This window comes from Saccopteryx bilineata, chromosome 3 (assembly GCF_036850765.1).
Source record: "Saccopteryx bilineata isolate mSacBil1 chromosome 3, mSacBil1_pri_phased_curated, whole genome shotgun sequence".
Classification (NCBI taxonomy): Eukaryota; Metazoa; Chordata; class Mammalia; order Chiroptera; family Emballonuridae; genus Saccopteryx; species Saccopteryx bilineata.
In genome coordinates this window covers 301,205,236-301,276,474 of record NC_089492.1, presented here as the reverse complement: position 1 = coordinate 301,276,474, position 71,239 = coordinate 301,205,236, and the positions used below count along the sequence as shown (strand labels likewise).

At 43.4% G+C, this 71,239-nt stretch overlaps 3 protein-coding genes and 1 pseudogene across 4 annotated transcripts; 2 read left to right on the top strand and 2 right to left on the bottom strand.

The window, feature by feature from the left end:
• Nucleotides 1–3,361: 3,361 nt before the first annotated feature.
• On the bottom strand, nucleotides 3,362–17,534 carry LOC136331932 (zinc finger protein 420-like). Its single transcript, XM_066271102.1, has 5 exons — nucleotides 17,399–17,534; nucleotides 14,346–14,564; nucleotides 11,280–11,448; nucleotides 6,714–6,787; nucleotides 3,362–5,644 (listed from the first exon to the last, which is right to left on the bottom strand). The coding sequence occupies exons 2-5, from the start codon at nucleotides 14,358–14,360 to the stop codon at nucleotides 4,271–4,273; spliced, it is 1,632 nt and encodes a 543-aa protein (XP_066127199.1). The 5' UTR covers nucleotides 14,361–14,564; nucleotides 17,399–17,534; the 3' UTR covers nucleotides 3,362–4,270.
• Nucleotides 17,535–28,352: 10,818 nt separating this feature from the next.
• Nucleotides 28,353–47,658, bottom strand: LOC136331926 (zinc finger protein 420-like). 2 transcript variants are annotated; one of them, XM_066271093.1, is made up of 5 exons: nucleotides 47,525–47,658; nucleotides 44,031–44,246; nucleotides 36,814–36,955; nucleotides 34,298–34,371; nucleotides 28,353–31,439 (listed from the first exon to the last, which is right to left on the bottom strand). In XM_066271093.1, exons 2-5 carry the CDS (start codon nucleotides 44,043–44,045, stop codon nucleotides 29,667–29,669), a joined length of 2,004 nt encoding a protein of 667 aa, XP_066127190.1. In that variant the 5' UTR covers nucleotides 44,046–44,246; nucleotides 47,525–47,658; the 3' UTR covers nucleotides 28,353–29,666. The 2 variants fall into 2 exon arrangements, 1 of the variants encoding a protein (XP_066127190.1); XR_010730561.1 differs by lacking the exons at nucleotides 28,353–31,439; nucleotides 34,298–34,371; nucleotides 36,814–36,955 and adding an exon at nucleotides 38,829–39,106.
• A 2,734-nt stretch (nucleotides 47,659–50,392) lies between these two features.
• Nucleotides 50,393–68,852, top strand: LOC136331927 (zinc finger protein 420-like). Its single transcript, XM_066271094.1, has 5 exons — nucleotides 50,393–50,560; nucleotides 53,847–54,062; nucleotides 57,577–57,703; nucleotides 62,737–62,810; nucleotides 64,933–68,852. The coding sequence occupies exons 2-5, from the start codon at nucleotides 54,048–54,050 to the stop codon at nucleotides 66,703–66,705; spliced, it is 1,989 nt and encodes a 662-aa protein (XP_066127191.1). The 5' UTR covers nucleotides 50,393–50,560; nucleotides 53,847–54,047; the 3' UTR covers nucleotides 66,706–68,852.
• LOC136331942 (LIM domain-binding protein 1 pseudogene) lies at nucleotides 54,917–56,763 on the top strand (annotated as a pseudogene).
• Nucleotides 68,853–71,239: the final 2,387 nt, after the last annotated feature.

The following is a 71,239-nucleotide window of genomic DNA, read 5'->3' as shown; positions in this document are numbered from 1 at the left end:
CGGGAGTCTGTCTGTCTCTCCCTGTTTCCAGCTTCAGAAAAATGAAAAAAAAAAAAATAATAATGAAAGTCACACTAAATTTTTCCAACTTTAATATACTCTTTAATTTGCCTATTAATGAAATAAATTTTTTATAAATATAGGAATGTTACTTAAAAATGCATTTACTAGGTTTTGTGAAAAATTAACATAAAAACAAATTTCTTACCATCTTTAAAATCAAGGTATTATAAAACATGCTAAAAAATGCTTACAGGCCCTGGCCGGTTGGCTCAGTGGTAGAATGTCGGCCTGGTGTGCAGAAGTCCTGGGTTCGATTCCCAGCCAGGGCACACAGGAGAAGCGCTCATCTGCTTCTCCACCCCTCCCCCTCTCCTTCCTCTCTGTCTCTCTCTTCCCCTCCCGCAGCCGAGGCTCCATTGGAGCAAAGATGGCCCGGGCGCTGGGGATGGCTCCTTGGCCTCTGCCCCAGGTGCTAGAGTGGCTCTGGTCGCAACAGAGCGATGCTCCGGAGGGGCAGAGCATCACCCCCTGGTGGGCAGAGCGTCGCCCCTGGTGGGCATGCCGGGTGGATCCCGGTCAGGCGCATGCAGGAGTCTGTCTGACTGTCTCTCCCCGTTTCCAGCTTCAGAAAAATACAAAAAAAAAAAAAAAAAAAGAAAAGAAAAAAAATGCTTACAAATTAATTATAAATAATATAAAAAGAGAGGGAACCATATCCTGGAACTCCTGCAAATCTTTATCATGCTTTTTACTTAAAAAAATTTCTTTTGAATGTTGATATACAGGGTTTTTCAGCAGCAGAGACACACTGGAATCCTACAGGAGATGCCAAACCTTTCTCTTGCAAACTTCTACCCTCTTTTATTTGACCCAGCTAATAACGCTGTTTTGTCTTTTTCCAAATAGCTCCAAATATACAAAAAAAATTTATATAGGCAAATGAGGACCCTCAAACCCCTCAACAAAATCTTCTGAGCATGGATCTTAAGGTCTATAATGACCAAGAGGAACAGAAAAGGCAGACAAAGCCCAAAAGAAATCAGGCAAAATACCAGCTCTTGGCATATGTCCTTAAAGGCTCCAACACCCCAAAAGGGCTTCATAGGACTCTATCAGGGCCCTGCTTCAAGACTGGAAAGGAAGGTCATTGAGCTAAAGCCTGCCAGGCTTCTTGGCCCCCACCAAGGATATGCCTTTGCTGTGGGAAAAAGGGACACTAGAAAGTAAGCTGTCCCCTCGCTCCCTCTAAGGGAGGGTTCAGTCTCTTCCAGCCCTTCTCCAGCCACCTGTGACCTTGCCCAGCCTGCTGGGATTTGCCACTGAAGGCTAAAGGTGCCCAGGGCCGTCAGCCCATCTGACGTCACTGTGGACAAGCCTAGGGTATATCTTCCAAGTAGCAGGTAAACTAATCTCATTTCTTATGGACACAAAGGCTACTTATTATGCCTTGCCTGAATATTTGAATTTTTATTTACCCCTTGAAAATCTCTATTGTGGGTGTTATGGACACAAAGGCTACTTATTATGCCTTGCCTGAATATTTGAATTTTTATTCACCCCTTGAAAATCTCTATTGTGGGTGTTAATAGTCTTATTTTCTGCTGCTTTAATATATATATATATATATATATATATATATATATATATATATATATATATATGGTGTCTCCTTTATTCTTCCTGCCTCAATGTCCCTTGCCTATTTTAGGCTGGGACCTGCTCCTAATTTAGACGAGTTTACCTCTCCCACCCAGCATAGTGTATCCCAAGGTTCTCTTCACGGCACCATGGTTGCAAAGCTCCATCTCCATACATGCTGCAACTGGCTTTTCCAATTTATCTAAATCATTGCCAGCTATTATAGAAGCAGTGGTCATTGGGACTTAGACTCTAGCTGAAAAGTGTGGAAATGTGACCACAACTCCAGTGCCTTATAGACTTTTCCTGAATGTGTGTGACTCCTGCTCCTTAGGACAGTTCTCAAACTGAAGTGGGGTTGCATTACATTTACAAATAATGTAAAGCAATAATGGTGTCAGCATGGACTTGGTGAAATTATATTAACATGTTAAGAATTTTAAGAATAGACTGTAAGAATTTTATTTTAGATCCTGTTGTATTAGTTAAGACTTTGCTTAACCTAACAGGCTTTAATCACTTCATTGTATTAGGACACTTGTTATAGTATCTGTTAGCATTGGCTATTTTAATTTTGTTGTTTATTTTTTATTTTTCCAGTCTGCCTCCAAATCAGAACATGGGAATTCAAATGAGTATGAATCACAGCACAAACTGAAGTTTTAAAAAATAAAAAGGGAGATCTGTTGGGGACCAAATAAACAAACAGAATATTTTTGTAATTTGGATATATCTGGGGGACAGAGGTGCTGGGTCCTACCCCCAACCTCACCTGCCTAAGTGAACAGAGCTATACCTAATTCTCACTTGTCCCATCCATGTTTTCCAAAAGAGACTGGAAGCTAGTTTCTTATTGGTGTAAAGTTAAATTTGAATGGTATGGTGGGGGTTGTCTTTAAGTTATCTTAGAAACAATTGAATTGCTAATGGACCATGTTTTTTCCCTAAGTAAAAACAAATACGCTTCTGGGAGCTGCCATTGCATTGGCTTAGGAGCAATAGAGACTATTCGCGATGCCGTCCTCCCAAACCCATCTCGATGTATATATCTTTAAGTCTTTAGCATTTATTTAATTCTATACCTTTTCCTATTCGAAGACCCCATAATAAACTTGTCATGGCTAGACCACAACATAACTGCATTGTGAGTTTCTCTAAAAAGGAGTAATGATGGGGTTTTTTTTGGGGGGGGGGGGGAATACACAGAAATGCAATGTACAAAAAATAATTTACATTATACCCGTGAGATGTCTACTTGACTCATCAGCTTTGTGAAAAATACCCATGTTGTTGCATTATTTTCCCTATCCTTCTGAAAATATGCACACACATTTATTTCTCAGTCACCTTACCCCTACATTTTATCTTCAGGTTAGTAATGTACAGATTGTATTTTTGTGTATCAAACCATGTAAACTTCTTTAAGTGAGCTCACTGAGGTAAACAATATGTGAAAAAATATATAAATAACCGCTGGAGATTTTAAAAAAAAAACCCTCCCTAATTATACTAGACTGGACTGTTTTCAATTACTAGAATTTGTGTAGCAGAGCATCTTCATATTGGAGGGTGAGCAGCAATTACACAGAGACCACAAGGGAGATGGAAACAGACACGCTTACAACTCACTAGCTCTGGAGGAAGTACACAGCATGCCTGTAGTCTGCTCATGGAGGCCACGGAGAATGCCCGCAGAGTTGCAGGACAGAAAACACAGGACACAGGGCACATACCTTTATTAGGGTTCATATACAGAGTCTTTGGGGTTCTTGACCTAAATTTAGTTTGTTGAAAATAAAACAAAAAGAGCAAGGTTTTGGCAAGTCACGCAGAGACGTTACCTAAGGGACATGCATGGTGAAAGCCCTGAGGTACGAGATGACTGTTGCTCACAGGGGTCTCAAGTAAGGTATGCAAACTGGTTTAAAGTTTTCCCATGTTCTTTACATGTTACTCTTTCATCTAGCATTCATTATCAGAAGTGGAGTAAGGTATGAATGAGGACAAAGACTTTGGAACAGGCGTCCCCAAACTACGGCCCGCAGGCCGCATGCAACCCCCTGAGGCTATTTATCCGGCCCCCCACCACACTTCCGGAAGGGCCACCTCTTTCATTGGTGGTCAGTGAGAGGAGCACTGTATGTGACGGCCCTCAAACGGTCTGAGGGACAGTGAACTGGCCCTCTGTGTAAAAAGTTTGGGGACCCCTGCTTTGGAACATGCATTACATTTCTAAGTCTTAATTCTTTGATGCTCACTGAGGTTAGAACAAAGGTTAAATGTTTTGCCAAAAATACTTACGTTTTTACTGTTTCTCTCCATCATGAATTCTGTAATGTTCAAGTTTTGAGGATAAGCAAAAGCATTTGCCACATACTTTACATTTGCAAGTTCCTCTCTGGTATGAATTCTCTCATGTTTAGGTAGATGAGAGCGGTCATTTAAGGTTTTGCCACAACTTCCACATTTGTAAGGCTCCTCTTGAGAATGAATTCTCTGATGTTTAGTAGGATTCCTCTGCTAAGCAAAACTTGACTACACTCCTTTCAATGTAAGGTTTCTGTATAGTATGAACTCTTTGATGTTGAGTAAGGCTTCAGAACTGGCCAAAGGCGTTGCCATATTCTCTTCATTTGTCAGGCTTCTGTGCAGTATGAATTTTTTGATGTCGAGTAAGTTTTGAGGAGCAAGTAAAGGCTGTGCCACATTCTCTACATTTGTATGGTTTCTCTCCCGAGTGAATTCTCTGATGTATAATGAGCTGTGAGTTCCACATAAAAATTTTCCCACACTCTAAACATTTATGAGACCTCTCTCCAGTATGAAATTTCTGGTGTTGAGTAAGGAATGACAGCCTACTAAAGGCTTTTTCACATTCTCCACATTTATAGGGTTTCTCACCAGTATGAACCATCTGATGTTGAGTAAGGTGTGAGGAATTTCTAAAGGCTCTGTCACATTGTCTACATTGATAGGGCTTTTCTCCAGTATGAAGTCTCATATGTTGAGTAAGGGCTGAGGAAAAGCTAAAGGCTTTCCCACAATCACTGCATTTATAGGGTTTCTCACCAGTATGAACTCTCTGATGCTGAGTAAGGTATGACGATCCTTCAAAGGCTTTGCCACATTCTCTACATTTGTATGGTTTCTCTCCCGAGTGAATCCTCTGATAAGTAGTAAGACATGAGTTCCACATAAAATTATTTTCAAATTCTAAACATTGATAAGACCGCTCTCCAGTATGAAATTTCTCGTGTTGAGTAAGGTGTGACAACCTACTAAAAGCTTTGCCACATTCTCCACATTTGTAGGGTTTCACACCAGTATGAACTATGTGATGATGTTCAGTAAGGTATGATAACCTTCTAAAGGCTTTGCCACATTCTCTACATTTGTATGTTTTTTCTCTCTTGTGAATTCTTTCATGTCTAGTAAGTTCTGACTTCCACTTAAAAGTTTTGCCACATTCTAAATACTTCTGAGACTTCTGTCTCATATGAAATCTCTGATGTTCAGTAAGGGTTGAGGAACGGATAAAGGCTTGGCCACATCCTCTGCATTCATAAGGTCTTGCTTCAATGTGAATATTTCTCTCATGTGAAGTAAGACATGAATTCCAATTAAATGTTTTACCACATTCTTTACATTTAGAAAGTTTTCCTCCAGTATGAACTTTCTTAAGTCTATTTACACTGAGTATTTCATTGAAAGCTCTGGTACATAAATTATAATTGTAAGCTTCCTCCTCAGTATAAATATTCTCATCTTCAGTATGATTTGAAGATTGTTTAAAAGATTCGACACATTGATTTTCTTCATTTGTCTTCTCCACACTATGAATAACCTTACGGATACTGGAATGTGACATTTGGTCGAACACTTTTCCATGTTTATAATGGTTCCCTGGAAACAGAATTTTCTCATTTTGATTAGGAATTGATTCCTGGTTAAAGTTTTTCCAATCTTCTTTGTATTGGTAGCTTCTGTCTCCTTTCTGTGTACTCTGGTAATCATTGAAGACAGAAAGGCCTTTAGTGAAAGCTCTAATTTCATTTAACATGAACACTTATTTCCAAATAACTATGCTATGATACCTATTAAATCATGATGGTTGTATAAAACATTCTGCCAAGTTTATAAAAATTATAGACATTGCGATAAAAAGGAATGTTATATCTTGGTGAAGGATTCTTTGATAAAGGCCTTGCCAAACTGATCACATCTGAATTTTAAATGTGCATTATAAATCACTAAATGTTAGAAAAACTGAAAGTTTAATCCCACCATACATTTTAAACAAAGCATATGATTATTTATATTAAAGGTTACATAAATTCCTAGGTTTTTCAGCTTTCCTTTCCATTAGTTAATAATAGTAAAAACTAGTTTTCAATCATCACCTTTAGAAACACATTGATAAGCTATTTTTAAACTTAAGAATTTTTTTTTGTGTGTCAAGAGACAGAGAGAGGAACAGAAAAAGGGAGAGATAGGAACAGACAGACAGGAAGGCAGAGAGATGAGAAACATCAATTCTTCGTTGCAGCACCTTAGCCCTTCATTGATTGCTTTTTCATATGTGCCTTGACTGGGGGAATACAGCAAAACGAGTGACCCTTTGCTAAAGCCAGCGACAATGGGTTCAAGTTGGTGAGCTGTGCTCAAAACAGATGAGCCCACAATCAACTTGGCGATCATGGGGGTTTCAAACCTAGGTCCTCCACGTCCAGTCTGACGCTCTATCCACTGTGCCACTGCCTAGTCAGGATAGGAAACAAGGATTTAATTAAAAATAACTGTCATACCCTAGCCAGATAAGTGAGTCAGTTAGTGTCATCCAGATATGCAAAGGTTTCAGGCTCAATCCCTGGTCAAGGCACATATAGAAAGAGATCAATGTTTCTGTCTGACCCTGTCTCTGAATCTCCTTCAACCATTTCCTCTCTAAAAACCACATTATCACCCTGAAGTAGTTTTTTCCATATTAACATCCTTTCTTCTCACCACTTTTGCTAAAATTCCAAGGCTTTCTTTAATTGTATATTATCAAAACCACACCTTCCACATCTTACCAGTGTTGTTTTAAAGAAGAAATCTTCTATTCCTGCTTTTTGTAACATGGTCTGGTAGTCTTCAGATGGCACAGCTAAAAGTGACAAAATAAATGTTCAGAGTTATCAAAGTGAAAGGATGTACCAGCAATTACTGAATAAATTACACTTGGAGTACTCCACAGACAAGTTAAGAGTCCAAAGCAAAACCAAGAAAGGTATCAATGAGGAAACGTCACATAAGAGAGGAATAAAAAGTTGCTTTCATTACTGACAATACCTGCTCAAATATCCTAGCACAGTGGTCCCCAACCTTCTTTGGGCCACAGACCGGTTTGATGTCAGAAAATATTTTCACGGACTGGCCTTTAGGATGGGACAGATAAATGTATCAAGTGATCGAGACAAGCTTCAAGAGTCTTAGACGAATGTAACAAGAGGGAATTTGGTCATTTTAAAAAAATAAAACATCATTCAGACTTAAATATAAATAAAATGGAAATAATGTTAAGTTATTTATTCTTTCTCTGCGGACCGGTACCAAATGGCCCACGGACCAGTGCCGGTCCACGGCCCAGGGGTTGGGGACCACTGCTCTAGCACACAATGGCAATATTTTACAAAATTTCCCTTCTCTGGAGAGACAGAGATGATGATACTCTGTGTTCAATACACTGACTGCTTTTCTGTTTCCTGAGAGACCTGTTTCTGATCTGCATGACACTGAGTGTTAAGAAAAGTACAGCCTGACTGGGCAGTGGTGCAGTGGATGGAGCATAAGACTGGGATGTGGAAGACCCAGGTTTGAGACCCTGAGGTCGCCAGTTTGAGCGCGGGCTCATCTGGTTTGAGCAAAGCTCACCAGCTTGCACCTAAGGTCGCTGGCTTAAGCAAGGGGTTACTAGGTCAGCTGTAGCCCCACGGTCAAGGCACATATGATAAAGCAATCAATGAACAACTAAGTGTTGCAACGAAAAACTAATAATTGATGCTTCTCATCTCTCTCTGTCCCTATCTATCCCTCTCTCTGACTCTGTCTCTGAAAAAAATAAAATAAAATAAATAAAAGGTTTATGAATGTAAAAAAAAAGAGAGAAGGGAAGTACATGTTCAATGCACTGTAGTATTAAAAATGTAATTGTTCAAACACACAGAGACTGCAATCCTGAAGACGTATCAAAAACAGAAAGAGCCTGACCAGTGGTGGTGCGGTAGATAGAGTGTCAGCCTGGGATGCTGGGGTCCCAGGTCTGAAACCCCGAGGTCTCTGGCCTGAGTGCCAGCTTTTCTAGCATGAGCTGTGACCCACCAACTTGAGCGGAAGGTCACCAACTTGAATGTGGAATCGTCGACATGATACCACGGTTGCTAATTTGAGCCCAAGGTCACTGGCTTGAAGCACAAGGTTGCTGGCTTGAGCAAAATGTCACTGGCTCAGCTGGAGCCCCCTGGTCAAGGCAAATATGATAAGTAATCAAAGAACAACTAAAAAGTGCCTCAAATAGCAGTTGATGATTCTCTCTCTCTCCCTTACTATCTCACTATAAAGAAAAATTAAAAGGAAAAAAAGGGATAATAAATGTGAATGATAAATGTGAAGAAATAAACAGATTAATAAAGAATGAAATCTTTCCGACCTGCAATGGGGCAGTGGATAAAACATTGACCTGGAAAACTGAGCTTGCGGTTTGAAACCCTGGGATTTCCTGGTCAAGGCACATATTGGAGTTGATGCTTCCTGTGCCTCCCCACTTCTATGTTTCTCTTTCTCTCTGTCCTCTTTCTAAAATGAATAAAAAATCATGAAAAAGAAAATCTTAGGATTTGCAGAAAGCAAGGTATTGTGCTAAGTGAAATAAGTCAGGCAGAGAAAGATATATACCATATTATGTCAATTATATACAGAATATAATGAACAATATAACCCTGGCCAGCTGGCTCAGTGGCGTTCAGCCGATCCGTGTTCGAACCTCAATCAGGACACACATGAGAAGTGACCATCTGCTTCTCTTCCCTCAAGTCTTCCTCTTCATTCTCTCTTCCCCTCCTGCAGCAAGGGGCCAGACTGGTTTGAGTGTCAACCCTGGGCGCTGATTATGGCTCAGTAGGTCGCAGTATCACCCTCAGGCACTGAGGTTAGCTTGGTTGATTTGAGCATCGGCCCCAGAGTAAGGTTGATGGGTCGATGCCTGTTGGGGCACATGCAGGAGTCTGTCACTCTATTTACCTTCATCTCACTTAAAAACAAATTAATTTGTAAAAATAAAGAATAAAGAAATAAAGAAAGAACCATATCCATTAATGAACAAACCACAAACAGACTCACAGGGACAAAGAACAGAGTGATGGCTGCCGGAGAGGAGGGGAGTTGGGAGACTGGGTCCAACAGATGAAGCAATTAAGAGGAGCACATTGGTAGTTACAAAATTGTCATGGGATGTAAAGTGCAGCACAGGAGATGTTGTAAATATATTGCAATAACTATGCTGGGTAGAGAAAATATCATGAGGAACACTTCCAGATTTTGTAAAGAATATGAAGGTCTAACCACTATGCTGTACAGCTTAAACTCATTAAAAATAATACTAGCCCTGGCCGGTTGGCTCAGTGGTAGAGTGGCGGCCTGGCGTGCAGAAGTCCTGGGTTCGATTCCCTGCCAGGGCACACAGGAGAGGCGTCCATCTGCTTCTCCACCCCTCCCCTCTCCTTCAACTCTGTCTCTCTCTTCCCCTCCCGCAGTGAGGATCCATTCGAGCAAAGGTGGCCCGGGTGCTGGGAATGGCTCCTTGGCCTTTGCCCCAGGTGCTGGAGTGGCTCTGGTCGCGACAGAGCGACGCCCCGGAGGGGCAGAGCGTCGCCCCCTGGTGGGCGTGCCAGATGGATCCCGGTCAGGCGCATGCGGGAGTCTGTCTGACTGTCTCTCCCCATTTCCAGCTTCAGAAAAATACAAAAAAAATAAATAATAATAATACTGAACTTAAAAAAAATGCAAAACGAGAATACAATATTTATCCCAAGAATTCTGAATACTATATAAATGTTCCACTTATAAAAAAAATCCTTCCATATAACTATACTTTATGACTGAGTGGACCCTGAAACAGCAAACATTTTGCATGGTGACATGTATTATATACAGCAGAAACATTTCGTAGACAATGCAAACAAATCATTCAAAAATAACATAAAGGATAATGGTAATAAAGTAACATTTAAATGACATGAGGAATTTTTTCAGGTTTAATATATTTTAACTAATCTTACACAAAACGGGTAGGCTGTAATGCACCTGATAAAAAAAAAAGTTCATTTGTAAATAAATCATTAGAAAGTTGAAAAACTAGTATGTAAATATTTGATATTACGTACACCGTGATAAAGGAACATACTAAGAAAGGAAATGAAAAACCTCATCATTGACCAGGCAGTGGCGCAGTGGATAGAGCGTCGGACTGGGCTGTGGAAGACACAGGTTCGAGACCCCGAGGTCTCCAGCTTGAGCAGAGGCTCATCTGGTTTGAGCAAAAAGCTCACCAGCTTGGACCCAGGTTGCTGGCTCGAGCAGGGGGTTACTCGTTCTGCTGGAAGCCCGCAGTCAGGGCACATATGAGAAAGCAATCAATGAACAACTAAGGTGTCACAATGAAAAACTTGATGATTGATGCTTCTCATCTCTCTCCGTTTCTGTCTGTCTGTCCCTGTCTATCCCTCTCTGACTCTCTGTGTCTCTGTAAAAAACACACAACAAATCTCATCATTGCTTCTGCCTGAAGTAAACTTGAATTAAGGAACAAAGACTCTTCCTAAATATTAAAAAAAGGCTCAATAATTCTGTATCCCACTTCTTGCCACAGGAGAACATTCCAGCATGTAGTATCAGCACTTGTAAATCCAATAGCACAAATATGACAAAGATCTCATCAGAAAGTAAAAACAGAGAGGACTCAGTCCCAGGCAGCTCTGGACTGAACAGGAGAGGATTACAGAATGATAGCGATGATGAAAGTAGGTAACAGTAGACACTTTCCTACCTGCTGGGCAATACTCCAAGGTTGCACATGGCAGTACCTTACTGAAGGACTCTATGAGGTACATAAATATGAAATTTATGTGGAGAATTAGGAAATATAGGATGTAGCCCCTGGTCAAGGCACCTATGAGAAAGCAATCAATGAACAACGAAGGAGCCGCAAGGAAGAATTGATGCTTCTCATCTCTCTCCCTTCCTGTCTGTCCCTGTCCCTCTCTCTGTCTCTGTCACAAAAACAAACAAACAAAAATAATGGGGAACACTAGTTTCCATAGAGAATACTCAATTTCCTATTCAGTTTATACCCAGGTTAGAAGACATGGTAGAATATTAAAATAGTACAGAAATTAATATTCCAAAATACTGTTTTCTGCTATACCTTAATTATTCTAGACAACAGAAAGGTTTTTAGACACTGACTTCTGATTAATGTACAGAATGAAGCCTTTCTTCCTATATCAACAAACCCCCATATTAGTTCACCGAGGGCAGCTCTAAAATCAGCCATACAAGGCAGAAGCTCAAAGGAGACGTTCTCCTAATGAAAGAAATAATACCCTGCAGATGGAAGATAAGCTCTGGAAGGAAGTCATCCTCACCCAGGGAGACCAGGTTCCTGTAGTTCTCCAACATCACATCCACGTACAGTTTCCGCTGAGCTGGCTCCAGGCATTCCCACTCCTCCTGAGAGAAATCCACAGCCACATCCCTGAAGGTCAAAGTGCCCTAAAAGAAAAAAAAAGTTTTTGTTGCCTCACTAGGCGGTGGTGCAGTGGATAGAACATCAGACTGGGATCGGGAGGACCCAGGTTTGAAACCACAAGGTTACCGGCTTGAGCACAGGGTAGCTGGCTTAAGCAAGGTGTCACTCTCTCTTCTGTAACCTCCCTAGTCAAGGCACATAGGAGAAGAAAATCAATGAACAACTAAAGAGCTGTAACAAAAGAGCCACAATGAAGATTTAGTGCTTCTCATCTCTCCCTTACTGTCTGTCTCTATCTGTCCCTCTCTCTCTGTCACCAATAAGTAATAAGTAAATAAATAAAAATAATTTGTTTTTGTTCTTTTACACACAGTAACATTATTTAACATATATCCTAACATGAGTACAGAGGATAACACCAGTCCACAAATGGACTGTACAGACTTTACTTTTCAGAAAAATAAATTTATTTATTTTTTTATTAAGTGAGAGGCAGAAAGGCAGAGAAACAGATTACTGCATGCACACTGACAGGAACCACCTGGCAAGTCCCCTACCAGGCAATGTTCTGCCCATCTGGGTCTGTTGCTTGGCAACCAAGCTATTTTAGCATCTAAAGTAAAGCCATGGAGCCATCATCAGCACCCATGGCCAACCTGCTCAAATGATGACTGCAGGAGCAGGTGGGGAAGAGAGGGAAAGGAAGAGAAAGAGAGAGATGGAGAGAGGGTAAGAGGAAGAGTGGGTGAGAAGAGAAAGAGAGAGGGGGGAGGGAGAGAGAGAGGGAGAGAGAGAGAAAGAGAGAGAGAGAGAGAGAGAGAGAGAGGAAGAGGGGAAAGGGGGGAGGGAGAGAGGAGGGAGTCAGAGGGATAAAGAAGCAGATCGTTGCTTCTCCTGTGTGCCCTGACCAGGAATTGAACCCAGGACTTCCACATCCTGAGCAGATGATCTACGGCTGAGCCAAGCAGCCAGGAAAATATATTTAAAAATTAAGACATCATCCTGTCCGGGTAGCTCAGTCAGTAAGATGTCCTAATATACCAGGTTGCAGACTCAATCCCCGGTCAGGGCACATAAAAGAATCAACCAATAAGCCTGACCAAGAGGTGGCACAGTAGATAGAGCATGGATTGGGATGCAGAGGATGCAGGTTCAAAACCCCAAGGTCGCTGGCTTGAGCACGGGCTCATTTGGCTTGAGCGCAAGCTCACCAGTTAGACAGTGCGATCATGGACATGACCCAATGGTAGCTAGTTTGAGCCAAAAGGCCGCTGGCTTGAGCAAGGGGTCACTCACTGTGATGTACCTCCCTGGTCAAGGCACATATGAAAAAGCAATCAATGAACAACTATATGCCATAACAAAGAACTGGTGCTTCTCAACGCTCTCCCTTCCTGTCTGTCCTTATCTGTTCCTCTCTCTGACTCTCTCCAAAAAAAGAAATAAAAAAGAATCAACCAATGAATGCATAAACAGCTGAAACAGCAAATTTGTTTTTCTCTCTCTCTAAACCAATCAATTAAATTAACATTATAAACAAAGGTGTGTGGATTTGTGTCATTCACAACCAGTGTATATTTCTCAGCCCGAAAAAGTCAAGGTGATTTGGAAGTGTAAGTAATTCTTCAATTCTGACGTGGACAACAATCAACTGCAGTTCTCTAAAAATGCTGATTCTCAATCAGTTCTGGATGGAGCCTGTGTTTCCACATGTTTAACAAGTTCCCTTTTTACCAATGACACCAATGTATCTGGTCTCCATGCCATACTTTTGAATAGCATTTAGAAAGAATACATAGAAAAAAATTCATACATGACTTTGAGTAAATGACTTTTATAAAATTTATTGTTCTTAAAAATAAGATGCATAGCAACCACAATTCTATGTGAAAATTTAGTATACATAATCTTAGAATAAAATAATTCTTCCTTTGTTATGAGACTACTTTGTGAAACATACAGTGAAGGGTAGACCTTGACTTTTTCTTTTTCTTGTATTTTTCTGAAGTGAGAAGTGGAAAGGCAGAGAGACAGACTCCTGCATGCTCCCGACTGGGATCCACCGGCATGCCCAATACAGGGTGATGCTCTGCCCATTTGGGCCTTTGCTCTGTTGCAACCAGACGCATTCTAGCACCTGAGGAAGAGGCCATGGAGCCATCCTCAGCGTCCAGGCCTACAATGCTCCAATGTAGCCCTGGCTGTAGGACTAGAAAAGAGAGATAGAGAGAAAGAAAAGAGGGAAGGGTGGAGAAGCAGATGAGCACTTCTGTGTGCCCTGGCCAGAATGGAACCTGGACTTCCACATACTGGGCTGACGCTCTACCGCTTAGACCTTGATTTTTACTTCAAATGTAATCTACGATTTTTGCAAATGTCCGTCCACATGTAACCCCCCACATTCTTTTCTTTAACACTCCCTTTAAATAGCAAGTCTTTCTAAGTGCTCTTCTCGGTCAGAAGAAGTTCCTCACCTATTCTGACCCATAGAAGGTACATTCCCTTAATACTGACTCACAGAGCTGACGCTGCAGCCACATGAACCTAAAGCCAATATTCTCTTCTTCACTGATGCCCGAGCCTCTGACCATCCCCACAGGGATGTTGGACACGGTGCCCTCCCAGGTTGATCTGTCACAAAGGGGATGTTTCCAGTAGTTGAAGGGCATTAATTCATGGTGGGAATTGTTCATGCCCTCACAGAGCCTGCATGGAGAGAAGGCACAGAAGGCTCAGAGACAAAGGAGGAAAATATATAAGCTGCTGACCTTGAGAATTACAAAAAATAAAAAATAAGTAAATGGAAAGAAACTCATTATGAAGAAACTTAAGAAGTAGAGAATTAAAAGTTGAGAGTCCTAAATCCACTGAAGTTAGGAGGAAAAGCAAACACAGCCTCTGCCCAGGACACACCACTTACCTGAGAAGCAGCCATTCTGTCCTGGTCCTGCTCCTGCTTGTTTTCTCAGGCGACAATATGTTGAGAAGTCAAGTTTGCATTTGGAGAATGTGCCACCACAGGTGTCCACACAGCCCCTCTATCCACTTCCACCACAGTCACAGACAGAAGGACCTGGGAATGCTGAGAAGACCACACTCTCCTGTCCTTCCTCACTGGAGAGTCAGGACAAATGAGCTCCTGCAGGGAGACCACACTGTATTATTTTCCTGTCTTCACCTGTCTGTCCTCCCTCAGACGTCCACACATTCTCACAGCAATGAGAACGGGCGCTGCTCTCCTGAACATCCAAACCCAACACAACACCCTGTCACCTCCCCTGACCATCCCTGCTCCCCACTCTCACTAATACACCCGGGCGCTCTCCTCTCTGGAGCATGTCTGTGCCTCCCCACTCACCTTTGCCTGTGTCTCTTCTAAGATCCTAGGGTCCCTGTTTTGCCTCTAAAACGTATTTCCTAAGCCTACTTTTACCTCTATGACATTCTAAATAAACTTTTTCTTTTAGAGAACAAAGAAACAAAAACAAATGGACTTGAATATCTTCCTGCTAATTCCTGGGTTCCCCTTGGAGTCACCTGGAGCAGCTCTCCAAGTCTGAAGGGGAGGACGCAAGTACTGCCCTTACTTAAAACTCCTCATATGACCTAATCTGAAACAGGAAGGGACAGTTCAGCTTTAATGAGCATGCAGATCCCTTGGGGATGAGGGCTCCACTCTAAGCTGTGGTTCTGCAGGTCTGCAGTGGGGCCCAGGATAGGGCATCTTAATCTAGGTCCCTGCAGTGCCTGCATTGCTCCCTCAGAGCTGTTTTTAGCAGCACTGGCTGACGGGGATCAGATACAGCACTTTCAAACCTCTGTGTACTGAGGGCTTGAGGTTAGAACTTCTAGACCAGGTGTCCCCAAACTACGGCCCCCTGAGGCCATTTATCCAGCCCCCCACTGCACTTCGGGAAGGGGCACCTCTTTCATTGGTGGTCAGTGAGAGGAGCACTGTATGTGGCGGCCCTCCAGCGGTCTGAGGGAACTGGCCCCCTGTGTAAAAAGCTTGGGGACCCCTGTTCTAGACGAATCAGATCCCTGGGCAAATTCCTTTTTTTCTTTTCCAGAAAATTACAGAAATTATTGTAAAAACAGGAAATGATGAATAAAAATTTTTAAGGTGAAAACACAGATAAACGTTTAGTTATGAAATATGCACATCAAATTGACAATGAACAGATGGGTTGTATAACAACTAAGCTTCAGGTCAATCCAGGCTGTCCTTCAGTGTTTTCAAGGAGTGGACAGGAGGGTCTTAAGAGAAACAGTGGCTTGGTGGATCGCAGTCACTAATTCAACAAATAACAAAACAAAAAACAAAAAAAATTGCTGAACATTAGACGAACTCACAACACAAGGTTCTGACAGCTAAGATCAGACATCCTTACCAGGTGAACAATGAAATAGCCTCATGTTGTTTACTAACTACCAATGGTTATTTAAACATCTAACAGAGACTAGAAAGGATGCAGGGCTCAGAATGTAAACTAGATGCAATATATTTAAAAGAAAAACAATATGGAATCTTTGTTAATGTAATGACTTATACAGTCAAAATTTTAAAAAGTTGAGACTGCCTCATATTTGGTAAAGAATATTAAGTGCTGGTTATGCGATATCAATGCTTATTTCAGAAGTTAATGACTATTTACAGGGAAGCAGATATTCAATAACTATGATTTATCTCAGTAAGTTCTTCAGAAGAATTAAATGTAAGATGTAGAATGAAAAAGATAAATCCATTAGACAAAAACAAAAAAACAAATAAAAGAAGCAATTCATTTTAATTCCCTGAAACAGCATCACTTGCTGACAGTCATTTCTTGTCCCAAGTCTCCTCCCTTTTGCCATGCCAGGAAATGCTAAGAGACCCATGACTGACAAGTCTCATCCTTCTGAATGAACAAGAGCTGCTATTGGAAGCAAACAATCGTAAAATTCAAAAGCCTTAAAAACTAGGATTGGTAATTCTTCTTCAAATCTTTTTAACTAAAACAATTCAGCAACTGTTAAATAAGAGTATAAAGCCACAAGCCCGTGTATCATACCTTAATCATGCACAGCCCATGGATTCATCATTCAACAGGACGTGGTTTCCCTACTTTCTGCTTCTAAGTATTTGTGGATTTGTTTCTGTGTCTTCCCAGTTTCTCTGCAGCATCTTCCTTTCCTGCGTTTCCCTCCCCCCTCCGAGGCTCTTTCTCCCCTTTTCTCTATTCCTGTCAACACCTGTTTCGCGAAAGTCTACGTCGGGTCTCTCTCCTCCTCTGAACCACTCCCTTCTTCTGAAGTGCCCCGTCCTGAACCCCCAATTCTGCTCACCAACCTGCCTCCTTGCGCCCTTCTCTCCGGGCCCCTCCTTCTCCTCGGGGTTTCTCCCCTTTCTTCCCCTCGCGCTCCTTTTCCCCGTTACTGTCACTCAACCCGTCGCGGTCCCGTCCTACTGCACCCTCACGTTGCCATCTCTTCATGGCCCCTCACTGCCCTCTCCTCCCCTCCCGTGTCTCTCTCCGTCCCCTGACCCCTCCCAGCCCCGCTCTGCGCGTCCCCGGGACCCCTTCGCTGTCGCCGCTCCCATACAGCCCTCCCCGCGCGGGGCCGGGGATCTTCTGGGGACCCCGCGTCCTTGCCCCGTCCCCGCCCCATGGATAGTGTGCTCTTTCCGGACCCGGGCCTCTTATTAAATGGGGTGGGGAGGGTCCGCAGGTCCCCAGGCCACGGGGGGCTGGGGGGCAGTCCGGGCTCTACGGCCGAGAGAGCCCGGGCAGGGGGGAGGGGTGCACACTGTCTGTCTCCGGCGCCCGCATCAGTCTCCAGGGTTTTTAAACAGCGCGCGGGGGAGAGCTGGGGCGCTGCCCCCACGGAACAGAGGCAGAAAACCCCGCGGCAGGGGGTGTCCCAGGACCAACGGCGGGGGACACGAGCAGGGCGGAGTCAGCGTTTCCCCGGAAACCGACGCGGAGCCCTTACCCAGCAGCGAAGCGGGCAGGCTCAGGGCCTCTCACCCGGACTCCGCACTCACCGCTGGGGACTCGGGAGCAGGGTTCTCAGCGTCCACAGCGACCCTCAGGTTCCCCGCTTGCAGGAATGGGGAGAGGGAGGGTCAGGTTTAAACCACGAAGACCCGCCTAGATCCCGCGAGACCTTCGCTACAGACACTCCGGGTTTGGAAAAAAGCTGCGCGTGCGTAGTGAGCCTAAAGCCGGGCTGCGGAGACTGCCTGTATGAATGCTTCTCGTAGTGGGCGGGAACTTAAAACTGACCAATCAGGAGTACAGACAGCGAAGTAATGAAAGATGCCAAAAAGCAGCAAGTCTTGCGTTCCCCTCCACCTTTCTCAACCGGTGATAATTATTTTGTTGGTAATTGAATTTGACTAAGGTAATGTTCAGTAAGACTTAACTATCATTACTCATAAAATTTGTATGGTTTCTTCTCCAAAGTTAATATAATGATGAATCCCTGGCTGGTGGTTTTGTTGGTTAGAGTGTCATCCACGTACACCAAGGAATGGTAACCGGGATAGGGCACGTGCAAGAAGCAAGCAATGAATGCATAAATCAGAGGAAGAACAAATCCATGTTTCTCTGACTCCCGTTCCCCACACCCAGCCTAAAAATCAATTTAAAAAATAAGGAACAATGTGATGACACCTCAAGGATTGTTGGGTTACAACTTTGACACACACGTAACATTTTTCTTAGATGGCCCTGGCCCAATTGCTCAGTGGGTTAGGGCATCCTCCCAAAATGACAAGGTTGTGTGTTTCAGCCTGGGTCAGGGCACATACAAGAATCAACCAATGGCCTGACCGGGCAGTGACACCGTGGATGGAGCATTGGCCTGGAATGTCAAAGACCCAGGTTCGAAACCCCGAGGTTGCCATATTGAGCGTGAACTCACTGACTTGACCATGGAATCACTGGCTTGAGCGAGGGATCAGAGACATGACCCCATGGTTACCGGCTTTAGATGAAGGTCGTTGCCTTGAGAAAGGGGTCTCTAAATGGGCTGCAGCACCCCTCATCAATGCACATATGAGAAAGCAATCAAAGAACAACTAAGGTTCCACAACAAAGAATTGATGCTTCTCATCTCTCTCCCTTCCTGCCTGTCTGTCCCTGTCTCTCTCTCTCTCTTTCTCACTAAAAAAGAAGAAGAAGAATCAAACAATGAATGCATAAATGGACCAAGTGGATTTTTCTTTCTTATCTCTCCTCTCTTTCAGAACACAAATTTTTAACATTCAAATTTCATTTTAAATAAAAAATTTTCTGATGTATATTGACTAATGTTTAATGATTCTTTTATTAATGTATTTGTATCATGATTAAATATATCACCTTATTAATTATACTTTATTATTTCCCCCAGTGTGCATTTCTGAGTCTATGTGGAAATTCAGCCTGATGAAACTCCTTCCAAACTGAATATTTTTGTAGTTTTTCTGTCACTAGTATAATTGCGATATTTTGTTATTAATGAAGAATAGAAAAAAGTTTTTCTTTATTGCAAAGGTTGGGATTGATACCAGGAGAGATTCTCTCCAGTTGTGAAAACTAAGAAACAAATTTTACACATTTTTAACTTGATTAGAGTATTCTACATAATTGTTTCAATCTCTAAGGTTGATTCTGATAGGACGAAAGTTCCATGTAATGTTTTTGTGAAATCATTCCATGAGTTGGTTCCTAAGTATCATTCCCGTTCCTTTTCCTTTTCCTTCCTTCTTTCCTTTTTATTTTTTGACAGAGACAGACAAGAAAGGAGATGAGAAATATCGATTCGTCGTTGCAGCACCTTAGTTGTTCATTGATTGCTTTCTCATATGTTCTTTGAGGGGGGGAGGGGCTACAGCTGACCCAGTGATCCCCTGCTTGAACCAGCGACCTTGGACTCAAGCTGGAGGGCCTTGCTTAAACCAGATGAGCCCGTGCTCAAGCTGGCGACCTAGGGGTTTTGAACCTGGGTCCTTCAGGTCCCAGTCCGTGGCTCTATCCACTGCGCAACCGCCTGGTCAGGTCGTTCATGGATCCTTGTATATGGCCTGACCCAGGATCAAAGCCACAACCTTGGAATATAAGGAAGATTCTATAACCTTCTGAGGAATTCTACCAAGGGAATGCAAGAAAAATCTTAAAAAGAAATGTGCCGGTCAAAGTTCTTTTTCAATATTCAATCCTTGTGGTGCCATCACAGTGTTCCTTCCTTTTTAAAAATTAATTGATATTAAGGCGGGTGGGAGGCGAGGGACAAAGAAACATGGATTCGTTGTCCCCTTCATTAATGCATTCATTGCTTATTTCTTACATGTGCCCTGACGGTGTTACTGCAGCTTCGGTATAGCAAGACGACACTCTAGCCAGCTGAACTACCCAGCCAGACTCATCATTATACTAACCTTTGGGAAAGAAATCTTACCAATTTTAAGAGTAAGCAGTCGGTAAAGCATCAACCTGGAACGCTGAAGTCGATAGTTCAGAACCTGGGCTTGCCTGGTTAGGGCACATACAGGAAGCAACTACTATGGGTTGATGCTTCTTGCTTCATCTTCTCTTCCCCCCTCTTTCTCTCTCTCTCTAAAAACAAGAATCAATAAACAAATTTTATGAGTAATGATATTTTAGCCTTACCAAATATTACCTCAGTCAAATTCAATAACCACTAAAAAACTGTAACCAGTGAGAAAAACGTAAGAAAACCCAGGACACGACGAATTTTTGTCCCGCCCATTTTGCCTGACACCATTCCTGATTGGTTAGTATTAAGGTGACGCCCACAGCCGGAACGGATCAGAGGGTGGAAGGGCGGGGGCGGGGCGGGGGCGGGGCGGGGTCCCTCCCCCTCCCCTCCCCTCCCCCTCCCCCTCCCCCTCCCCCTCCCTCTCTCCCGGCTTTAGAGTCAATGCGCAAACGCAGCTTTATTCCGACCCAGTAGCGGCTGTAGAGGAAGTTACCCAGAATTTTGTGACCGTTTTCGTGGTTTAAACTTGCTCCTCTGTCACAATTCCTGCACGCGGGGCGCATGAGAGTCGCTGCGGATGCCGAGAGTCCCGGTGAGAGCCCTGGAGCCTGACCGCTACGCTGTCGGGTGGGGGCTCCGCGTCGGTTTCCGGGGAAACTCGGAGGACCTCCGCCCGTGTTCTCCCGCCGTCGGTAGTGGGACAACCCTGCTGCGGGCATTCCTGCTTCGGTCCCGAGGGCGCAGGTCCCCCCCCTCCGCCCGCGCCGTTTAAAGTCCCGGGAGACGGACGCGGGCGCTGGAGACGGACAGTGTCCGCCCATTCCCCCCTCCCGGCCTCTCTCCGTCGGTAGAGCCCGGACTGCCCCCTCCACCCGGCCTGGGAACCTGCGGACCCCCTCCTGAGACGCCACCCCATTTAATAAGAGTCCCTGGTCCAGGAAGAGCACACTGTCCATGGGGCGGGGATTCGGGGCGAGAATGCATGGTCCCCAGAAGAGCCCCCGGCCCCTCGCGGAGAGGGCTGTGTGGGAGCGGCGACAGCGAAGGGGCCCCGGGGACGCGCAGAGCGGGGCTGGGAGGGGTCAGGGGACGGAGAGAGACACGGGAGGAGGAGGAGAGGTCAGTGAAGGGCCATGAAGAGACGGCAACGTGGGGGTGCGGGGTACGGGACCGCGACGGGGAGAGTGACAGTAACCAGGGAAAGGAGCGCGAGGGAAAGAAAGGGGAGAAACCCCGAGGAGAGGGAGGTGGGGCTGGTGAGCAGAAGTGGGAGCGCAGCACGGGGCACTTCAGAAAAAAGGAGTAGCTCAGAGGAGGAGAGGTGCGGGAGGGGGTAGGGACACAAAGGAGGTTTTAGGGATGAGGAGTCCAAGGAGAAACAGCTCTGAGAGTCAGCTTGGTAGTGGGGAGGAAAGACGAAGAGAGGCTGCAACTGAAAGCAAATGATCGTAAAATTCACAAATTAAAATTCGGAGATTTGTAATTCTCATTCAAATATTTTCAAGTACAGTTGTCCCTCGCCATATCATGGTTCAATTTATGCGGTCTCACTGTATCACGGATTTCAAAATTATATATACAGCTAGTGGTCGACTTACGACTACAATTGGGTCCGACAGACCAGTTACCTAACACGATTTGGTGGTAAGTTGAGTAGGCTATATGTACAGTACTGTGAAATGATGTTATAAAAATCTTTGTCATATTTTATCATAATTTTCTTTCATTATTGTTATATATCGTAATTTTCTTTGTTCATTTTATGCCATTTGTATCATCTCTACACCATTTTGTTTCTTATTTTTACATTTGTCAGGTTTAAATAAAACACTGCATTACCAGTACAACTGGTTTAATATTTGCAAAGACAATTTCCTCTTGGTAGACATCTTGGGAGGGGTTTGATGAAAAATATCCAAGACACAAAACACAAATTGCTGTACCGAGTCTGGGATAACAGTTGAAATGGTGCACGCGGAGATGGTAGTGCTGCCGAAATCTGGTCTGCATTGTCCTACACCCAGCTGGGCAACGCTTGCACAGCCAGACACGGAGCAGCTGTGGCTAGCAATTGTGGTCGTAAAGTCGAATGGTCGTGAGTTCCATAGGTCGTAAGTCGATCAATATTTGTATCTATTTTTGTATTGTGGATTTTTCTTTATACAGTATCAAGTGGTTGTGCGGTATATACCTAGTTTTATATATTTATCATTTTAATTTTGTTGTAAAATAAGCAAAATATGTGTGGGAAGGGTTAATAGGAGTGTGGGAAAGGAGGGACTACGAGGAGTTGATGCTTCTTGTTTCTTGCCCCCTTTCACTCTCTCCTCTTTCTAAAATCAATAAATATTTTTTGAAAAAAATGTCTTGTTGGCTTGACCTTTGGTGGCATAGTGAATAAAGGGTTGACCTGGAATGCTGAGGTTGCTGGTTCAAAACCCCAGGCTTGCCTGGTTAAGGCACATATGAAAATTGATGCTTCTTTCTCCTCACCCCTTCTCTTTTTCTCTTTCTCTCTCCCCACTCTTAAAAAAATTAATTAAAAAAAGAATAGTCTTAAAGAAAATACCTTTGTTTTTCAACTACTGTTTAATTTCAATATTGTTTGTATTAGTTTCAGGTGTACAACAATCATCATTAGACAACCACAAATATACTTTACAAAGTTTTCCTGCTGACACTCCCAGTATCTTCCAGAGTTATTACAATGTTTTTTACTGTGTTCCCTGTGCCGTACTTAACATTCTTGTGAATATTTTGTAACATCCAGGTCCCTGCGCAAATGTGTTTTTTCATTCTTCTGTTTATGAGAAACATGAACCTGATGTGTCCTAGATTTCTTCAATGTTTGGGCATATATTTGAAAGGCACACTCTCATTTCCTTGTCAATACATTGAAAAATTCCTCTCTTTTTATTCCTGTGTTGAGTGCAGAAAACGGCTCCCATACATATCATCTTAACTTTAAACCAAACAAAGGATAGAAGAAAATTGCCTCCAGTCTTTTGTGGGAACCCGTGTGTGTGTGTGTGTGTGTGTGTGTGTGTGTGTGTGTGTGTAAACAATTCAGCACCACAATTTAACAGCCTTTTGCGACCTAATCAGGCAAGTGAGGTGGGGGGTTGGGCAGACTGTCAGCTTACAGCCAATTCCCCATACCTCTGTCCCCCAAAAATCTAAACTACAGGCCTGACCTGTGGTGGCGCAGTGGATAAAGCGACGACCTGGAAATGCTGAGGTTGCCGGTTCGAAACCCTGGGCTTGCCTGGTCAAGGCACATATGGGAGTTGATGCTTCCAGCTCCTCCCCCCTTCTCTCTCTCTGTCCTCTCTCTCTCTCTCTCTCTCTCTCTCCCTCTCCTCTCTAAAAATAAATAAATTAAAAACAAAACAAAACAAAACAAAAATCTAAACTACATAACCCTGTTGGTTTTTTTGTCCCCAACAGGCACATATTTCTCTGGAATACCATAGGACGCACCTAGAACTCTTCTAGGGCGCACACTTTTAGAACCACTGTTTTAATGTAATTTTAATATGCATCTATTTGATTAGTGACATTGAACCTTTTTAGAAAACTTTTTTGAGAAAAGAGAGAGCGAAAAAGGGTGAAGAAGTGGGAAGCATCAACTCATAGTAGTATGTACCTTGACTGTGCAAGTGTAAGATTTCAGACCAGTGACCTCAGCATTGCAGGCTGACTCTTTATCCACTGTGCCACCACCGGTAACACATTGAGCCTATTTTTATGTCTCTTAACAATCAGTATGTCCTCTTTGGATAACTGTTCATTCAGGTCCCCTGTTCATTCAATCCTTTTTTAATTGGATTGTTTTCTTTTTCATACTATATTGTTTCAATTCTTTAGAAATTTTGGATATTAACCCTTTATCCAAAAAATTATCAGGTTCATATGGAATCATAAAAAAACACAAACAACCAAAGCAATCCGAAGGAAAAAAAATGAAGCTGGAGGCATTACAATACCTGACTTCAAATTATACTACAGAGCCATGATAATAAAAACAGCATGGTATTGGCAGAAAAGTAGACACACAGACCAATGGAACAGAACAGAGAGCCCAGAAATAAAACCACATATATATGGTCAAATCATCTTTGATAAAAGAGCCAAAAACACAATGAAGGAAAGAAAGCCTCTTCAATAAATAGTGCTGGGAAAATTGGAAAGCCACATGCAAAAGAATGAAACTGACTACAGTTTGTCTCCTTGCACAAAAATTAATTCAAAATGGATCACAAACCTAAATATAAGATCTGAAACAATAAATTTCATAAAGGAAAATGTAGGTACTAAACTCATGAACCTTGGCTGTAGAGAACATTTTATGAATTTGACCCAAAGGCAAGGGAAGTAAAGGCAAAGATAAATGAACGGGACCACATCAGACTAAGAAGCTTCTGCACAGCATAAGAAACTGACAACAAAACAGCCAACTAAATGGGAGATATGTTATCTTCAAACAAAGCTCAGATAAGGGCCTACTATCCAAAATATATAAAGAACTCACAAAACTCAGCAACAAAGAATCCAAGTAAAAAATGGGAACAGGACATGAACAGACACTTTTTCCAAAAACTACAAGTGGCCAACAGATATATGAAAAGATGCTCATCTTCACTAGCTATTAGAATTATAAATTAAAACTACAATGAGATACCACCTCACCTGATAGATTAGCTATTATCAACAAGACAGGTAATAAGTGTTGGTGAGGCTGCAAAGAAAAAGAAATGCATTCCCACTGTTGGTGGGAATGTAAATTAGTATAACCATTATGGAAGAAAGTATGGTGGTTCCTCATAAAATTAAGACTAGAACCCAGCAATCCCTCTACTGGGTATATACCCCCAAAACTCACAGACATTGGTACATAAAGACATGTACCCCCATGTTCATTGCAGCATTGTTCACGGCAGCCAAGACATGGAAACAAACAAAATGCCCTTTAGTAGAGGATTGGAAAAATAAATGTGGTACATATATATACTGGAATACTACTCAGCCCTAAGAAATGATGACATAGTATCATTTACAACATGTATGGACCTTGATAACATTATATTGAGTGAAATAAGTAACTCAAAAAGCTAAGCACTATATAATTCCATACATAGGTGGGACACAAAATGGAGAATCACGGAAATGGATGAGTGCAGTGGTTACCAGGGGAAGGAGAACAGAGTGAGGGGAGGGAAAAGGACTTGAAGAGAAACAAATAATGCAGAGGACCCAGGTTCGAGACCCCGAGATTGCCAGCTTGAGCATGGGCTCATCTGGTTTGAGCAAAAGCTCACCAGCTTGGACCCAAGGTCGCTGGCTCGAGCAAGGGGTTACTCAGTCTGCTGAAGGCCCACAGTCAAGGCACATAAGAGAAAGCCAATCAATGAACAACTAAGGTCTCACAACGAAAAACTGATGATTGATGCTTCTCATCTCTCTCCGTTCCTGTCTGTCTGTCCCTGTCTATCCCTCTCTCTGACCTCTGTCCCTGTAAAAAAAAAAAAAAAAAGAGAGAGAGAGAGAAACAAATATAAGGTGACAGAGGATGATTTGACTTTGCGTGTTGGGTATACAGCATAATCGACTGTCCAAATGATATAGAGATGTATTCTCTAAATCTATGTACTCTTGTTGACCAGTGTCACCCTGTTAAATTTAATTGTCTAAATAAAAATAAATTATAAAACAACAAAAAAACCCATTTTTCAGGTATGTCCTCTGCAAATATGTTGTCACATACAATGAGTTGTCTTTTCCTTTTGTTGGTGGTTTTCTATGAAAATATTTTAGTTTGATGTCCTATTTCTTTTTCTTTCTCTTGCCTGAGGACATATATTAGAAAATCTATTGCTAGAAGCAATACCAGACTTTACTGCCTGTGTATCATCTTAGGAGATGTTTCAAATGTTACATTTAAGTCTTTAAAAGAATTTTAAAGATTTTATTTATTCACTTTTTAAGAGAGAAGAGAGAGAAGGAGGGAGAGCAGAAAGCATCAACTCCCATATGGGCCTTGACCAGGCAAGCCCAGGGTTTTGAACTGGTGACCTCAACGTTCCAGGTTGATGTTTTATGCAGAGACACCACAGGTCAAGCACATTTAAGTTTTCTATCCATTTTTACTTGGTTCTTCTGTATGCTGTCATCATTGTGTGTATTGTCTACGCATGTTACAAGCCCTACCACACAGTATTACCATTTCTGCTTTCTATAGCCATACATATTTATTAAAACTTAAGAGGAGAAAATATGCCACTACATTTACTTACAAACTTTTGTTCTTTATTTTTTTTTGTCACAGTGATAGATAAGAACAGGAAGCAAGATGAGAAGCATCAGTTCTGCATTGCAGCACCTTGGTTGTTCATTGATTGCTTTCTCATATTTGCCTTGACTGGGGGCCAAAACAGAGTGAGTGACCCCTTACTCAAGCTAGCGACCTGGGACTTCAAGCCAGTGACCATGGGTTTTGAATCTGGGCTCTCGTTATTTCTGGCCAATGCTTTATCCACTGCACCAATGTCTGATCAGTCCTGCCGACCCTGCTCCGAATCCAGGGTTCGGGAACCTTTTTGGCTGAGAGAGCCACGAACGCCACATATTTTGAAATGTCATTCCATGAGAGCCACACAACAACCTGTGTATGTTACGCATTATCCAATAAAAATTTGGTGTTGTCCCAGAGGACAGCTGTGATTGGCTCCAGCCACCCACAACCATGAACATGAGCGGTAGGAAATGGATTATAATATATGAGAATGTTTTATATTTTTAACGTTATTTTTATTAAAGATATGTCTGAGAGCCAGATGCAGCCATCATGAGTAACATCTGGCTCGAAAGCCATAGGTTCCCAACCCCTGTCCTAATCTTTTGAGCCTGCACTCAAGCCAAATGAGGTTATCCCCAGATCAGAGACCCAAGATTTCGGACCTGACACCTCAACATCCCAGGTTGACACTTCACTGCACCACCACTGGTCAGGCTCTTTCTGTTTTTGTTATCTGTTTTCAGTACTTGATTGTGAGTTTCCCTCACCAAGATTAAGGAGTTTTAAGGAAAAAAATGTACAAAATTGCAATGTACAGAAAATCATTCATATCATTTTGTGACATTTCTACTTAGCTAGTAACTCATCAGCTTTATTATACTTAATGTGTGTTGATGCATTATTTCCCAATCCTTCTGAAGATGTGCACAAATTTCTTTATTTCTGTCCTCTTACTGCTACATTACATCTTCAGGTTACTAATGCACGGTCTGTATTTTTCTGTTATCAAACCATGTAAATTTGTATAAGTGGGCTCACTCAGGAAAAGAATATGTGAAATTATATATATATATATATATATATAAACTCAGAAGTTAAAAAGAACTCCCTAATGATAGTAGACTAAACTTTTTTCAACTAGTAGAATTTGTGAAGCAGAACATGGTGCAATTTCACAAGAAATCACAAAGGAGATGTAAACATACATGTATAACTCACAAGTCTTGAAGAAACAGAGCACACCTGTAGTCTACTCATGAAGGCCACAGCAAAATGCCAGAGCATTTGCTTTTCATAGGGTTAATCAGCAGACTCCTTAAAATTCTTAAGTTTAAATTGTTCAAAATACAGTGGTACCTTCACACTTGAGTTTTAATCATTTCATGGCTGAACGTGTGACTAAATTTGCTCTTGTATTAAATCGAATCTCCTCATTTAAATTAATGGGAATACAATTAATCCGTTCTGGCACCCCAAAACCACACGGATTTTTTTGTTTAATATGCTTTTATTTATTTATTTTTAATTTTTTTATTTTATTTATTCATTTTTAGAGAGGAGAGAGAGAGAGAGGAGACAGAGAAAGAGAAGGGGGGAGGAGCTGGAAGCATCAACTCCCATATGTGCCTTGACCAGGCAAGCCCAGGGTTTTGAACTGGCGACCTCAGCGTTTCCAGGTCGATGCTTTACTCACTGTGCCACCACAGGTCAGGCTGTTTAATATGCTTTTTTAAATAAGAAAATGTACTTTATAAATAATAAACAGATATATACATAAGAGGATATAAAGAAATAAAATGAGGTCCTGTCCGGTTGGCTCAGTGGTAGAGCGTGGGCCTGGTGTGCAGGAGTCCTGGGCTCGATTCCCGGCCAGGGCACACAGGAGAGGCGCCCATCTGCTTCTCCACCCCCCCTCCTTCCTCTCTGTCTCTCTCTTCCCCTCCTGCAGCCGAGGCTCCATTGGAGCAAAAAGATGGCCTGGGCGCTGGGGATGGCTCCTTGGCCTCTGCCCCAGGCGCTAGAGTGGCTCTGGTTGTGACTGAGTGACGCCCCGGATGGGCAGAGCATCGCCCCCTGGTGGGCGTGCCGGGTGGATCCCGGTCAGGCGCATGCGGGAGTCTGTCTGACTGCCTCCCCGTTTCTAGCTTCGGAAAAGTAAAAAAAACAACAACAAACAAACAAAAAGAAATAAAATGGTTTATGAAGTGTATTTACCTTCAAGGTCAGGTGAAGATGCTGGTGGAGATGAAGGAGACTGGCAGAGGCGGTTTTCATTTTGTGCACTGTATCTTAACATGACTTATTCTCTACTTACTTAATGCTACATTTAATTGCAAAATATAATTTACACACTACCCATAATATGTAACTTTATTGCTAAACTTAATTGCTATTATTTTACTTTGCTTAATCATCACCATTTTCTAAATTGACTTTTGGCTTTTTTGCCACACTTTCCTTGCTTTCACTTAGAGGCCATTTGAACAAAAACGTTTCCATGGAAGTTTGTTTCTTCCCCCTTTCAGAACCTTTGGCAGGCCATCTAGTGGAGGGTGGTGGAAGCTCGTGATTCAGATATCTGCTCATGACTTAAAGCAAAAAAATCCCATGAGTGACTGCTCATCTCTCATTGCTCAATTTAAACCGTGTCAAGGTACCACTGTGAACCAAAACAGAGCCTGACCTGTGGCAGCACAGCGGGAAGGGTGTGGACCTGGAGCACTGAGGCCGCTGGTTTGAGGCCCTGACCTTGCCTGGTCAAGACACATATGGGAATTAATGCTTCCTGCTTCCCCTCTTTTCTCTGTCCTCTCTAAAATGAATAAATAAATTCTAAAAAAAAATAATAAATCACCTAAGTTTTGGTAATATTTGCAGAGACCTTATCTAAGGGACACAGATGATGAAACACCTGAAGTGTGAGAAATTCTGTTGGTCATAGCAGTGTTGAGTAAGGTTTCCATACTGTGTAAAGCTTTCCATGTCCATTATATGTTAGTCTATCATCCAGTATTATCATATGTTGAATAGAGTGTGAATGGGGACAATGACTTTGGAACATGTATTGCATTTACACGGCTTAATTCTCTGATGCTCCATGAAGCTTGTACAAGTTCAACATTTTGCTAAATTACTGACATTGTGTTTCTCTCCATCATGAATTCTGCAATGTTGGGGAAGTTTTGAGCACAGGTGAAGGGCTTTGCCACATACTTGATATTTGCAAGGTACTTCTCTGATATGTGTTCTCTTGTTCAGTAAGATGAGTGGTCATTAAAGGTTTTGTCACAACCTCCATATTTGTAAGGCTTCTATTGAGGATAAAATCTCTTATATTTAATAAGATTCCCCTCCCAAGCAAAGACTTGACCACACTCCCTACAAATGTAAGGTTTCTGTCCAGTATGTACTCTTCTAATGATGAGTAAGGTTTCAGGACTGGCCAAAGGCTTTACCAAATCCTCATTTGTAAAGCTTCTGTCAAGTATGAAGTCTCTGATGTTGAGTAAGATTTGAGGAACGGGTAAAAGCTTTGCCACATTCTCTACATTTGTATGGTTTTTCTCCTGTGTGAATTCTTTGATGGACAGTAAGCTGTGATTTCCACATATAGGTTTTGCCACATTCTAAACATTTATGAGACCTCTCTCCAGTATGAATTTTCTGATGTCTAATAAGGATTGAGGAACGGCTAAAGGCTTTTCCACATTCTTTACATTTATAGGGCTTCTCACCGGTATGAACTCTCTGATGTTGAATAACAGTTGAGGACTTGCTAAAGGCTTTGCCACATTCTTTACATTTATAGGGCTTCTCACCGGTATGAACTCTCTGGTGTTGAATAGCATTTGATGAATTGCTAAAGGCTTTGCCACATTCTCTACATTTGTATGGTTTCTCTCCTGTGTGGCTTCTCTGATGTATAGTAAGCTCTGAGTTCCGGATAAAGGTTTTGCCACATTCTAAACATTTATAAGACCATTTTCCAGTATGAAATCTTTGATGTGCAGTAAGGATCCAAGAACGTTTAAAGGCTTTGCCACATTCAGTGCATTTGTAAGGTCTCACTCCAGTATGAATTACTTCATGTGCACTAAGATCTGAATGCAAGGTAAAGGCTTTGCCACATGCTTCACATTTGTAGGGCTTCTCTCCAGTATGAATACTCCTGTGGATACTAAGGCTTGAGGAATAACCAAAGGCTTTGCCACATTCTCTACATTTATAGGGCTTCTCACCAGTGTGAATTCTCCTGTGTTTAGTAAGAGCTGAGGAACTGCTAAAGGCTTTGTCACATTCTCTACATTTATAGGGCTTCTCACCAGTATGAACTCTCTCATGTTGGGTAAGGTGTGATGACTTGCTAAAGGCTTTGCCACATTGTCCACATATAAAGGACTTCTCACCAGTATGAATAATCTGATGTTCAGTAAGTAGTGAAGAACTTCTAAAGGCTTTGCCACATTCTCTGCATTTGTATGGTTTCTCTCCTGTGTGAATTCTCTGATGTATAGTAAGCGGTGAGTTCCGGATAAAGGTTTTGCCACATTCTAAACATTTATAAGACCTCTCCTTAGTATGAACTCTCTGATGTTTAGTAAGATCTGATGAACTTCTAAATGCTTTGCCACATTCTCCACATTTATATGGTTTCTCTCCTGTGTGAATTCTTTGATGTATAGTAAGCTCTGAGTTCCACAGAAAGGTTTTTCCACATTCTAAACATTGATGAGACCTTTCTCCACTATGAATTTTCTGATGCTTAGTAAGAGTTGAGAAACAGCTAAAGGCTTTGCCACATTCTCTGCATTTGTAAGGTCTCACTTTGGTATGAATATTTCTCTCATATAAAGTATGACATGAATGCCAATTAAATGTTTTACCAAATTCTTCATATTGAGAAAGGTTTTCTCCACTATGGACTTTCTTAAGTCTATTTACATTAAATATTTCACTAAAAGCTCTCTTACATAAATTGTAAGTGTAAGATTCCCCCTCAGTTTGAATATTCTCATCTTCAGTATGATTTGAAGATTGCTTAAAAGATTTAATAAATTTACTTTGTTCATTTGTTATCTCCACAACATGAATATCCTGATGAATATTAGAATGTGACATTTGGTCAAACACTTTGCCTTGTTCATAGTGGTTCTCTGGAAATGGAGTTTTCTCATTTTGATTATAAATTAATTCTTGTTTAAAGTTTTTCCAATGTTCACTGTATTGATAACTTCTGTCTCCATTATGTATACTCTGGTAATCATCAAAGACAGAAATGCTTTTAGTGAAAGGTCTAATTTCATTTAACATCTACACTTATTCCCAAATAACTCCTCTGTGATAAATATTAAACCATGTTGGCTTTATAAAACTTGCTCTGATTTTATGAAAGTCATAGAAATTGAAATGAAAAAGAATGCTATTTTTTGGTAGAAGAATAGGATTACCTTTTAAAGGCATTCCTACATTGACCACATAATAATTTCGTGTCTGCATGATAAATCTCAATGTTAGAAATCACTGATTGAAAGTTTAATCTCATAATAAATTTAAAACAAATAAAATGATTTTTTTACTCCATAAATTACAGAAGTTCCTAGCTTTTCCAGATTTCTTTTTTTTTTTTTTACAGGGACAGAGAGAGTCAGAGAGAGGGACAAATAGGGACAGACAAACAGGAACAGAAAGAGATGAGAAGCATCAATCATCATTTTTTCGTTTTGACACCTTAGTTGTTCATTGATTGCTTTCTCATATGTGCCTTGACCATGGGGCTACAGCAAACTGAGTAACCCCTTGCTCAAGCCAGCAACCTTGGGTGCAAGCTGGTGAGCTTTTGCTCATACCAGATGAGCCCGCACTCAACCTGGCAACCTCGGGGTCTTGAACCTGGGTCCTCCACATCCCAGTAGGATGCTCTATCCACTGTGCCCGGTCAAGCGCTGGTGAGCTTTTTGTTTTGCTCAAACCAGATGAACCCACACTCAAGCCGGCAACCTTGGGGTCTCGAACCTGGGTCCTTCCGCATCCCAGGCCAACGCTCTATCCACTGCGCCACAGCCTGGTCAGGCCAGATTTCCTTTTGAAGAATATGTAATAGTAAAAAAATTTTTTCATCTTCATTTTTAAAATTTACTTATTTTAGTGAGATGATGGAAGGCAGAGAGACAAGAATCCCACATGCACTCAACCAGTATCCACTGGCAAGTCAAGTAGGGGGTGATGTTTTGTCCATCAGGGACCCTGGCTCTGTTGCTCAACAACATAGTTACTTTGGTTTTATTTTTGTATTTTTCTTAAGTGAGAAGCAGGGAGGCAGAGAGACAGAATCCTGCTTATACATGACCGGGATCCACCAGGCAAGACCACTAGGGGGCAAAGCTCTGCCCATTTGGGGCATTGCTCTGTTGCCTGAAGCCATTTTAGCACCTGAAGCGGAGGCCATGGTGCCATCCTCAGTGCCTGGGCCAACTTGCTCTAGTGGAGAAAAGGTAAAGAAGGCATGGAAAAGCAGATAATGGCTTTTACTATGTGCCTTGAACAGGAATCAAATCTGGGACATCCACACGCCAGGCCAATGCTCTAGCACTGAGCCAACTGGCCAGGGCTGCAATACAGCCATTTATTTAGTACCTGAGGTAGAGGCCATGGTGCCATCCTCAGTGCCTGAGGCAACTGTTTCTAACCATTCCAGCCATGGCTGTGCAAGGAGAACAGAGAGAGAAATAGAAAGAGGGGAAGAGGCAGAGAAGCAGATGGTGCTTCTCCTGTGTGCCCTGACCGGGAATCAAACATGGGATATCTACACGTGGGGCCCATGCTCTACCACTGAGCACACCAGCCAGGGCTGAGCTTTCTTTTTAGAAACTAATTGATATGCAATATAACTGACTTAGAGGGAGTTTCCTAAATGTGCAATATTTTTTATTTATTTAGAAAACAAAGAGTCACAAATAATTATCCTGTCCTAGCCAGATAGCTCAGTTGATTACAGCATCATCTCAAAGCACAGAGGCTGCTGGTTCAAATCCAGGTCAGGACACATACAGGAGTAGCTCAAAGTTCCTGTCTCTCTCCACCTCTTTCTCTTCATCTCTTTGGCTAAAATCAATGCAATAAGTGGGTTATTTTTTCTTTTTTAAGAGAGGCGGGGAGCTGGACCAAGTGGTGGCGCAGTGAATAGAGCAACAGACTGGGATGCGGAAGACCCAGGTTTGAAACCCTGAGGTCGCCAGCTTCAGCGCGGACTCATCTGGTTTGAGCAAGGCTCAACAGCTTCAGTCAAAGGTCGCTGGCTCGAGCAAGGGGTCACTCGGTCTGCTACAGCCCCCCCCCCCCGCCCCGGTCAAGGCACATATGAGAAATCAATCAATTCACAACTAAGGAAACAAAATGAAGAATTAATGTTTCTCATCACTCTCCCTTCCTGTCTGTCTGCCCCTCTCTCTGACTCTATCTCTGCCACACACAAAAAAATAGAGCAACGGGGAATCATATGAATATTGAGCTGCTCTTATATGAGCCTTGACCAGACATTCAAACAGACAATGTCTGGGCTCCAGATGACCCTTAAAAAAACCGACCTATCCAAGTAGGGCTTACTCTATTTTTTTATTTTCAGAGAGATAGAGGCAGGGAGAGACAAAAGAGAAAGAAGGGAAGCATTCATTTGTTGTTCAAACCTGTTGTCCACTCACTAGCTCCTTTTCATGTGAGCCTTACCAGTGATGAAATCCACAACCTTGTTGTTTCAGGATGATGCTTTCAACCAATCGAGCTAACAGGCCACAGTGTAATAACCATTTTAAAAATTAATAAGACTTGTCCCACCGAGGCCAAAGACCTCCGTTGTTTATACTGTCATCCCGGTGTGCAGAGGTTGCAGCCTCAATCTCTGGTCGGGGCACATAGTGGAAAAGATCAATGTTTCTGTCTGTCACTGTCTCTCTGTCGCTCTCTCCCCATTGCTCTCTAAATTAATAAATAACAGCAAAATAATTGCCTCAGGTTAGTTCTGTCCATATTAACATCCTTTCTTCTCACCACTCTTCCTAAAATTCCAAGGGTTTCATTAAGTGTGCACTATCAAAACCACATCTTCCATATCTTACCAGTATTATTTTAGATGAGAAATCTTCTGTTCCTGACTTTTGTAACAAGGTCTTGTTGTCTTCAGATGATTCAGCTAAAATACACAAAATAAATGGACTTACCAGCAATTATGGACATAATTACATTTTGAGAACTCCAAAGGAAGTTTAAAGCAAGACCAAGAAAGGTAACAATGATGTAAAGTCACATCAGAGAGGAATGAATATTTCCTTCCATTACTGACAATTATCTGCTGAAACACCCAGGCACACAATGGCGATATGAACTGGCTACCTCGCTGCTTCCTGAAAGACTATTTTTGTTCTGCATGACACAGGGCGCCAAGAGAACGGCAGTACAGGGTGAATGCACTGTAGACTTTTTTAAAAAGTGAGTAATTGTTCAAACACACAGAGACTGCAGTACTGAAAACAGATATCAAACCCAAAAAAGCATGAGCAGTAGTGATGCACAGACAGACTGTCAACCTGTGTTGCTGAAGTCCCAGGTCTAATCCCCAAGGTCTCTGGCCTGACTGTGAGCTCATTTGGCTGCAGTGAAGACTCTAAAACTGAAGAACAAAGTCACCAGACCAGGTGGTGGTGCAGTGGATAGAGTGTTGGCCTGGCATGCTGAGGATCCAGTTTCAAAGCCCCAACGTTGGTATCTAGAGTGTGGGCACACCAGTTTGACAAACACAGGAGTTATGAGCTTAAGAGTGGGGTTATACACACAACCCCATGGTCACTGGCATACAGTGGTTTCTGGCTTAACACCGAAGGTTGCTGACTTGAGCAAGGAGTCACTGGCTCGAATGGAGCCCTCTTGTCAAGGCAAATATGAAAACCTTTCGGTGAACAACTAAAATGACTCAACTACAAGTTAATGCTTGTCATCTCTCTCCCTTGCTGTATAATAATACTAGAAGGCAGAATGTCATCTTAAAAGGAAGAAAAAATAATCAAGAATGTGAATATAAATGGATAATAAAAAAGAATGAAACTTTAGCATTTGCAGAAGCATGGCCATACATAGAAGGTATTGTGCTAAGGGAAATAAGTCTGGCAGAGAAACACATGTACCATCTGATGTCAATTATATGTGAAATCTAAAGAACAATATAAATGAATAAATAACCAGAAATAGACCAACAGGTACAGTGAACAGAGTGATGGCTGACAGAGGACAGGGAGTTAGAAGACTAGGTCAAAATGATGAAGCAGCTTCACCTGTAGCAGTGCAGTGGATAAAAGGCTGACCTGAAACACTAAGGTTGCTGGTTCAAAACCCTGGGCTGCCTGGATAAGGTACATACGGGAGTTCATGCTTCCTGCACCTCACCCCTCTGCGCTCCCCCCCCAGATGAATAAGTAAAATCCTAAATATAAGAGGAAGCAGCCTGACAAGGTGGTGATGCAGTGGTTAGAACATTGAATGGGAACAGAGAGGACCCATGTTCTAAACCCCAAGGTCGCCGACTTGAGCATGGGCTCCCCAACTTGAGCATGAGGTTGCTGGCTTGAGTGTAGTATCATAGACATGACCCCATGGTCACTGGCTTGAGCCAAAATGTCTCACTCACTCAGCTGTAGCCTCTCCTCCACCGTCAAACTATATAAATGTAAGCAATCAATAAACAAGTAAGATGCCACAACAAAGAATTGATGCTTCTTATCTCTCTCCCTTCCTATCTGTCTGTCCCTATCTGTCTCTGTCAAAAATTAAAAAGAAACAAATGATACATCTGAAAACATAACATCTGTTCCAAGGATTCCTGAAATTTCTGCACCCAATTTTAAGATCTCAACCACTTCTGTCAAAAACTCCAAATGACAAAAAACAACCTATCATGTAATTCCTCCGGTACGTGCACATGCTTTCTCAGGTGCCCAAAGGTATAGAAGAGGAGCCAGATCATAGCAGCCCTCAGTCCAAGGGGAGGACTTGGCCCCCACTGCTAATGAGATGAGGAAGATCGTTATAGCAAAAGCAGAGTCTCTTGAGGATGCTGGAACACAGGACATGTTGGAGACAAGCTGTCCCTCAATCAAAGCAACCAGAATTAACCTGGGTCTCTCACAGCCCTTTCCACTGCAGCAGCTTCCCAAACCACACTTTAAAGTCTGGCTTCCTCTGTGACCTTTACATCGCTTACCGGCATCATCTGCTTCCTCATCCCACCTACCTGGGTGGAAGGATACTGTCATTTGCCTTCACAGCTACAATTTCTAAGTCATTTTGTGCCCAGGTGAGAAGACATGGTACAATATTACAATGTTCTAGAAAAAAACTTTCCAAAATACTGTTTTCTGATAGCACCTTAATCATTCTAACACCACGTAAGTTTTCATACACTGAGGTCTAATCAATGTGCATCATGAAGCCTTTGTTTCTACACCAGCAAACCCCCATATTTGTTTCCTGATGGCAGAATTCAAAAGCTACCTTGCAAGACAGAAGCTACCATGTGATCTCCTAATGAAAGAAACAAAATGCTGCAGGGACAGAATAAACTCAGGAAGGAAGTCATCCTCACCCAGGGAGACCAGGTTCCTGTAGTTCTCCAACATCACATCCACATACAGTTTCTGCTGAGCTGGGTCCAGGCATTCCCACTCCTCCTGAGAGAAATCTACAGCCACATCCCTGAAGGTCACATTCCTGAAGGTCAATGCTTTCTGAAAGAAAAGACAGATTAACAAATGTCCACACTCTTGAGTTTATAACGTCATCCAACATGAAAACACGTTTAGAAGTGGTTTTTTCTAGGAGAAATGACCCAGTAAGATCATTTTTGCCCAGCAATATATATTTCTTCTGTGAGAGAGAAACAGCATCACACAGACAGGTTTGAGAGATGTGAGAATTTCAACTCAAGTTGTGGCAATATTAATTATTCATTGACTGCTTTCTGATACATGCCTTGACCAACCAGGTGGCTCTAGCTGAGCCAGGGACCCATCGCCCAAACCAGCAACCTTTGGGCTCATGCCAGCAACCAAAGGATAATGTACATAACCCCACACTCATGCCAGGGACCCTGGCTTGAAATCAGTGACCTCGAAGCTTTGAATCTGGGTCTTTCTACAGCCACATCCCTGAAGGTCAATAGTTTCTGGAAGATAAGACACAGTAATGAAGGTCCACATTCTGAGTTTATAATGTCAACCAAAATGAAAACAGGGTTAGAGGTGGTTTTGTCATATGAGAAAATAATCCAGGACATTTTTCAAAAAAAAAGACCATATCATTTTTGCCCAGCAATATATATATTTCTTCTGTGTGAGACAGAGAAACTGGGTCACACAAACTGGTTAGAGAGAGATGAGAAGCATCAACTCAAGTTGTGGCACTTTTAGTTGTTCATTTACTGCTTTCTTTCTTTCTTTTTTTTTTTTTTCATTTTTCTGAAGCTGGAAACGGGGAGAGACAGTCAGATAGTCTCCTGCATGCGCCCGGGATCCGCCCGGGATCCGCCCGGGATCCACCCGGCACGCCCACCAGGGGCGACACTCTGCCCACCAGGGGGCGATGCTCTGCCCATCCTGGGCGTCGCCATGTTGCGACCAGCCACTCTAGTGCCTGGGGCAGAGGCCACAGAGCCATCCCCAGCGCCCGGGCCATCTTTGCTCCAATGGAGCCCTGGCTGCGGGAGGGGAAGAGAGAGACAGAGAGGAAAGCGGCGGAGGGGTGGAGAAGCAAATGGGCGTTTCTCCTGTATGCCCTGGCCGGGAATCGAACCCGGGTCCTCCGCACGCTAGGCCGACGCTCTACCGCTGAGCCAACCGGCCAGGGCCCATTTACTGCTTTCTGATATGTGCATTGACCAAGTGGCTCTGGCTGAGCCAATGACCTGCTGCTTAAGCCAGCAACCTTTAGCTTCATACCAGCAAGCATGGGGTACTCTCTATAACAGGGGTCCCCAAACTTTTTACACAGGGGGCCAGTTCACTGTCCTTCAGACCGTTGGAGGGCCAGACTATAAAAAAAAACTATGAACAAATCCCTATGCACACTGCACATATCTTATTTTAAAGTAAAAAAACAAAACGGGAACAAATACAATATTTAAAATAAAGAACAAGTAAATTTAAATCAACAAACTGACCAGTATTTCAATGGGAACTATGCTCCTCTCACTGACCACCAATGAAAGAGGTACCCCTTCCGGAAGTGCGGTGGGGGCCGGATAAATGGCCTAAGGGGCCACATGTGGCCTGCGGGCCGTAGTTTGGGGACCCCTGCTCTATAACCCCACGCTCAAGCCAGGGACCCAGGTTGAAGTCAGTGACCTCGGGGGTTTGAATCTGGGTCCTCAGTGTCACAGGTCAGTGCCTTACCTACTGTGCCACTACCTGGTCAGGCAGCAATACTCTTTTTCTCAAAAATTTTTTGTCTTTTGTTTTCTTAATCTTTCATGAGTAATATTTTTTAATTTATTTTCTAACATTGAGTAAGGAGGAGCACACATGTCCATAAATCCACTACACAGACTTGACTTTTTATTTTTTTATTTTTTTATTTTTTATTCATTTTTAGAGAGGAGAGAGAGACAGAGAGGGAGAGAGAGGAGAGAGAGACAGAGAGAGAGAGAAGGGGGGAGGAGCTGGAAGCATCAACTCCCATATGTGCCTTGACCAGGCAAGCCCAGGGTTTCGAACCGGCGACCTCAGCATTTCCAGGTCGACGCTTTATCCACTGTGCCACCACAGGTCAGGCCAGACTTGACTTTTCAAGAAGATGAATTTTAAAATTAAGTCATCACTGTGACCTGGTAAATCAGTCAGTAAGAGAATTCTCCTGATATACCAATGTGGCAGGTTCAATTCCTGGTCAAGGCACACACAAAAAATCAACCACTTAATAAATAAGTGAAACAGCAAGTTCATGGCTTTTTCCTCTCTCTCTAAAATTAATAAATAGAACTAAGGCATCAACACAGGCATGTGGATTTGTCAGTGCTGTATTTGTATCGCTTACGATCACTTGTCACAACAAGTTAGAAGTGTACTTGTTCAATTTTACATCAACAACAGTGAACTGCTATTTTCTGCAAATGCTGAATCTCACTCAGGAGTTCTGGGATGGAGCCTGTGCTCCCACACATCTAACAAGCTCTCTTTTTACCAATGATGACTATGTCTGTAGTCCATGTGCCACGCTCCCGAATAACAGACAAAGAAAACTCGAGCGAAAATGCATATATGACTGAGCTGAAATTTTAACAGAATTTCTTGTTCTCAAAGAATAGGATGCATAGCAACCACAAATTTACTATACATAATCTTTGAACAAGATATTTATTCCCTTACTGTGAAACTGCTTTGTGAAACAGAGTGAAGGGTAGGCCTTGAGTTTTATTTCAAAGGTAATCTACAATTTTCAAAAAAAGTACAAATATTGGCCAATATTCATAGAAACTCCATAAACATGTATAGAAGTTTCCATAACTGATAACAACAAAAACATCTTAAGCAAGAAGAAAAAATAGCTCAAATAATGTTAACATTTTTTTTTTAATATTTATTTAAAATTTTATTGCTGGAAACCAGGAGGCAGTCAGACAGACTTCCGCATGCGCCCGACCGGGATCCACCCAGCACGCCCAGCAGGGGGCGATGCTCCGCCCATCTGGGGTGTTGCTCTGTTGTAACCAGAGCCATTCTAGCACCTGAGGCAGAGGCCACAGAGCCATCCTCAGCGCCCCAGCCAACTTTGCTCCAATGGAGCCTTGGCTGTGGGAGGGGAAGAGAGAAACAGAGAGGAAAGAGAGGGGGAGGAGTGGAGAAGCAGATGGGCGCTTCTCCTGTGTGCCCTGGCCGGGAATCGAACCTGGGACCCCTGCACACCAGGCCGACGCTCTACCACTGAGCCAACCAGCCAGGGCCTGTTAACATGTTCTGTACACAGACATACATAGGGGAACTAGGTACAATTTATAAGTGATATAAAATAAAATGAAATCCAGATATTGTAATTATGTAGTTTTATGAATCAGTTGTGAATAATACTTGTTTTTTGTTGTTTTTTTTGTAACAGAAAGAGACAGAGAGGGACAGACAGACAGGAAAAGAGAGAGATAAGATGCATCAATTCTTTGTTGCAGTACCTTCACTGTTCATTGATTGTTTTTTATATGTGTCTTGACTGGGGGGCTAAAGCAGAGCAAATGATCCCCTTATTCAAGTTACCAACCTTGGGCTCAAGCCAGCGACTCTGGGCTTCAAGCCAGAAACCATGTGGTCATGCCTATGATCCCACGCTCAATACACCAACTCCATGGCTCAAGCTGGTGACCTTGGGGCTTTAAACCTGGGTCCTCTGTGTCACAGTCCAATGCTCTATCCACTGCAGCACCACCTGGTCAGGTGATACTCGTGTTTTATAAACACAGTAGCAAGAAGAACATTCATAATAATAGAAAAAAATATTTAGAGCAATTATTTTTTCTATAATTTCCTTAAAAAATTTTATACACATTCTTGGAGAGTTATCTGCTGTGACATTGTAGGCAGTAACATGAATAAGGAAATTATCTGCAAATGATCACAAAAAATAGTAATTTTTGCAAATGTCCATCCACATGTATCCGCCACGTTCTGTTCTTTAACATTCCCTTTAAATAGGAAGATGCGGCCTGACCTGTGGTGGCGCAGTGGATAAAGCGTCGACCTGGAAATGCTGAGGTCGCCGGTTCGAAACCCTGGGCTTGCCTAGTCAAGGCACATATGGGAGTTGATGCTTCCAGCTCCTCCCCCCCATCTCTCTCTCTGTCTCTCCTCTCTCTCTCTCCCTCTGTCTCTCCCTCTCCTCTCTAAAATGAATAATAAAAAAAATAAAATAAATAAATAAATAGGAAGATGTTCTCACCAATCTAGTGAACAAGTCTCTTCTAGCTGCTCTTTTCTGTTGGAACTTCCTCAGTAGTCTGACCTGTAGAAGGTGCATTTCCTTAATCCTGCCCCACAGAGGTGACGCTGCAGCCTCATGAACCTAAAGCCTAGTTTCCCTTCATATTGATGCTCAAGCTTCTGACCCATCCTCATAAGGATGATGGACACAGTTGCCCTCCCAGGTTGATGTCACAAAGGGGATATTTCTAGTATTTGAAAGTGATGAGAGAGTAATGGTAGCATGAGAGATACCCCTGATCTCTCCCTTTGAAATTTCAACAAATTGAACAATAGTAACACAGTGAAGTAACCCCAGCTGGGCTCACACTGAACCTGAAAGAGCCCCACACTGAAAGGACTTAAGGTGTAGTGAGTTGAAAAGGAGGGTGGAGATAAAACATAGTCACAGTCAGCTCTGAAGAGAGAAGCTGGCCTGCTCAGGTGTTTCTTTCTTTTTCTTTGCTGCACTGTGGGAAAGAGGAAGGGCCATGTTGCCTAGGTAAGGTTTCCTGTGAAATGAAGAGTGAAGTCTGGAGTGCCTGAACCTCCTTCAGATAGAGGCAGAGAGGTAGAGAGGGAGGTGCTGAACTAAGGGGCAGGGACTGAGCGCAGGGTCCCGGCCTTGGTCCCCTGGTCTGCCTGCAGCCCACTCTCTGCACCGAGACAGAGAAAGTGTGGTCCCCCAGCCTCCCAGATACCAAGTCCCTCACCATGTAGGTAGGAAAAGTGGCAGTGGCAGATCCCACAGCTAGCTCTCCAGAGCCACTCTTACCCCTGAGAAATACAGCTACTCCCCATCAGGTCCCCTGGTTTCTTGAGACGTGGGGAGGAGCACCCAGAGACCTCAAATCACCATTGCTAGAAACTTCAAGCCACAAAATCATAAAGCCATAAAGCTGAAGATGTAAAACCCTCATTACAAGCCACACCCACCAATGACTGTGGCCCTGCCTACATCGTTAACAGGAAGGTCGCACTGGAGTTCTGCCCAAGAATCTCAGAGACAAAACTTATAGAATAGTGATCCTAAACAAAATACTAGCAACTTGAATACAACACATTAAAAAAATAATACATCATGGCCCTGGCCAGTTGGCTCAGTGGTAGAGTGTCGGCCTGGTGTGCAGAAGTCCCGGGTTCGATTCCCGGCCAGGGCACACAGGAGAAGCGCCCATCTGCTTCTCCACTCCTCCCCCTCTCCTTCCTCTCTGTCTCTCTCTTCCCCTCCCGCAGCCAAGGCTCCGTTGGAGCAAAGTAGGCTGGGGCGCTGAGGATGGCTCTGTGGCCTCTGCCTCAGGTGCTAGAATGGCTCTGGTTACAACAGAGCAACACCCCAGATGGGCGGAGCACCGCCCCCTGGTGGGCGTGCCGGGTGGATCCCGGTCGGGCGCATGTGGGAGTCTGTCTGTCTCTTCCCGTTTCTAGCTTCGGAAAAATACACAAAGAAAAAAAAATAATAATAATACATCACAATTAACGTGGGATTTATTCCAGGAGTACAATTGTGGTTTGATATACATAAGTCATGTAACACTCAATAAAATTGGAATAGAAGGAAAGTACCTCAACATAATAAAGGCCATATATGACAAACCGTCAGTTAATATAATACTAAATGGAGAAAAACTGAAAGCTTTTCCTCTGAAATCAGGACAAACATAAGGCTGCCCAGTCTCTCCACTCCTATTCAACATAGTGTTAGAAGTTTTAGCCATAGCAATCAGGAAAGAGAAAGAAATAAAAGCAATTTATATTGGGAAAGAAGTAACAGTATCACTTTTTGCAGATGATAAGATCCTGTATATAGAAAACCCAAGGCCCTGGCCAGTTTGCTTAGTAGTAGAGTGTCTGCCCACGGTGTGGATGTCCACGGTTCAATTCCCTGTCAGGGCACACAGGAGATGTCCCCATCTGCTCTGCAGCCTTTCCTCTCTCACTCACTCTCCTCTTCCCCTCCTATAACCATAGTTCGATTGCAGTGAGTTGGTAAAGGGCACTGAGGATGGCTCCATGGTCTCCACCTCAGTAACCAAGAAGAGCCTGGTTACTGAACAATGGAGCAATGCCTCAGATGGGCATAGCATCGCCCCCTAGTGGGCTTGCTGGGTGGGTTCCAGGCGGGGGCATGCAGGAGTCTGTCTCTGCCTCTCCTCCTCTCATTGAAGAAAGAAGAAAGAAAACCCCAAAGGTTCCACAAAAAAATTATTAGAAACAATGAACCAATACTATAAAGTCGCAGGATGCAAAATCAACATACAAAAGTCTGTTGATTTCATATATGTCAAAAATAAAACTCTAGAAAATGAACTAAAAAAATATAACCACCTTTACAGTTGCAACAAAAATACCTTGGAATAAACTTAATAAACGATGTAAAGGATCTATGCTTGTATGTTGAAAATTACAAAGCATTATTTAAAAAAAATTGAAAAGGACAAAATGAAATGGAAAAATATTTCATGTCATGGATTGGAAGAATCAACATAGTTAAAATGGCCATATTACCAAAAGCAATATACAAATTTAATGCAATCTCCATCAAAATCCACTACCTCTCTGCCTGACCTGTGGTGACGCAGTGGGATAAAGCGTCGACCTGGAACACTGAGGTCGCCGGTTCGAAACCTTGGGCTTGCCTGGTCAAGACACATATGAGAGTTGATGCTTCCTGCTCCTCCCCCTTCTCTCTCTCTCTGTCTCTCTCTCACTCCTCTCTTTCTAAAAAATCAATAAATAAAATATTAAAAAAAAAAAAAATCCACTACCTCTCTCTAAAATCAATAAAATGAACATTTGAAGAAAATTCACTGAAGTTATGAGGAAAGGCAAACACAGCCTCTGCCCAGGACACATCGCTTACCTGAGAAGCAGCCATTCTGTCCTGGTCCTGCTTCTGCTTGTTTTCTCAGGAGACAATATGTTGAGGAGTCAAGTCTGCACTTTGAGAATGTGCCGCCACAGGTGTCCACACAGCCCTTTAATCTGTTTCCAGCACACTCACAGACAGAAGGACCTGGAAATGCTGAAAAGTCCACTCTCTCCTGTCCATCCTCACTGGAGTCAGCCACAAGTGCTCCTGCAGGGAGAACACACTATATTATTTTTGTCTTCACCTGTCTGTCCTCCCTCAGACGTCCACACATTCCCACAGCAATGAGAATGGGCGCTGCTCTCCTGAACGCCCAAACCCAACACAACACCCTGTCACCTCCCTGACCGCCCCTGCTCCCCTCTCACTAATGCATCCCGGGCGCTCTCCTCTCGGGACAATGTCTGTGCATCCCCACCTACCTTTGCCTTTCTCCTAAGATTCCAGGGTTCCTCTTTTGCCTCTGAGACCTGTTCTCTGAGCACACTTGTACTTCTGACTTTATTTTTTTCTTTGCGACAGAAAGAGGGACAGACAAGCAGGAAGGGAGAGAGATGAGAAGCATCGATTCTTTGTTGTGGCTCCTTAGTTGTTCATTGATTGCTTTCTCATATGTGCCTTGACTGGGGGGCTACAGCAAGTGACCCCTTGCTCAAGCCAGTGACCTTCACCTCACGCAAGCAACCTTAGACTTCATGCTAGCAATCTTTGGGCTCACGTTAGCGACCATGGGTTCATGTCTATGATACCATGCTTAAGCCAGTGACCCTGCACTCAAGCCAGCAACCTCAGGGTATAAATCTGGGTCCTCTGTGTCTCATTTTGATGCTTTATCCACTGTGTCACCACCTGCTTAGGCTACTTCTCTGACTTCTAAATAAAATTTCTGTTATAAAAAACAAAAACTTAAAGCAAATGCATACAGGATCCTTCCTATTAATCCCTGGGCTCACCTTGGAACCTCCTGGAGCAGCTCATTAAAAGAATGTGGCCCGAACTTTGGTGGTGCAGTGAATATAGTTTTGACCTAGAGCACTGAGGTCACAGGTTCAAAATCCTTGGTTTCATGAGCAAGGCAAATATGGAAGTTGATGCTTCCTGCTCCTCCCTCTTTCTCTCTCTCTCTCTCACTACTCTTTAAATTGAATAAAGAACTAAACAAAACAATGCTGTTGCACCCAGAGAAGCTCTCTGACTTTGAGAGAATAGTGCAGGTGATGTCCTTTCTTAAAAATCAAGCCATTTCATCGGACCCCCGAGGGGAATGGTTTAGCTTCAATAAGCATGCAGATCCCTTGGGGATGAGGGCTCCACGCTTAAGTTGTGGTTCCGCGGGTCTGCAGTGGGGCCCAGGATACGGCATCATTATCTAGGTCCCTGTGGTGCCTACATTGCACCCCCAGAGCTGTTTTCAGCAGCTCTGGCTGACGGGTACCAGACACAGCACACCTCACACTTCTGGATGCTGGAAGGGCGGTTTCAAACTTTCAGTCATTAGCCCTGGCCGGTTGGCTCAGCGGTAGAGCGTCGGCCTAGCGTGCGGAGGATCCGGGTTCGATTCCCGGCCAGGGCACACAGGAGAAGCGCCCATTTGCTTCTCCACCCCTCCGCCGCGCTTTCCTCTCTATCTCTCTCTTCCCCTCCTGCAGCCAAGGCTCCATTGGAGCAAAGATGGCCCGTGCGCTGGGGATGGCTCTGTGGCCTCTGCCTCAGGCGCTAGAGTGGCTCTGGTCGCAACATGGTGATACCCAGGATGGGCAGAGCATCGCCCCCTGGTGGGCAGAGCGTAGCCCCATGGTGGGCCTGCCGGGTGGATCCCGGTCAGGGGCATGCGGGAGTCTGACTGTCTCTCCCTGTTTCCAGCTTCAGAAAAATGAAAAAAACAAAACAAAACAAACTTTCAGTCACTAATTCAACAAATCATATGAAAAAAAGAAAAAGATGCTGAACACTAGATGAACTCAAGACAAAAGGTTCTAACTGCCAGGGTCTGACATCCTTACCAAGTGCACAATGAAATAGCCTAATATTGTTTACTAAACAACAATGGCTGTTTCAACGTTTGATAGACACTAGAAAGGACGCGGTCTCAGAATTCAAACTTCACACAATATATTGAAAAGAAAAATTATATCAAACTTTTTTAATGTAATGATTTTTAGGATCAAAGATGTAAAAAGTTGAGACTGCCTCATACTTGGGAAAGAATTATAAGCTGTGCTTATGGCCTTGACCAGTTTGCTCAATGGTAGAGCATAGGTCCAGTGCATGGAAGTCCTGGGTTTGATTCCTGCTAAGGGCACACAGACTAAGCGATGGTCTGTTTCTCCACCCCTCCCCCTATCCCTTCTCTCTCTGTTTCTCTTCTCCTTCTGCAGCCATGGCTTTATTGGAGCAAGGTGGCCCCAGGTACTGAGGATGGCTCCATGGCCTCACCTAAGGTGCTAAAATAGGTCAACTGCAGAGCAACAGCCCTAGATAGGCAGAGCATCACACCTTAGTGGGCTTGCTGAGTGGATCACAGTGGGGGTACATGCAGTAGTCTTTCTGCCTCCCTACTTCTCATTTAAGGGAGGGGAAAAAAAGAATTATAAGCTCTAGTTATGAGATATCACTAATGCTTATTTTAAAAGTTAATAACTACTGCAAGAAAGTAGATATTCAACAGACTAGGATTTATCTCAATAAGTTTTCTTTTAAATAAATTAAATGAGATGTGGAGTAAAAGAGGTAAATTCATTGGGACGAAAATAAGAATTCTTTTTTCTTCACCCCCCACTTCAGCTCCCCATCCCCCCTTCCTAATCTCTTCTCTCCGGGCCCTCCCTCTCCTCGGGGTTTCTCCCCTTTCTTCCCCTCGTGCTCTTTTTCCCGGTTACTGTCACTCTCCCGTCGCGGTCCCGTCCCCCCCCCCCCCCGCTCCCCCACGTGGCCGTCCTGGCCCCTCACTGACTTCTCCTCCCCTCCCGTGTCTCTCTCCGTCCCGACCCCTCCCAGCCCCGCTCTGCGCGTCCCCAGGGCCTCTCCGCTGTCGCCGCTCCCACACAGCCCTCCCCGCACGGGGCCGGGGGCTCTTCTGGGGACCATGCATTCTCGCCCCGAATCCCCGCCCCATGGACAGTGTGCTCTTCCTGGCCCGGGCCTCATATTAAATGGGGTGGGGTCTCAGGAGGGGGTCTGCAGGTCCCCAGGCCACATGGGGGGGCAGTCCGGGATCTATGATCTGAAGGAGGCCAGGCGGGCGGAGGGGCGCACACTGTCGGTGACCAGCGTCCGAGTCCGTCTTCCGGGACTTTAAACAGCACATGGGGGGGGGGGGGGCTGGCCCCTCGGCAGAAAACCCCACGAGAGGTGGGTCCCACGCCCGACGGAGGGGGGACACGGGCAAGGCGGCTTCAGTTTCCCCAGAAACCGACGCGGAGTCCCCACCCGGCAGCCAGCGAAGCGGGCAGGCTCGGGGCTTCTCACCGGGACTCCGCACTCACCGCTGGGGGCTCGGAAGCAGCGCTCTTGGCGTCCTTACCGACCCTCAGTCTCCCCGCGTGCATGAATGGGGACTGGGGAGCGCCATGTTTAAACCGGGAAGACCGGCCTTAGTCCTGCGAGACCTTCGCTACAGACGCTCCGGGGTTGGAAAGAAGCTGCGAGTGCGCAGTGCACCTAAAGCCTGGCTGGAGTGACTAGCTGTCTGAGTGCTTCTCGCAGTGGGTGGGAACTCAATACTGACCAATCAGAAGTGGTGATAGCAGAATAATGAAAGGTGCCAAAAAGCAGCATGTCCTGTGCTCCCCTCCACCTTTCTCACTGGTGATAAATTTTTTGTTGGTAATTGAATGACTAAGGTAATGTTCAGTAAGACTTAAATATCATTACTCATAAAATTTGTATGATTTTTTTTTTTTATCCAAAGTTAATATAATGAATCCCTGGCTGGGTGGTTCAGTTGGTTTGAGTATTGTCCTCTACACCAAGGTTGTGGTAACCCGGATAGGTCACCTCCAAGAAGCAAGCAATGAATGCATAAATCAAGAAGAACAAATCCATGTTTCTCTGACTCCCGTCCCCCACACCTTGCCTAAAAATCAATTTTAAAAATTAAAGAACACTGTGATGACACCCCAAGGATTGAATGTTGGGTTACAACTTTGACACACACATCATAAGATTTTTCTTAGATGGCCCTGGTCCAGTTGCTCTGTGGGTTAAGGCAACCTCCCAATATGACAAAGTTGTGGGTTTGATCCTGGGTCAGGGCACATACAAGAATCAACCAATGGCCTGACCCGGCAGTGACACAGTGGATGGAGCATTGGCCTAGGACGTAGAAGACCCAGGTTCGGAACACCCAGGTTGCCAGATTGAGCACGGGCTCACTTACTTGACCACAGGATCACTGGCTTGAATGAGGGATCAGAGACATGACCCCATGGTCACCGGTTTTAGCCCAAGGTTGCTGGCTTTAGGAAGGGGTCTCTGAATGGGCTGCAGCACCCCCTATCAAGGCACATATGAGAAAGCAATCAATGAACAACTAAGGTTCCACAACAAAGAATTGATGCTTCTCATCTCTCTCCCTTCCTGCCTGTCTGTCCCTATCTCTCTCTCTCTCTCTCTCTCTCATTAAACAAACAAAAAGAATCAACCGATGAATGCATAAATATGGAACAAGTAGATTTTTCTTTCTTTCTCTCCTCCTTTTCGAAACACAAAAATTTTTTAACACTCAAATTTCATTTTAAATAAAAATTTTTTCTGATGTATTGACTGATGTTTAATACTTTAACTGTATTTGTATCGTGATTAAATACATCACCTTATTAATTAATTATACTCTTATTTCCCCCAGTGTGCATTTATGATTCTATGTGAAAACTCAGCCTGATGAAACTCCTTCCAAACAGTACTTTTGTAGTTTTTCTGTAACTAGTATAACTGTGATATTGTGTTATTAATGAAGAATAGATCGAAAGTTTTCTTTATTGCAAAGATTGGGATTGATACCAGGAGAGATTCTCTCCAGTTGTGAAAACTACAAAACAAATTTTACATATTTTTAACTTGATTACACTATTCTACATAATTGTTTTAATCTCTAAGGTTGATTCTGATAGGATGAAAGTTTCATGCAATGATTTTGTGAAATCACTCCATGCGTTGGTTCCTAAGTATCGTTTTCTTTTCTTTTTCCTTCCTTCCTTCCTTCCTTCCTTCCTTCCTTCCTTCCTTCCTTCCCTCCCTCCCTCCCTCCCAACCTCCTTCCCTCCCTCCCTTTTTATTTTTTTTTTGACAGAGACAGAAAGTAAGAGAGAGGGACAGATAGGGGCAGACAGGAGGGATATGAGAAGCATCTATTCGTTGTTACGACACCTTACAGCTGACTGAGTGACCCCTTGCTTAAGCCAGCAACTTTGAGCTGGTGGGCCTTGCTCAAACCAGATGAGCCCGCGCTCAAGCTGGTGACCTCGGGGTTTTGAACCTGGGTGCTTCGGGTCCCAGTCCGTGGCTCTATCCATTGTGCCATCGCCTGGTCAGGCTCGTTCATTGATTCTTGTATATGCCTTGACCCTGGATCAAAACCACAACTTTGTAATATTGGGAAGATTCTCTAACCGTCTGAGGAACTCTACCGGGGATATGTAAGAAAAATCTTAACAGAAACGTGTAGGTCAAAGTTCTTATTCAACATTCAATCCTTGCGGTGCCATCACAGTGTTCCTTCCTTTTTAAAAATTAATTGATATTAAGGTGGGGTGGGAGGCGAGGGACAAAGAAACATGGATTCGTTGTCCCCTTCATTAATGCATTCATGGCTTATTTCTTACATGTGCCCTGACGGTGTTACTGCAGCCTTGGTATAGCAAGACGACACTCTAGCCAGCTGAACTACCCAGCCAGACTCATCATTATACTAACCTTTGGGAAAGAAATCTTAAGAGTAAGCCTGGCAAGTGGTGACGCAGTCGGTAAAGCATCAACCTGGAACGCTGAAGTCGATAGTTCAGAACCTGGGCTTGCCTGGTTAGGGCACATACAGGAAGCAACTACTATGGGTTGATGCTTCTTGCTTCATCCCCTCTCCCTCTTCTTTCTCTCTCCCTAAAAATAGAAATCAATAAATAAATTTTATGAGTAATGATGATATTTAAGCCTTACCAAATATTACCTTAGTCGAATTCAATAACCACTAAAACACTGTAACCAGTGACAAAAACGTAGGACCGCCCAGGACACGACGCACCTTGGTCCCGCCCCACTTTTCCTGTTGCTTCATTCCTGATTGGTCATTATTAAGGTACCGCCCACAGCCAGAAGCGCTCAAACAGCCGGTCCCTGCCGCCCAGCTTTAGAGTCAGTACGCACGCGTAGCTTTTTTCCGACTGCTTAGCGGCTGTAGCGAAGGTCGCCGGGTATTTTGTGACTGTCTTCGTGGTTTAAACCCGCTCCTCCCCGTCCGATTCCTGCACGCTGGGAGCCTGAGGGTTGCTGCGGACGGCGAGAGCCCCGCTCCCGAGCCCGCAGCGGTGAGTGCAGAGTCCCGGTGAGAGGCCCTGAGCCTGCCCGCTTCGGTGCCGGGTGGGGGCTTTGAGTCGGTTTCGGGAAACTCAGGCCGCCCCGCCCATGTCTCCCCCCGCCCGGCCTCTCTCGTCCCGTGGACCCGTGGAGCCTGGACTGCCCCCCCCCCCAGGCCTGTGGACCTTCGGACCCCCTCCTGAGACCCCACCATTTAATAAGAGGCCCGGGTCCAGGAACAGCACACACTCCATGGGGCGGGGATTCGGGGCGAGAACGCGGGGTCCCCAGAAGAGCCCCCGGCCCCCGCGCGGGGAGGGCTGTGTGGGAGCGGCGACAGCGAAGGGGCCCGGGGTGCAGAGCGGAACTGGGAGGGGTCAGTGGACGGAGAGAGACACGGGAGGGGAGGAGAGGTCAGTGAGGGGCCATGAAGAGACGGCAACATGAGGGTGCGGGGAGACGGGACCGCGACGGGGAGAGTGACAGTAACCGGGGAGAGGAACGCGAAGGGAAGAAAGGGGAGAAACCCCCGAGGAGAGGGAGGGGCCCGGAGAGAAGGGCGCAGGGAGGGAGCTGGGGAGCAGAAGTGGGGGCGCAGGTCGGGGCACTTCCGAACGAGGGAGTGGCTCAGAGGAGGAGAGCTGGGGGGGGGGGCGAGCAGGGACAGAAAGGGGTTTAGGGATGAGGGAGCCGAGGGAGAAACAACTCTGAGTCAGCTTTGGGGTCGAGAGGAAAGGGGACACAGGCATTCGGAGGGAGAGAATGACGCGGACATGCACAGAGATGGGAGCCCTCAGAAAAATCAGGGAAAAAGAGTAGGTTAAAGGTGAAATAGGTTTCAAGGAAAAGGTGTAGGGACAGGAATATACAAAAGTGGGAAAAAAGCAGGGGAGGGGAGACGGGGAACACAGGAAAGGACGACAGTGCTGAGAAACAGGGAAGAGACAGAAACAGATCCACAGACAGAAATACAGAGAAGCAGGAAGAAGGGGAACCCAGACCTGCTGAATGTTGAGCCTATAGGATGTGCATGATTAAGTTGGGTTTACAGCTTTATACATGGGCTTATACCTTTATAATCTATTTAACAGTTGCTGAATTGTTTTGCTTTGGTTCCTCGTCTGTCGCAGGAGTTAGGTTCTAGAACCCCTTGCAATAGGTGAAAATCTGCAAAGGAGCGACCTTATATTTATTTTGTTGTTTATATATATTTTAAGGCTTTATAAGCCCTTCCCACACTCTTATAACCCTTTCCCACACATATTTTGCTTATTTTACAACAAAAGTAATTAAAATAATAAATATATAAAAATAGCTATATACTGCAAAACCTCATGATATAAAGAAAAATCCACAATACAAAATGAGAGATATATATAATACAATTTTAAAATCTGCAATACAGTGAGACCGCGTAAAATGAACCATGATATGGCAAGGGACAACTGTACTGAAAATATTTGAATGAGAATTACAAATCTCCAAATTTTAATTTGTGAATTTTGCAATCATTTGCATCCAGTTGCAGCCCTTGTTCACTCAAAGGTCTGAGACTTGTCTGTCACAGGTCTCTTCTTATTGCCTGGGATGGCAAGAGGGAGGGGATCTGGGACAAGAAGTGACTGTGACCATGTGATGCCTATTCAAGGAATATGAAGAGAATTTTAGTATTTTCCTTTTTTTAAAATTTTTTTGTGACAGACAGATAGGGATAAACAGGAAGGGAGAGAGATGAGAAGCCTCAATTCTTCATTACAGTTCCTTAGTCTCCTTAGTTATTCATTAATTGCTTTCTCATATGTGCGTTTACCCCCTGGGTGGAGGTGGGGTGGGTTTACAGCAGAGCAAGTGACCCTTTGCTCAAGCCAGTGACCTTTGGCCTCAAGCCAGCAACCATGGGGTCATGTCTATGATCCCATTCTCAAGCCAGTGACCCTGTGCTCCAGCTGGTGAGCCGGAGCTCAAGCCTGAGAGTCCACCCTCAAGGCGGCAACCTCAGGGTTCAAATCTGGGTTCTCTGTGTCCCAGTCCCATGCTCTATCCACTGCGCCACTGCCTAGTCAGGCAGGATGTTTGTGATCTTAACAGGCAGAACCTACTTTGGTGAGTTCATCTAATGTTCAGCAGCTTGTTCTTGGTTTTGTTTTTTGTTTTTTATGGGATTGTTGAATTTGTTACTGTGACCCACCAAGGAGCTGTTCTCCTCAACTCCCCCTTGTCCACTTTGAAAACACTGAAGTATGGCTTGGATTGACCTGAAACTTGCTTTTTACAGAGCCAGTCTATTCACTGGATAATTTTTTTTTTTTTTTGTATTTTTCTGAAGTTGGAAATGGGGAGGCAGTCAGACAGACTCCCACATGTGCCCAACCAGGATCCACCCGGCATGCCCACCAGGAGGCGATGCTCTGCTCATTCGGGACGCTGCTTTGTTGCGACCAGAGCCATTCTAGCGCCTGAGGCAGAGGCCATAGAGCCATCCTCAGTGCCCGGGCCAACTTTGCTCCAATGGAGCCTTGGCTGTGGGAGGGGAAGAGAGAGACAGAGAAGAAGGAGAGGGGGAGGGGTGGAGAAGCAGATGGGCGCTTCTCCTGTGTGCCCTTGCTGGGAATCGAACCCGGGACTGCTGCACGCCAGGCTGACGCTCTGCCACTGAGCCAACTGGCCAGGGCCTCACTGGATAATTTGATGCACATATTTTCATGGGTAAACTCTTTACTATGTTTTCAGCCTCAAAACCTGAATTCATCACTGCTTATTTTTAAAATAATTCCTGTAATTTCCTGTAAAAGAAGTAATTCTGCACGGGGAGCAGGTCATTCTAGAAGTTCTAACCCCAAGCCCTCACAGTACCCAGAAGTTTGAGGGTTTTTTTATGAGAGAGGGAGAGACAGGAACAGAGAGGGACATAGAGGGACAGATAGATAGGAAAGGAGAGATGAAAAGCATCAATTCTCTGCGGTACCTTAGCTGTTCATTGATTGCTTTCTTATATGGGCCTTGTGGAGGTGGGCAGGGCTCCAGCTGAGCCAGTGACTCCTTGCTCAAGCCAGTGCCCTTGGGCTTCAAGCCAGTGACCATGGGATCATGTCCGTGACTGCACACTCAAGCCAGCGCTGAAGCAAGCTTGGGAGCCCACTCTCTGCAGGGATGGTCAGGGGAGGTGACAGGGTGTTGTGTTGGGTTTGGGCGTTCAGTAGAGCAGCGCCCGTTCTCATTGCTGTGGGAATGTGTGGACGTCTGAGGGAGGACAGACAGGTGAAGACAGGAAAATAATACAGTGTGGTCTCCCTGCAGGAGCACTGTTGGCTGACTCCAGTGAGGAAGGACAGGAGAGTGTGGCCTTCTCAGCATTTCTGGGTCCTTCTGTCTGTGAGTGTGGTGGAAGTGGATAGAGGGGCTGTGTGGACACCTGTGGTGGCACATTCTCAAAATGCAGACTTGACTCCTCAATATACTGTCGCCTGAGAAAACAAGCAGGAGCAGGACCGGGACAGAATGGCTGCTTCTCAGGTAAGCGATGTGTCCTGGGCAGAGGCTGTGTTTGCTTTTCCTCCTAACTTCAGTGGGTTTAGGACCCACAAACTTTAATTCTCTACTTCTGATGTTCCTGCCTAGTGAGGTGGTTTCCTTTTTTTTTTTTTTTTTTGTTCTCAATTGTCAGGGTCAGCAGCTTATATACTTCCCTCCTTTTTCCCAGAGCCTTCTCTGCATTCTCTCTATGTAGTCTCCTTGAGGGCATGAACAATTCCCACCATGAATTAATGCCCTTCAACTACTGGAAACATCCCCTCTGTGACAGATCAACCTGGGAGGGCACCGTGTCCACCATCCCTGTGGGGATGGTTAGAGGCTTGGGCATCAGTGAAGAAAGGAGTTTAGGCTTTGGTTCATGTGGCTGCAGCGTCACCTCTGTGGGACAGGATTGAGGAAATGCACTTTCTACAGGTCAGAATAACTGAGGAAGTTCTGACAGAGAAGAGCAGCTAGAAGAGACTTGCTCACTAGATTGGTGTGAAAGTCTTGCTATTTAAACGGAGTGTTAAAGAACAGAATGTGGAGGGATACATGTGGAAACTTGCAAAAACTGTAGATTATGTTTGCAGTAAAACTGAAGGTCTACTCGTCATTGTATGTTTAACAAAATAGTCTCAACAACAGGGGAAGAATTATCTAGTTCTAATATTACACATAATAAATTTTAAGATACGTAGTATTGTGGTTGCTATGCATCTTATTCTGTAAAAACAAAAAATTTATAAGCTGCTCCGCGCCTGACAGGCTCCTCGCAGCAGCCAGGGCCCGCCCGCACTGGGCCGAGGCCGGGCCAGCGGTGAGGGCAGCAGGGGCTGCGGGCGGCGGCGGCGGCAGCGGCGGCTCATGCCCGGCCTGTCCCCGCGCGGGGCGGGCACTGTGACTCGGCTGGGCCCCCAGCGGCAGGCTATGTGAAGATGTCAGTGGGCTGTGTCTGTCCTGGTTGTTCCTCAAAGTCATTCAAGCTGTACTCACCGAAGGAGCCCCCAAACGGCAACGCCTTCCCCCCATTCCATCCCAGCACCATGCTAGATCGGGATGTAGGCCCAACTCCTATGTACCCGCCTACATACCTGGAGCCTGGGATTGGGAGGCACACACCATATGGCAACCAAACTGACTATAGAATATTCGAGCTTAACAAACGGCTTCAAAACTGGACTGAGGAGTGTGACAATCTCTGGTGGGATGCTTTCACAACTGAGTTCTTTGAGGATGATGCCATGTTAACCATCACTTTCTGCCTGGAAGATGGACCAAAGAGATATACCATTGGCCGGACCCTGATTCCACGCTACTTCCGCAGCATCTTTGAGGGGGGTGCTACGGAGCTGTACTATGTTCTTAAGCACCCCAAGGAGGCATTCCACAGCAACTTTGTGTCCCTCGACTGTGACCAGGGCAGCATGGTGACCCAGCACGGCAAACCTATGTTCACCCAGGTGTGTGTGGAGGGGCGGTTGTACCTGGAGTTCATGTTTGACGACATGATGCGGATAAAGACATGGCATTTCAGCATCCGGCAGCACCGGGAGCTCATCCCCTGCAGCATCCTTGCCATGCATGCCCAGGACCCCCAGATGTTGGATCAGCTCTCCAAAAACATCACACAGTGTGGGCTGTCCAATTCCACTCTCAGCTACCTCCGACTCTGTGTGATACTCGAGCCCATGCAGGAGCTCATGTCCCGCCACAAGACCTACAGCCTCAGCCCTCGTGACTGCCTCAAGACCTGCCTTTTCCAGAAGTGGCAGCGTATGGTAGCGCCCCCCGAGGAGCCCGCCCGGCAGCAGCCCAGCAAACGGCGGAAACGGAAGATGTCAGGGGGCAGCAGTATGAGCTGGGGGTGGGGGGGTGGAGGGGTGGCAACACCAGCAACAGCAAGAAGAAAAGCCCAGCCAGCACCTTGGCCCTCTCCAGCCAGATGTGATGGTGGTGGAGGAGCCCACCCTGATGGGCGGGGAGTTCGGGGACGAGGACAAGAATTTCATCACCCGGCTGGAGAATACCCAGTTTGATGCGGCCAACGGCATTGACGACGAGGACAGCTTTAACAACTCCCCTGCCCTGGGCGCCAACAGCCCCTGGAACAGCAAGCCTCCATCCAGCCAAGAAAGCAAATCGGAGAACCCCATATCACAAGCCTCCCAGTAAGGGCCTCACCGGAGCCAGCTAGTGCTCTGCCTGCCTGCCCCACCCCTCAAAGCCCCAGGGAGCAGAAGACAGAATGAAGAAACTGAGCATCTAAAATGGGCAGCCTCCATCCACCCACTTCAGGGAGGAACTGGACTCACTGGGGGCAGGTGCCAAGATTTGCCTGTCAGTGGCCCTGGGCTGGGCCTCACCTCTACAGAGCCTTTTGGGGGAAGGGGGTTCTCATGTGGATGCCTGCGTGGACCCTGGGCCTCTGAGAAATGTCCTGACCACCCCCCAGAGCATTTGCCTCCATTCTCACCCCAGGTTCTGGGCTCCCATCCTCCTGATTCTACCCATTTCAAGCCTGGGGTTGTTTATACCCACAGCCCTTAGGGACTTAAAGTTATGGGGCTTGGTTGCGTGCCCTTCCCGAACCCTCCCCCTAGGTGGCTGGTAGTAGAGGGGTAAAGCTCTGGGCTCCTCCCTTCCACCACCTATCCCAGCTCCAAGTTTTTAAAAAAATAATATTATTAAAAATGTAAGTTTAAAAAAAAAAATTTATAAAAATCTTTTCAGCTCAAGTCATGTATGAATTTTTTCCTGTGTTTTCTTTCTCTGTGCTATTCAGGAGTGTGGCACATGGACTGGATACACTGGTGTCGCTGGTAAAAAGAGCTTGTTAGCTGTGTGGAAACACAGACCCCATCTCAGAACTCTTGAGTCAGAATCAGCATTTTTAGAAAACTGCACATCACTGTTGTCCACGTCCAAATTCAAGAAGTACTTATATTTCTAACTCACCATGACTTTTCCAGCTGGCAAATACACAACTGATTGTGAATGATAAAAATACAACACTGACAAACCCACATCGCTTGTAGTGATGCCTTTATTCCAGTGATTGATTTCAGAGAGAGAAAGCCACGAATCTGCGGTTTCAATTATTTATGCGTCCATTGTTTGAGTTTCGTGTGTGCCCTGACCGAGGATGAAGCTGCACCTGGCATATCAGGACAGTGCTCTAAAGGGCGAAGCAACCCAGCCAGGGTGATTCCTTCATTTTAAAATTTATTTTCCTGAAAAGTAAAGTCTGTAGAGTGTGTTTGTGGATGTGTCATCCTCGTTACTCAGTGTTAGAATATACATTAGGAAGTATTAGTGGATGGAAAAGAATAAAGTGAAAAGCAAAAAAGAACAAAAACCCTTTTTTAAAAAGACAGTATTACTGTGTGAAAATGATCTTACTGGATAATTGAGGATTCTCTCCTAGGTCAAAACCACTTCTAACCCTGTTTTCATGTTGTATGAAATTGTGAACTCTGCCTATAGCCCTTTGTTAATGTGTCTTTTCTTCCAGAAACCATTGACCTTCAGGGATGTGGCTGTAGATTTCTCTCAGGAGGAGTGGGAATGCCTGGACCCAGCTCAGCGGAAACTGTACATGGATGTGATGTTGGAGAACTACAGGAACCTGGTCTCCCTGGGTGAGGATGACTTCCTTCCTGAGCTTATTCTCTACCTGCAGTGTTTTGTTTCATTCATTAGGGGGAACATCACGTGGGAGCTTCTGCCTTGCAGGGTAGATTTTAGAGTTCTGCTGTCAGAGAACAAATATGGGGGTTTGCTGGTGTAGAAACAGACTTCATGATGTACGTTAATCAGAAATGAGTGTCTGAAAACTACATGTTGTTTAGAATAATTAATGTGCTAACAGAAAACAATATTTTGGATAATTAATTTCTAGAATATTATAATATTGTACTATGTTCTCTCACTTGGGCATGAAGTCAATCCAGGTCCTTTGGAAAATGAAGTTAATCGGAAAATGAAGAATCTGTATCAAAACCCATGTTCCCTTTTTTAGTAAGCATATCTTGATGTCTGTAACTCAGCCCTTGTCTTTTTTTTTCTTCTTTCTTTCTAGAGACAGGGAGACAGAGAGATAGGAAGGGAAAGAGGTGAGAAGCATCAACTTGTAATTTTTTCACTTGAGTTGTTCATTGGTTGCTTCTCATGTTTCTTGATTGGGGGCTGAAGCTGAGCCAGTGTCAAGCCAGTGACCTTGGGGCTTCAAGCCAGCAGCCTTTGGCCTCAAGCCAGTGACCAAGAGATCTTGTTGATATTCCCACGCTCAGGATGGAGAACTCATGCTCTAACTGGTGAGCCTGCACTCAAGAGGGTGACTTTGAGGATTTGAACCTGGGACCTCAGTGTTCTAGGTCAGCACCCTTTTCAGTGTGCCACCATCAGTCTGGATATCCTGGCCCTCTTTTTAAAGCAAATGTAGAAGCACTGGGATGTGAAGGAAAAGGACACTATCCTTCCAGGTGGGATGAGGAGGCAGATGACACAGGTGAGAGATCTAAAGGTCAGGGAGGAGGCCAGACCTTACAGTGTGGTTGGGAAGCTGCTGCAGTGGAAAGGGCTGTGAGAGGCCCAGGTGTATCCCTGTTGTCATAGAGGGACAGCTGGTCTCCAGCACGTCCCGTGCTCCTGCATCCTCTCGGGACTCTGCTTTTGCTCCAGTGACCTCCATCATCACATTAGCAGTGGGGGCGGGGTCCTCCCCATGGACTGTGAGGGCTGCCGTGGTCTGACTCCACTCTATCACTTTGGGGACCTGAGAAAACCTATGCACGTAGCTGAGGAATTACATGACAAGTTGTTTTTTTTCTCATTTGGAGTTTTTGGAGGAGATTGTTGAGATCCTGAAATTTAGTGCAGAAAAACAGGTGTCATGTTTCTTGGTTTATTTCTAATTCTGTGGAAGTTTCCCACGAGACCCTACAGACTGTAGACTCAGTGATTTCATCACAGCACAAGGCACCTCCGCAAAGCGCGAAGATCTAATTCTGTTTCACTTCAAAAGGTCCTTTCACTTAGTATGAACTATAATTAAAATTTTTCAACCTGTATTTTTTATTTTCCACGTTAGAGTAATTTCATGTCTCTGTGTACCTCATAGAGTTCTTCAATAAGTTACTGCCATAGGCAACATTAGAATGTTGCCCAGCAGGTAGGAAAGTGTCCATGTTACTTGCTTTCGTCATCACTGTCATTCTGTAATTCTCTCCTGTCCAGTCCAGAGCTGCCTGGGACTGTTTCCTTTGTGTTTTCACTTTCTGATGAGATATTTGTTATATTTGTGCTTTTGTAATCACAATGCTGATACAACATGCAGGAATGTTCTTTGGTACGAAGTGGGTTACAGAATTACTAATCACTTTAAATAGAAAGAGGCTTTATTCTTCGATTGAAGTTTACTTCAGGCAAAAGAAAATGAGGTTTTTCATTTGCTTTCTCAGCATGTTCTTTAATCATGCTGTACTTAATTTCAAATGTTTAAATTTTTTTTTCATATTTTGCAACTTTCTAATGGTTTATTTTAAAAAACTTTTTTTTTTCCTATGAGGTACCTTACAGCCTATCCATTTTGTGTAAGAGTAGTTGAAATATATTAAACTTGAAAAAGTTTCTCATGTCATTTAAATATATCTTTATTAAAATTATCCTTTACAGTTATTTTTGAATGCGTTGTCTAAGGAATGTTTTTGCTGTATAATACATGTCATGATGCAAAATGTTTGCTGTTTGGGTACTGTCAGGGACCAAATAATCAACAGGGTTTTAGAGTTTGGATTTCTGGGGGACAGAGGTGTGGGGAACTGGCTTAAGCTGACAGTCTGCCCAACCCCCCACCTCGCTTGCAGAAAGCTGAGCCCTGCCGCACACCTCCATGTTAGCTGTGATGCTCATCCTGCCCCCCTATGTTCTCCGGAAAAGACTGGAAGCAAATTCCTCTCTTTGTAAGGTTAGGATGTTAAGTATTGGTGGAGTTTTTTGCATTTGATGGGATTCTTGGGTTGCCTTGGAAACTAATCAGAAAAGTCATTGATTTGCTAATGGCCCACTTTGCCCTATAAATAACTGAGGATGCGGTTTCTGGGGGTGGTGTTTCTGCCAGCAGTAATTGCAAAGCCCTCCGGAACCCATCTTTAATTCTTTAAGTGTATTTTTCTTAATTCTGCACCATTCTCGCTCAGAACCTGAATATATATACTAGTCGTGGCTGGCTCGCAACAGGGTTATATAACACTCAGTTATAAAGTATAGTTATATAGAAGAATCTTTCTTATCAGTGGAACTTTTATATACAGAATTATAGGGATAAATTTTCTATTTCTATTTTGCATTTTTTAAATTTAATACTATTTTGTAGTAGTTTTCAGCTATACAACATAATGGTTAGACCTTCATATACTTTACAATGTCTGAAAGTGTTCCCTGTGATATTTCCAGGACCCAGCATAGTTAATACAGTATTATTTACTATAGTCCCCATGCTGCACTTTACATCCCTAAGACCACTTTCTAACTACCAATGTGTTTTTCTCGATTGCTTCATCTTTTTGATCCAGTCTCTCAATTCTCCTCTCCTCTGGCAGCCATCACTCTGTTCTCTGTACCTGTGAGTCTGTTTGTGGTTGTTTATATAAGGTCTACCAGAAAGTTCTGTCCATTTTGGAATAAAACAAAATACAAATTCTTCTGACTTAATTCATGCGGCATCCATCTTGAATATTTCCACACCAATCCAATCTTCCGAATATGGTCCGAAATGGTTTGCTGAGCTGAATTAAGCCTTTCTGTGATCTCCGATGTTGTCAGAAAAGGATCTTGCTCCAACATGGTCTTAACAACATCGTCATCGATCAAAGATGGTGGCCCAGAACGTGGCTTATCAGAAAGGTCGAAATCACCTGTTTCAAATTTTTCGAACCATCTTCTGCATGTCCTATCAGAAACTGTACCTTCACCAAACACTTTCAATAAATTTCTACATGCTTCTGAAGCATTTCTTCCTTGTTGAAATTCATAGAAAATACAGTGGCGCAAATGAACTTTATCAGTAGCCATGGGTACACTATCGCTTTACACATAAGACTAATGTGAATCAACTTTGTTTTAGTTAATTTGCTACGTCAGTATGTATACATTAAGTGATAAAAATAGAGGGGCACATATGCGCCAAATAAACATGTGCTTACGTGTCGAAACTTGTGATAGAAACAGACAGAACTTTCCGGTAGACCTTTATATATATGTATATTTTCTTTTAGCGAGAGAGACAGAGGAACAGATATGGATAGAGAAGGAGAGAGATGAGAAGCATCAGTTCTTTGTTGCAGCACCTTAGCTGTTCATTGATTGCTTTCTCATATGTGCCTCGACCAGGGGGCTATAGCTGAGCCAGTGACTCCTTGATCAAGCCAGCAACATTGGGCTCATGCCAGTGACCTTGAGCTTCAGTTCAGTGACCTTTGGTTTCAAGCCAGCGACCATGGGGTCATGTCTATGATCTCATGCTCAAGCCAGCGACTGAGGTTTTGAACCTGGATTCTCTGCATCCCAGGCCAATGCTCTATCCACTGCCACTGCCTGGTCAGGCTGTCTAGTGTTCTGTAGATTCCACGTAGAATTGACATTAAATGATACATGTCTTTCTCTGCCATACTTATTTCACTTAGCACAATACTTACTTTATGTGTTCATGCTTCTGCAGATGCTAAAGTTTCATTCATTTTTGTAATCCATTTATTTCTTTACATTATTTTTCACATTCTTGATCTTTTCTTTTTTTAAAAATGATCCTTTAACTTTTTTTTAGCCAGAGTGATAGACATAGTAGTGGCCCCTTAGTTGTTCATTGATTGATTTCTCATATGTGCCTTGACTGGGGGCTGCAGCCGAGCCAATGAACCCTTGCTCAAGCCAGTGACCCTAATGCTCAAAGTAGCAACCATGGGTTCATGTCTCTGATCCCGCAGTCAAACTGGTGAGCCCACGCTCAAGCTGGTTACCTCTGGATTTTGAATCTGGGTTCTCAGCATCTCTGGCCAGTGTTCTATTAACTGTGCCTGGTTAGGCTCAATGACCTTGCTCTTAAAATTTCAGCCTTCACTCAATGCAAATGAGCTCATGCTTAGGCCAGAGACCTCAGGGATTCAGACCTGGTACCTCAGCATCTCAGGGGTTGACACTGTCCACTGCACCACCACTGGTCAGGCTCTTTCCGTTTTTCATAGCTATCTTTTGTACTGCAGTCTGTGTGTTTGAACAGTTACTTTTTTTAAGCAGTCATTATGGTGCATTCACAATGTATTGCCATTTTCTTAGCTCTCTGGGTCATGCAAAACAGAAAAAGGTCTCAAGAAGTAACAAAGCAGCCAGTTCATTGAATACACAGTACCTTCATCTATGTCTCTGGAGAAGAAATTGGGAATTGGGAGTTTTCTTATCATATGGCCATTGTGCGCCAGGGTGTTTCAGCAGATATTGTAATGGAACCAATTTTCATTCCCCTCTGATGTGACTTATCCTTATTGTTACCTTTCTTGGTTTTGCCTTGAAATCTTAACCTGCCTTTGGAGTACTCAAAATGTAATTTCATCAGTTATTGCTGATACATCCATTCACCTTGTGTCATAACAGTGAACATTTATTTTGTATCTTTCAGCTATAGCATGTGAAGATGATCAGAGATTGCTTCAAAAGCCAGGAATAGAAGATTTCTTCTCTAAAACAATACTGGTAAGAGCCTGACCTGTGGTGGCGCAGTGGATAAAGCGTCGACCTGGAAATGCTGAGGTCGCCGGTTTGAAACCCTGGGCTTGCCTGGTCAAGGCACATATGGGAGTTGATGCTTCCAGCTCCTCCCCCCTTCTCTCTCTCCGTCTCTCCTCTCTCTCTCTCTCTCTCTCTCTCTCTCTCTCTCTCCCTGCTCTAAAATGAATAAATAAATAAATTAAAAAAAAATACTGGTAAGATATGGAAGGTGTGGTTTTCATAATGTACAATTTATGAAGGCCTTGGAATTTCAGGAAGAGTGGTGAGAAGAAAGGCTGTTAATATGTACAGAACTAATTGAAGCAATTATTTTTTTTTGTTATTTATTTATTTATTTGGAGAGTAAAGTGCCGGTGGGGAGACAGACAGGGGTGACAGACAGAAACATTGATCGTTTCCTGTATGTGGCCAGACCAGGGATTGAGCCTGCAACGTTTGTGTATTTGTTTATTTATTTATTTATTTATTTTCCATTTTTCTGAAGCTGGAAACGGGGAGAGACAGACAGACTCCCGCATGCGCCCGACCGGGATCCACCCAGCACGCCCACCAGGGGCGACGCTCTGCCCACCAGGGGGCGATGCTCTGCCCATCCTGGGCGTCGCCATGTTGCGACCAGAGCCACTCTAGCGCCTGAGGTAGAGGCCACAGAGCCATCCCCAGCGCCCGGGCCATCTTTGCTCCAATGGAGCCTTGGCTGCGGGAGGGGAAGAGAGAGACAGAGAGGAAAGCGCGGCGGAGGGGTGGAGAAGCAAATGGGCGCTTCTCCTGTGTGCCCTGGCCAGGAATCGAACCCGGGTCCTCCGCACGCTAGGCCGACGCTCTACCGCTGAGCCAACCGGCCAGGGCACGTTTGTGTATTTGGATGACACTCCAACCAATGGAGGGTTTCAGCCACAATGGGACAATGACTATTTTTTTTTAATGTTTACTGTACTCTTGTCAGTTACCTAAATTGTTTAAGCATGTCATCCTAAAACAACAAGGTGGTGGATTCAGTCCCCAGTAACGGCACACACGGGAAGCAGCCTATAAGTGGACGACTGGGTGGAATAACAGATGAGTGCTTTTCTTCTTCCTCCCTTTTCTCTCCCTTCTCTCTGTCTCTCTGAAAATAAAAAGGAAGTTAAGCCCTGGCTGGATAGGTCCACTGGCTGGAGAGTTGTCCCGGAGCATGGAGATTACCAGTTCAATTCCCGGTCAGGGCACATACAGGAGCAGCTTAATGTTCCTGTATCTCTCTCAAAAAGGAAAAAAAAAATTACTGTTTTGGATTTAGAGAGAGAGAACAAAAGAAAGAGAGGGTGAGAAAGACAGGAACATTGATTTGCCCGTGTGTACCCTGATCAAGAATCAAATCAGCAACTTCTGTGCTTCAGGATGATACTTTAACCAACTAAGCTATCTGGCCAGGGGAGGACAATTATTTGTAATTAACACTTTGTTTTCTAAATAGGCAAAACATATTACACATTTGGGAAACTCTTTTAAGTTAGTTACATTGCATATCATTGGATCTCTAAAAGTGAAGATCAGAAGCTATTTTTTACTATTATATATTCTTGGGAAAGAAATCTTTAAAAGTTAGGAACTTATGTAATCTGTGGAGTAAATTTAAAAAATGAAATGATTACAGTGATAGAGAAACAGAGCAAGGAGCAGGGAGCATCAACTCCCATATCTGCATTACCCAGGCAAGCCCAGGGTTTCAAACCAGAGACTTCAGCATTCTAGGTCAATGCTTTACCCACTTTGCCATCACAGGTCAGTACTGATTTGTTTTAAATGTATGGGGTGGGATTACACTTTGAGACAATGATTTCTAACATTTACAAATTTATCATGCATGTGTAAAATTTAAATGTGAACAATTTGGCAATGCCTTTAACAAGGAAACCTTATTATTCCACTAAGAAATTTTTTTTTTCATTTCAATGTCTATATAATTTTTATAAACTTGGGAGCATATTTTATACAACCATCTTGGTTTAATAGGTATCACAGAGTAGTTATTTGGGACTATGTGACAATGTTAAATTAAATGATAATTTTCACTAATGGCCTTTCTATCTTCAATGATTACCAGAGTACACGTAACGGAGAGAAAAGTTATCGATACAATGCACATTGGAAAGTCTTTAAACAAGAATCAACTCCTATTCAAATTGAGAAAACTCTGTTTCCAGAGAACCATTATAAACATGGAAAACTGTTGAACCAAATGTCACATTCCAGTATCCATCAGGTTCTTTATATTGTGAAGAAGAGAAATGAACGAAGTAAATATGTCAAATGTTTTAAGCAATCTTCAAATCATACTGAAGATGAGAACATTCATACCAAGGAGGAAGCTTACAATTATAATTCTTATAAGAGAGCTTTCACTGAAATTTTCAACATAAATAGACTTAAAAAAGTCCATAGTGGAGAAAAACTTTACAAATATAAAGAATATGGTAAAACATTTAATTGGCATTCATATCTTACTATGCATGAAAGAAATATTCACACCAAAGTGAGACATTACACATGTAAGGAATGTGGCAAAGCTTTTAGCCGTTCCTCAACTCTTACTAAACATCAGAGAATTCATACTGGAGAAAGGTCTCATAAATGTTTAGAATGTGGCAAAACCTTTTCCCAGAACTCACAGCTTACTATACATCAAAGAATTCACACAGGAGAGAAACCATACAAATGCAGACAATGTGGCAAAGCCTTTAGAAGTTCATCAGTTCTTACTGAACATCAGATTATTCATACTGGAGAAAAGCCCTTTAAATGTGGAGAATGTGGCAAAGCCTTTAACAAGTCAGCAACCATTATTAAACATCAGAGAGTTCATACTGGTGAGAAGCCCTATAAATGTAGAGAATGTGGCAAAGCCTTCAGCTTTTCCTCAAATCTTATTAAACATAGGAGAATTCATACTGGAGAAAAGCCATATAAATGTAAAGAATGTGGTAAAACATTTAATTGGCCTTCAGGACTTACTCTACACCAGAGAATTCATACTGGAGAGAAACCTTATAAATGTGAAGCATGTGGCAAGGACTTTAAATGGCGTTCAGGTCTTACTGTACATGAGGTAATTCATACTGGTGATAAACCTTACAAATGCAGAGGATGGCACAAAGCTTTTAGTTCCTCAACCCTTACTGATCCTCAGAGAATTCACACTGGAGAGAGGTCTCATAAATGTTTAGAATGTGACAAATCCTTTAACTGTAAGTCAGAGCTTACTAGACATCAGAGAATTCACACAGGAGAGAAACCATTCAAATGTAGAGAATGTGGCAAAGCCTTTAGTTTTTCCTCATACCTTACTCAACATAGGAGAATTCATACTGGAGAGAAGCCCTATAAATGTAGAGAATGTGGTACAACCTTTAGCCAGTCAACATTTCTTACTCAACATCAGAGAATTCATACAGGAGAGAAGCCTTATAAATGTGAAGCATGTGGTAAAGGCTTTAAAAGGCGTTCAGGTCTTACTGTACACGAGGTAATTCATACTGGAAGGAGACCTTACAAATGCAGAGAATGCGGCAAATCCTTTAGCCGTTCCTCAGTTCTTAATGAACATCAGAGAATTCATACTGGAGAAAGACCTTACAAATGCAGAGAATGTGGCAAATCCTTTAGCCGTTCCTCAGTCCTTAATGAACATCAGAGAATTCATACAGGAGAGAGGTCTCATAAATGTTTAGAATGTGGCAAAACCTTTATCTTGAAATCACATCTTATTCAACATCAAAGAACTCACATGGGAGAGAAGCCATACAAATGTCGAGAATGTGGCAAAACTTTTAGAAGGTCGTCACACCTTTCTCGACATCAGAGTATTCATACCGGTTAGAAGTCCTATAAATGTAGAGAATGTGGCACAACCTTTAAGTGCTCCTCAAAACTTAGTCAACACCAGAGAGTTCATACTTGAGAGAAACCTAACAAATGAAGAGATTGTGGTAGCGCCTTTAGCCAATCATAAAACCTTACTCAGCATCAGAGAGTTCATACTGGACAGAAACCTTACAGTTGTAAGGAATGTCATAAACTCTTTGCTTGGCAGAGGAATCCTACTAAACATCAGAGAATTCTTTCTCAAGAGAAGTCTTACAAATGTGGAGGTTGTGGCAAAATGTTTCATGAGCGTTCTCATCTTCCTGAACATGAGATAATTCATGCTAGAGAGGAACTTCCAAATGTAGATTACATGGCAAAGCCTTTTGCCTGTGCTCAAAGGTTGAACAATATTGCAGAATTCATGATGGAGAGAACCAGTAAAAAAGTAAGTAATTCGGCAAAACATAACTGCTCAAGCCTCATCAAGCATCAGGGAATTAAGCCTCGGGAATGTATTGCATGTTCCAAAGTCTTTGTCCTCTTTCACATCTTACTCAACATCTGATAATACCTGATGGAAGACTAACAGACATAAAGAACATGGGAAAGCTTTACACACTGTGCAAACCTTACTTGACACTCTTCAAGCAATAGTCTTTCTCACACCTCAGGGCTTTCACTATGTATGGCTCTTAAATAAGATCTCTGCATCACTCACCAAAACCTTGCTCTTTTTGGTTTATTTTGAATAATCTAAATTTAGCTTGAGAACCCCGAAGAGTTTCCAGGTGCCCCCAGTAAAGGCACGTGCTCCAGCTCCTGCTACTCTCTGCGGGCATTCTGCTGTGGCCTCCATGAGTAGATTACAGGTGTGCTGTGTAGTTCTCCAGGGCTTATAAGTTATAAATGTGTTTCCATCTCCCTTGTGGTCTCTTCCCTCCATTATTACAGTGCTCTGCTTCACAGATTCTACTAATTGAAAAAAGTCCAAACTAGTATAATTACGAAGTTCTTTTTACATTGTGAGCCTATATGTATTATTTCATAAACAAGTTTACATGATTTGGTACTTAAAAATGCAATATGTACATTACTAATCTGAAGATGAAACATAGGAGTAGGAAGTAAATGTGTGTGCACATCTTCAGATGGCTAGGGAAATAATGCATCAATAGGTAATTTAAGAGAGCTGATGAGTTACTAGCCAAGTAGACATCTCACAGATTTCCAATGTGAATGAATTTCTATACGTTGCATTTCTGTACATTTTATCCCAAAAACTCATGACCATTGGTTACAGAAACTCACAATGCAGTTATCCTTTTTACGTTCTTGTGTTTAATAAAAAAGCCTACCATAGTTTTTTCCTTGTTTTGTTCATCATGAGATGTTGCTTATATGGCCTCAGATTTTAAGAATGGTCTCTTTGGAATGTAGTGGCATAGAGAAATCAACTGGAAAGTGCAGGAAATTTCACAGAGATCACATGAAGGTTTATTTGGTTTGTATATTCCATTTTCCCATTGGAGAGTAACACCATTATATTGTTTTAAAGTTATTCTCAATTTTTTGTAAGTGACATCATCCAAATCATTTTCTCGTCTCTGCCAATGTGTTCATGTGAATACTAGGTGACATCGGTCACTATGTTCTTCTGACATTTACATAAAGTGAACACACACAGATAGTGCTGTCACAGATGCTCTGTTATGAACAGACCTGAATCCCAGTAGCAGTGATGCAGTAGTACCAGGTGGGAGATGACTAACACCCAGGATACCAAGATGGCATGGACACTGTATATAGAGTGCGGACACCTGTTCCCAGACTGCACAACTGGCTCAACTCAGGAAAACATTGTTTCTTTCATTTTCCATTTCTTGTTTCTTTCTGATTATTTTTATTCTCAGCTGCAGACATCACAGCCATCCTTCTTTGAGTTACCATGGCCACAGCATCTCACTTTCTCTCCCTTGCACTGGGTATGCTAACGTTGAGTGTTTTGATTTGTAATTCAGAGTCTTTTTAATGCAGTGACACACATCAAAATTTCATGTATGTTTTCCATTATATATTTCACAAAGTCTAGCCCACAACTCATGTTTTTATGCTGAAATGGTTGTTTTTGAATGTGAATATGGATTTTTTTTTAAATAAAGGACTGGCATTTGTGTGTTTAAAAATTGAAATGATCTGTATGGTCTCAATTTTCACTCGAGTCCGTAGAATTACTCAATTTTATGTTACTACCTTCTGCTTTACTAAAATGGAATCAGGACAAGTTTAACAGGTTTCATTCTCAGTCGTGAATGTAACCAACTATTGGTCATTCTTTCCAGAGGAATCCAGAGATCTTTGCAGCTTATGATTGAAATGTTTTCTTATTGTTTGTTTCTTTCTCTCTTTCTCTTTCCCTCCCTCTTTTATTATTTATTTAGTTTTATTTTGAAGAACAGAGACAGGAAAGGAGAGAGATGAGAAGCATCAGGTTGTAGTTGCAGCACTTGAGTTGTTCATTGGTTGTTTTTCCTATGTACCTGAACTCATGGGGTAAAGCTGACCCAGTAACCTTTTTCTTCAGTCAGTGACCTTGGGATTGTGTTGATCCTGCACTGAACCTGGTGACCTCGGGGTTTCAAACCTCAAACCTTGGCATCACAGGTCACTGCTCTATCCACTTTGCTGGCACCAGTCAGATGAGACATTTTCTTTAGTGTTTGGAGGCAAAGTCACATTCTGTGTTCACTGCATGGCTAGAGGTATGTCCATTGGCACCTGCTGTGCTTTGAGTGTATTTCAAGTAATTGTCACCATTACCAGGAACTCCAGGTGGGAAGAGTTTAAAGTGGAAGCACCAAAATTCATTGCATGTACTAATCATGTACTGTGTACATATACTAAATATGAGAATAACTGCTATTTCTAGCTCTTCCACTGTTCTGTCCTGCATCTGCACAAGGTGCTCAACATTGGTTTCTATGCACGCACCCACCCTGAGAATCAGCACAGCCATTTTAGAACCTAGATATTGGATACTGCTTTTCTGTACTTCCTATAGACTCCTGTATGCAGCGTTCGTGTTTTTTATGCACCTACTGAGGTTTCATACATACCCAGCTGCCTGCAACAGTGGCTGTATGGATTTTGTTTTGTTACAGGACAAAGTACAGGTCCTCAGCTTGATGGGAGTTGTTTCATTTTAAGGTAGTCTAGTGAGGAATGTTGGGGGGGGGTGGATTGATGTACATTGTTCAAACATTGATTTATTTTATTTTCTGTGGTCATTAGGAAAACAAATGAAGCTGACACTGTCTCTAGGTTTAGAGAGCATTCTGTCTTCATTTTTGTCTCATTGGGTCATTTAAGACTGCTGTTTCCCCTGTTGGTTTCCTGTCTGGGAGATGTAGCCTTTGAGTCAGTGGGAAGATAAGTCTCCTACTGTGATTGTATTACCAAATATCAAACTGGGAATAACTATACACTTACCAATAATCACCTAAAATGTAAATAAATGCTTTAATCAAAAAGCACAGAGTAGCTGAGTGGATATGAGAACAAGACCCATACATATGCTGTACACAAGAGACCCTCTTCAGATCAGTAGACAGAATGAAAGTAAAAAAAAATATTTCACCTTTACCTATGGCCCCATGGAACCTAATCTGTAGAGAATTATGCTCCAGTAAGGGATCTAATCATGTACTGTGTACATATACTAAATATGAGAATAACTGCTCATACTTAGCTGACCCATGTGGTACAGATGATTTGTAATGGAGTCAACATGGAGACAGTTTGTAGATACCCAGAAACTCATTTTGGAAATTAGTCGCGCGGATCAGAGCAGCTCTGATGGGAAACTTGGGTAAAGATGCTTCTCTTCTATGTATACCACTTAATTTTTGCTTTACTTTATTATCTTAAAATTCAGAAATCCCATTAAAAGAGGACTGTGCATTTGTGAAAATTATTTCATGCAAATGGAAATTTAAAAATACTGGAGTACTGATATGATTGAGAAAAAATAGACTTTAGGACAGGTTATAAGAGAAAGGATATTTCTTAATCACAAAGGGATTCATTTAACAAGAGGACGTAGTCTTTGTGAACATTTATGTGCCCAATGTAGGAATACCTGAATATATAAAGCAAATATTGATGGACATAAAGTAAGAGATTCATCTGTATTTAAATGGGGGGTTTTTTTGTTTTTTTTTTTTGTGTGTGTGTGGTTACTGAGTTGTTGGAATAGGTCAAATATTATGGATACTAGATCTTTGCAAGATATGTGATTTGCAATTACTTTTTAATTCCTAGACTATTTTTACTTATGTGATGTGCTTCGATGCACTGAAAATTAATGTTAAGACTGATTTATCTTTCTCTTTTTGGTATTGATGTCATCTAAAAATCTGGCAAATTCAAGTTCTTGAAGGATTAATCCTGTTTTATTTTTCATTTAGAAATTATATTTAATGGGGTGACATTGATGAATAAGAATACATAGGATTTTCCTGACCAGGCTGTGGTGCAGTGGATACAGTATC

Bases quoted from the DNA above. Each gene is read 5' to 3' on its own strand.
- LOC136331932 (XM_066271102.1), bottom strand. The intron at 6,788-11,279 runs GTATTATTTCTT...TGTCACTTTTAG, and splicing joins GCTTATCTTCCATCTGCAGG to CTGTGCCATCTGAAGACTAC. The intron at 5,645-6,713 runs GTAAGATGTGGA...AATGATTACCAG, and splicing joins TCTTCTTTAAAACAACACTG to AGTACACAGAAAGGAGACAG.
- LOC136331926 (XM_066271093.1), bottom strand. The intron at 34,372-36,813 runs GTGAGGATGACT...TGTGTATTTTAG, and splicing joins CAGGAACCTGGTCTCCCTGG to CTGAATCATCTGAAGACAAC. The intron at 31,440-34,297 runs GTAAGATATGGA...GATGATTACCAG, and splicing joins TCTCATCTAAAATAATACTG to AGTATACATAATGGAGACAG.
- LOC136331927 (XM_066271094.1), top strand. The intron at 57,704-62,736 runs GTGAGGATGACT...TGTATCTTTCAG, and splicing joins CAGGAACCTGGTCTCCCTGG to CTATAGCATGTGAAGATGAT. The intron at 62,811-64,932 runs GTAAGAGCCTGA...AATGATTACCAG, and splicing joins TCTTCTCTAAAACAATACTG to AGTACACGTAACGGAGAGAA.